General features: G+C 35.1%; 1 protein-coding gene across 2 annotated transcripts; it reads right to left on the bottom strand.

Moving 5' to 3' along the window:
- Positions 1-12,863: 12,863 nt before the first annotated feature.
- On the bottom strand, positions 12,864-42,475 carry LOC114409483 (E3 ubiquitin-protein ligase KEG-like). Of its 2 annotated transcripts, none has more exons than XM_028372964.1 (16): positions 41,152-42,475; positions 39,892-40,254; positions 39,570-39,800; positions 39,240-39,365; positions 38,815-39,151; positions 38,570-38,727; positions 38,064-38,221; positions 35,980-36,101; positions 35,760-35,894; positions 34,755-34,879; positions 34,457-34,561; positions 34,119-34,352; positions 15,571-15,904; positions 15,294-15,482; positions 14,864-15,172; positions 12,864-14,547 (listed from the first exon to the last, which is right to left on the bottom strand). In XM_028372964.1, exons 1-16 carry the CDS (start codon positions 41,946-41,948, stop codon positions 13,333-13,335), a joined length of 4,938 nt encoding a protein of 1,645 aa, XP_028228765.1. In that variant the 5' UTR covers positions 41,949-42,475; the 3' UTR covers positions 12,864-13,332. The 2 variants fall into 2 exon arrangements, with proteins under 2 accessions (XP_028228765.1, XP_028228766.1); XM_028372965.1 differs by having other exon boundaries at positions 14,864-15,169; positions 41,152-42,473.
- Between the last annotated feature and the right edge of the window lie 29,614 nt (positions 42,476-72,089).

The raw sequence follows: 72,089 nt of genomic DNA, 5'->3' as shown, positions 1-72,089 counted from the left end.
TGCAAACTGGGTACCCACCAATCATACTTCCACTGTTGCCACAGGTTTGGGTAAATTTCTGTTTGCTGTTGGAACCAAGTCCAAATTTAATTTTGGAAACTATATTTTTGATCAAACTGTTAAGCATTCAGAATCATTTGCTGTTAAATTACCCATTGCCTTCCCTACTGTATTGTGTGGCATTATGTTGAGTCAACATCCAAATATTTTAAACAACATTGACTCTGTAATGAAGAGAGAATCTCCTCTATCCCTGCATTACAAACTGTTTGAGGGGACACATGTCCCAGACATTGTCTCGACATCAGGGAAAGCTGCTGCTTCAGGTGCTGTGTCCAAGGATGCCTTGATTGCTGAACTCAAGGACACATGCAAGGTGCTGGAAGCAACCATCAAAGCCACCACAGAGAAGAAGATGGAGCTAGAACGGCTGATCGAAAGACTCACAGACAGTGGCATTGATGATGGTGAAGCAGCTGAGGAAGAAGAAGATCCAACTGAGCAAGAAGAGGCAGCTGAGGAAGAAGGAGAAGCAGCTGAAGAAGAAGAAGAAGCTGCTGAGGAAGAGGAAGATGCAGCAGAAGAGACAGAATCAGATGATGATTCTGAAGCCACCCCATGATCATCAGACCCTTATTTTTGCTTTTCACTAAAGGGGCATGTCCCTTAGAACAATTGATTGTTATTGGTCTGAAATATTTGCACTTTAATTTCATGCATCCTACTTTTGCCAAATTTATGTCTAAAAAGGGGGAGTAATAGTATTATGCTTGCTATTATGCATGATTTTGAGTAATAGGATACTATGTATGCAATAGTAGATGTATGGCAGTAGGATACGATGTATGCATGATTCATGACCTTGAGGGGGAGTTGTATGAATATGATTTTGAGGGGGAGACTGCTGCTGATGATGAATGATGTAAGCTACTAGAAGCTGCTAGAAGATGCTGCAGTAAGAGCATGAAGACAGGGGGAGCAGATAGCGGATGTCACATGAGATGTCTCGACATCCTGGAAAAGACTAGTAGCTGATAGAAGATGCTGCAGTAAGCATGAAGACAGGGGGAGCAGAAGCAGAAAGCTGATGTCACGAGAGATGTCTTGACATCCTGGAGAAGACTTGTAGATTTGCAACTTGAAGAATTTCCGCTGTGCTTGATTACTCTGATAATGGAAGTTGCTGATCCCACTTGCATAACTGCTCGTACCTGCTCAGGAAGTGTCTAAGTATGTTTTAGACAAAATTTGCCAAAGGGGGAGATTGTTAGTGTTTAGCTCTACTGAGCTTTAAAAGATTGGCTAAGATTTTGTTAAAACATAAGCACTTAGACAATGAAGGAAAGCTGGAGTTGCTGCACATGATGTCCAACGTTATGTCAAGGAATGAGATCGGGCTGCACAATGCACAAGGCAAGATAAAATGTCAAATGAAGAATTGAAGTTGCAGGATCCACGATGTCGGATACAATGTCCTGACATCCTGCCCGAGAATACTGGAGTCGCTGTACAATGCAAGATAAAAGTCAAGTGCAGAAGTGAAGCTGCAGGATCCACGATGTCGGACACGATGTCCTGACATCCGGCCCGAAAATACTGGACATATAAATCTGTTATATCTTTAACAGATTATTGTGCAGTTAGCAAGAGATTAGAAGATCTATCTTTAGGAACGAATTAAAAGATCATTAAAGTTCGAATTTCAAAGTAGAAGAGTTCGTTCAGGGATTAAAGATTAAAGATTAAAGATTCAAACTAAAAGATCAAAAGTTATCTTTTAGTTCTTTAACTGCAGATTTTTTTCAGAAGAAGATAGATCTCCTCCAGCACAAGCCGTTGCAGCCCAGAAACGCAAATTGCTATATAATCATGGAGGCTGCACGAGTTCTGTACCAAGTCCGGGATTGAAGAGTTATTTTGTGAGTTTTGGGACTTGAGTCTTTTGTGAGCCACCTTGATGGTACCCTAACATCAAGTGTTGGACCTAAGTGTGTAGAGTTGATCTCTTGTGTGTAGAGTTGATCTCTTTTGTTCAGAGTTGATCTCTGGTGTGTCTTTGACTTAATTGTAAACACGGGAGTGTGAGTGAGAGGGAGTGAGCGGAGGTTCTCATATCTAAGAGTGGCTCTTAGGTAGAGATCGCACGGGTAGTGGTTAGGTGAGAAGGTTGTAAACAGGGGCTGTTAGACCTTGAACTAACACTATTGAGAGTGGATTTCCTCCCTGGCTTGGTAGCCCCCAGATGTAGGTGAGGTTGCACCGAACTGGGTTAACAATCCTCTTGTGTTATTTACTTGTTTAATCTGTTCATACGGACACATACGATCTCCATGTTCTGAAGCATGATGTCGTGACATCCGGTACGACATCTGTCCCCTGGTATCAGAATTTCAGTAAGGACTGCAGACATTGAAGTCTTGAAAATTTAAAGAGTGAAGACATTGAAGTCTTAAAATGTAAAGACTGAAGAAATTAAGGTCCAGAAAACTTAGTAAAAAGACCCTTTTGCCCCTCATTTTGGTATATTTCGCATTTTTTATCAAAACATTGAACGATCTTTCATCTTGTGTGGTAAATGGTGTTGAACAACGCATTTCGGCTAGCGATAATCAAAACATCAATGAATGATAGTCCCCAGATGAAATTAGGGTCTGACAGCTAAGGATAAAATGAAGTCTTTCGTTGAATCACACAAGAAGGTCAAGTTGGATGAGACTTAGAAAAAGAAGGAAGCCTTAGAGTTGGAAGAGTGTGTTCTTGCATATGTGAAAGCTTTGTGAGATGAAGAGCATAAGAAAAAGCTGGTTAAAGATGCAAGACTTGCTAACTTAGCAGACAAGACATCTGAAGAAATTCATGAAGACGTTGTTCTGGAATCTCTTAAGACATTGTCTACTGAAGAAGTTCAAAGGCAAAGTTCAGAGAAAGACACCATGATGCACATAGATGGTGAGCTAGTGCTTGAAGTTGTAATAGTTGAGTCCATTCTAGCATAGTCTGAACAAAAGTTAAAGAAGGCAGAGATGGAAGAACTGGAAAAAGTTTAATCTACAATAGAACATGTTGCTGGACTCCTGTCTATGGATGTTGCTCAAAGATAGACAAAGATGGAAGTTGTTGTTGTTCCTAAAGATATGGATCATGCAGAAAGGGAAACTCTTGAAGAGGTCATGCTCCAATTTGTTATTGAAGCATCCTTGAATAATACTTGTTGTGCCAATAGTGGCCTTGAGAAACTTGTAAGCCAGAAGTGGCAGAAAATAATACTTGTTGTAATCAAATTTGATTAATGGAATCCTTTACTGGTTAGTAAAGGAGAACTGAATTATAAAACTAAGTATTTTACTACTCTTCTTTAGTGTATCAAAGTATTTCAAAGTCCATTATTGATACATTCTGCACACAAGGTTTTCACTAAAAAATAAGTTTTACACATCAATGGACGACAATCCACTTTTAGTCACTTAACGAGGGTTCTATAAACTTGTTTATTATAAATATCTCTCATTTCAAAAAGGTTTTATATTTTGAGTAACACACTATTCAACCCCCTTCTAGTGTGATTTATTGTATTTCAAGCACTTGCACAAGCTCTTGAAGATCGTGATTATGCCAAAAAAGAAGTTGTGAAGTGGCATCTAACTGGAGATTATTTTTACAAGATCATTGGATGAGAGCCTCCAAGAACTCCTTACTCCTTTAGGTAGTCCAATTTTTCCTTATCCTATTGATCTTTCATCTGATTTTGATTCTTCTAGTGATGAGTTTTTTAGGAAGCTTGATGAAGAAGGTAGCAAACAAAAAAGGGATAAAAAGTAAAAGCTAAAGCTGAATGCATCATTGTTAGGAAGATTCAAGAAATTCTATTTAGATAGGGAAGCTCATATGATAGAAGGAGAATAGAAATATCGCACAAAATTGTTTAGTTTATTATGAATAATAGAATTTACAATGAAGGGGTTCAATGCAATCTCAAGCTCACTGAATCCAACATACAAAGCTCCTTATTAAGGAAACACCAACAAACTGTCTAACAAAAAATGGTTACAATAGAAAAACAAAAAACAGTTACAATTACAACATAACCTATGCTAACGAACTACCAGATGGACGCTCCTTTCTACATGACTAGACGCTCCATTAGATTACAGAAGATTGGATAACCATTGTCATCCACCCTATCTCTATCATTCATTGTCCAATAATCTACAATCTCCATCTTGGTTCAATAACATTTCTAAATTACAAGAAACCTAATCCATTTCCAACAATCTATGTTATGTAGATCCAGACAAAGCATGAATATGCTTATTGGAATAGGCTTCATGAACATATCAATTGGATTATCTGTTGTATCATCTTTCTAGAGTTTTACCTTCTTCTCTAAATGAATGAAGTGGTATCTGATTTAATGTGCTTATTCCTCTCATGAAGGACTTGATCCTTGACTAAATAGATTACCGTAGAAAATCGTAGCATTTTCTTGTGGAAACCTAAGATTGCTAATCAGACCCTTCAGTTTGATTCCTTCCTTTATTGCTTCTACCAGAGCCATGTACTATGCCTCTATAATGGATAAAGCCACTGTGAGCTGAAGTGTTTCCTTCCAATTGATAAGAGAGTTTCCAATCGTGAATACGTGCCCAAACATAGATCTCTTTGCATCCAAATTTATAGCAAAGTTAGAATCTGAGTAACCAGCGAGAGCACAAGATGTGTTTCCATGGTAGACGAGTCCAATATCAATTGTACCATTAAGGTACTTGAATATACGTTTCACAGCTTGCTAATGTTCCTTACCAAGATTACCCATTACCTACTCATAACACTAACTGCTTGTACTAGGTCTAGTCTGGTGCATACCATAACATACATGAGACTACCAATAACACTTGCATAAGGAACACGAGGCATGTATTCTTTCTCTAATTCTAATTGAGTAGTATTGAGTTTAGATAGATGAATGGACATTGTTAAAGGAGTACATACTAGTTTTGCAGATGTCATCCCAAAACAATTTAGTACTTTCTCAATGTATTCCTTCTACCATAACAAAATGTGCTTAGGTGTCATCCCAAAACAATTTAGCATTTTCTCAATGTATTCCTTCTACTAGTTTTGCAAATGTCATCCCTAAACAATTTAGCACTTTCTCAATGCATTCCACCTACACCAAAGGTTGAAGCTATTTTTCACCGTGAATTTCTCAATCTTGATTGTGTTAATCATCTTCTTAATAAAATCTTAAAGATGCAACACAAATAGATAACAAAATGATTAATCATTAATGACTTGATGTACCATAAAACAGATGCGGAACTAATCTTGAACCGAAACTCGAAATACCAATTTGTTGAAAGAATTCAAAAAATTATATTTAAATAAAAAAAACTCAAATGATAGAAATAATATAAATGATTCAATCAAAATATTGATATATTTTAAAATAAATATATCATATGGGCATTCTAGGGTGAGCTAGTTCACCAAATGGTTCACCTAAACCAGTCAAAAAGTGACTACTGTAGATAACTATTATTTTGTCTATTTTTATTATAAAAAACTGTAAAATGACAAATTAACCCCCATAAAATAATTGAAAAAGTGATTGGGAAAGCTATACACCAACTTGACCGCTGCCGTCGAACATTGTCGCTCCTTCTGCGTAACAAATGTTTGATACAACATCTTCCAATGAAACTAATAAGATATTATTTATGTTGTGTCTGCAATATTATTTTTTTTTATCAACAAATAATTATATTACTTGGATATAAGAAGTACCCTCAAATTACAAACATCAAAATGGATCAAAAGATCCCTTGAACCTGCACTATTCGAGTAACAAGAAAAGAAGCATATGAAACAAAGTGAGAATCTCAACTACACTCTGGTCCCCCATCATGTTTCTAATCACGATAACAAACTCCCAGCCAGGGTATATAACAAAAATATTACAAAAGCGTTCCTATTAATAACCAAGTGCATTAATTATAAAAGTGCATCTAAACCCAACAAAACTCCCAGTCAACGAATACATTTTCCCTTCTCTGTTGATTGATAAACATAACAAGTTAGCAACTAATCCTACAAAAGTGACTCCAGAACTGCCAGAGACAGCACCTTTACCGTTATGATAGTCCTATCGAAAGACACTCCAAATATAAAGGGTTGTGTTTTCAATATTAATCTTAAATATTGCAAAGAAGGATCACCTGGTAATCTTTCACTAGTTGGAGATGGGTTTGAAACAGTGATTAAAGCAAAAGCAACAGTGGATTCCTGGTATACCCAATAAGCATTAGATTCCAGGAAAATAATTTTTTGGGGGGCATTCTATCAAACATTCTCTTGCAGGGGTGAAATTTGTGTTCATCGAGTAACCAGATATAATGCTGTTGTAGGAAACATAGGTCGTACTGGGTGATGGGTTTCGTGGTCCTGGGTGATGGTGTTTGGCTTGAGCGTTTGGTGGGGTGGAGATCTTAGCGGAAGGTGTTTGGTAGGGTCAATTTCGTCAAGTCACTTGTTTTATTTACGTTAATATATTTTAAAAAACACCACCAGAAGATTACCTGTCCATCATCTTTCACCGTTCACTATTTTTTTTATATATCCAACGGCTGCTAACTACATTCCTCACCAGTGCACCACATAAATAAAACTTGAAATCACTTTTTATAAGAGGATTCACGGGTGAATCATATATTTGCTGGTTCACTCTAGATTTTGCCTATATCATAAGGCGTGGCATACCATTTAATATATTCAATTAAAATGTAAAATATTTTAAAATAAATATATCATAAGATGGGATATATTTGAAATTATTAAATCTTAAATTGATCTTAATCAAATCAATCAATTCAATCAAAAATAAATATATTTTAAAATAAATATATCATAAAGTGGAACATATTTGAAATCATTAAATTTTAAATTAATCTTGATTAAATCAATCAAATATAATTATGTGGAATCAATTAGTGCATTTCAAATTTAGAATAAATAAGGCGAGACATCATTTTACGGGTAAATTTGAAGGGATTTTTTTTTGGATTATATGAAAGAAATATATTAATAACTTTATTAATTTATTCAAAAACTAATTTTAATTTATTTAATTCAATAAAAAATATAGTATTATAAAATTGGATTTAAATTCATTACTAATATTAATTATATTTTAAAAATTTAAAGTTTTAAGAAAGAATTTATAAAAAATTTAAATAATTAAAATTAGTACATTAAAAAATACTTATAAATGATCAAATATTTATTAAATCTTAATTTAACTATTTTATTATATTGTTTCCAAGTATCAATAAAGCATTTGTAATATTTTTGAAAATTTTAAAATTTCAGATAAGTATTCATAACCATTTTCAAATAATTACAATTTATAAATTTGAATTTAATTTTATATTCTAAACTATTATATTTCAATAAAGTATTTATAATATTTTTAAATTTTCAAGTTTCAATTAATCATTTATACAAATTTAAATTAGTATATTCAAAAATACTTGTTAATTTAATATTCTATTAATGCAATGAAGATAAAATTAGTTAATGATGAAACAATATAAATTCAAAAACATGTATTTCTTTTCTGAAAAAAACATGTATTTAAATGATTAGTTTGTAGTACAATTTGTATCGAATATCTTATTAATTAGTGTTGAGTTTAATACGATGTGGTGCATCGATATATTATGAGTGGAAGAGATGCTTTCTAACATTTGGGTGATGATGGAGTAAGAGAATGGGGGGCTGATATACGTGCCAACAACTATCGTTATGGTGATTCCATGGGAAGCAAGTAGTTGAGGGAAGAAAGCAGAGGAGAATTTTGCCACAATTATGGTGATAGCAGTTATTAAGGGAGCAATAATGATGGAAGTCAACATAATGATGAGGGCAATAATAGTGATGGGGACAAATTCAGAATCCTAATAATGGTGCGTTAATTAAAACATCTAGAATTGATGGAGGAAATAAAGCTAACAGTGGCCACAATAACTCAAATCCCCAGATTGGTGAAACATCCCATTCTGTGCAATCAGTCATTATTGACGACCAAACAACACGTGTAGGTGGGACCATGACAAAGGAAGCTGTTACAAAGTAATAGACCACCAAATTGAAAAAAAGAGGCGCAGGCATGGAGAAATAGAATCGTAGAAATTGAAGATGTTGGTGGGAGGAGTCAATGAAGATGAACAAGGAACAATGATGATTCTGAGTTGGATCTGTCGGGACCGGGTAACTTGCGCGTAGTTCATATTCTTTAAGGACCTCATTTGGAGCTATAATCGGATGTTTTGCTTTTATCTGGGACGTTGGTGCACGTTAACAAAGTTGGGGATATAAAAAAGACTATTGGGTTTGATAGTTGCTTTGCAATTAGCTGAGACGGGAGGAGCGGGGACTAGCTATGTTTTGGAATAATAAAGTTAAATGCTAGATTATTAGTTATTCTTTGAATTTCATTAATGTAATGGTTGCGGATAATAATAATAAAAATTTGGTGTTTTACTAGTATGTATGGTTTTTCTTAGCATAATAGGAGAAAAGATTCTTGGAACATGTTAAGGAATCTTTCTTCTTTATCTCATCTTCCTTGGTGTATTATTGATGATTTTAATGATTTACTTTCTTCATATGATAAGTGTGAGAGAGTTGATCACCCTTCTTGATTTATTGTAACATTGTGATTTTCATCATGGATGATAAGTGTTTGATTTAAAATGCAAAATAAATTATGTTTAATTTTTAGAATTTAAAGGTAATAAAGCTTGTTAATGATCTAGTGGGGTGGTTTTGGTTTGTTTTGTAATCCCTTAAAGTCAAATCTTGATTAGAATTAAGTGACAAAAGAAATGGTGTTGTTGATTTTGGGGCTTAAGCCAGAGTTAAGCTTAAGCACGAACTGACCTAGCTAGGCTTAAGTGCTAAAATTAGAACTTGTTTCTAAAAATGGCGCTTTAGTTTTGTTTCATGTGAGTTTAAGTGAGAATGGTCGAGGATACTGAGAATATAAATAGAATTTTTTTTTTTCCCACTCAAATACTCTCTTTCTTCTCTTCCTCATTCATGAACTCTTTTCATTCTCCTCTCCTTCTTCCCTGTCTCATTGAATCCCTTTGAGCTAAGGGTCAAGTCCTTCGTGACAATTGTTTGTCCCTTTCTTCTTGAGCTTGGTTGAGCTTCCATGGAAGGTGAGTTTTCTCCTCCTCTCCTCCCTTCCTTTTTCACTAACCATGGTGGGTTTTGGTGTAGAAAACTTCTTAAGTGTTGTTTTTGGGTTGTATTAGATGGGTATGGTCGGTTGGTGTTGTTGATTGGAGGGAAACCATGGATAGAGCTCAAGATCATCTTCTTCTCTTCTCTTCTTCAAAGACCTAGCTTGAGGGAAAGTTGTAAGGTAAGGGAAGCTTGCCTCTATGATAATTGTATTTTTGTATTGTTGAGTTCAAAACTTTGTGTAACATAAATCATAAGTCTTTTGAGTTTATGTCTACTGATAAGTTTGTTTAAATGTATTTAGAAAAGACAAATTCAATAAAGAACAACAACTAAAGTAAATTAAAGACTATCATGAATCATTCAGAAAGGATAATGGATTTAAAAATATAAAAGAAGACTCAAAATGTCATTAGTTGTGTACTATAATGAAGAATTCAACATGCTCATTGGATGAAGAGAAAACTTCCAACCATGAGAAGTAATAACAACTAAATGATAAGAATAATGTTAAATATATGAAGAGTGAAACTATTGATTTGTCCAAAGTTTGTGTGTCGTTTAATTGTTTTTTACTTTGTTTAACTTGAAAATGTTACTAACTTTAATAGTAGCAATTTGACATTTTATCAATACTAAATGTTTTTTTTTTTCTTTTTTGAGTTGCTTTAGGTAAATGAATGATATTTCATGATTAAAAGTTCTGCTATAATAAATTTTTCTATAATTGTTTTAGAATTTTCAAATTTATTTTTATTCTTTTAATTTGTTTCTATATTTTCTTATCATATTGTTTAAATATTAGATCAAAATATCAAGTGTAATTTTGATTGATTAGAAGATTTACTTATTTTATTATTATGTGGAATACTTGGCAAGCACGTTACTATATCTTGGAAGATTACTTGACTATATTTTTATAATGTAAGTAAAAATAAAAATATAATAATTATTATATTATGTCAATATTCTCTAACTATACATTTTTCTTGTGAAAATAAATTATACCTTATGAATTTATTTAGATAATTAAATGAAATTATTCTTAACTTTATTTTTAAGTTTAATTATATTGTAGTTTCTTGAACGATAATCAATTTTTTTTATTAAGTTTCTAAACTTTTTTTCTTCTTTCAATTAGGTCTCTGAGCTTATATTTCTTTTTTTTTTTATTAGATTCAACAGGAATTCAATATAGACTTAATTAATAATCAAAAAAAAATTTAGGATCCAACTAAAAAATAAATTAGTTCAGGATCTATTTAAAAATGAAAAATGATTTAGGGAATTAATTAAGAAGTTATCCTCTGCAAACTGGTATTTTCACTTCTGCAAGTTCTAAACTGAATATTCTTAGGTTCTTCAACTAGTTTGAAACTTGCAAGGGGTGAACATATTGGCAACAGAGATTCACACCAGTTTAGAACTTGTGGGGGTGAAAATATTGGCCAACAGAGATTCACAATTTTTTTAATTAAGTTCCTAAGTTACATATTTTTTAAATAAATTTTTAAACTTCTTTTTTTGTTTCAATTGGATCTGTATTTATTTCTTAATTAGTTTCGACATTGAACTAATTAAAAAACAAATACAAGTCCAAGGTCCCAATTATAAGAAAAAAAATCTAAAATCTAATTAAAATATGGTAAAAGTTCAAGACTCAGAATAATTAAACCTTTTATTTTATGTTAAATTTCAATATTCTTTTCTGTTTTAAAAAATTAAGTTATCACAGAAAGTAAAAAATAGTTATAGCAGTAAAAAAAATGAGGAGTGCTATTCAAGACTGAACTGACAACCATTTGTAGGGGCCAATAATGAAAAAGATTAGTGACACTTATTTTAGGAAGGATATTTCTGATCAGGATTACATAGGTGTGGTTGATTCTCTCTCTCTTTTTTTTTTTTTTTTGTTCCAAGCTAATTTAGAAAGTAAATTTGAAAATCTTTTTTCAGAAAGAGTTATTTGATGAAATTTTGAGAGTAATTTTAAAATAGGGTAAATTATCTTTTTAATCCTTAAACTTTTTTAAAATTTCTGTTAGACACTGAACTTTTTAAGTCTATTTTTAATTAATTTTTTTATCTTTACTTTTAGTATTTTAATTTTTTTTATTCTTATTTTGATCCTTTTAAGGGACTAAAAATAAGGATAAAAAAAGTCAAGGAACTAAAATTCAGTAAAAAAAAAAAGTTAAAGACTAAAAATTGATGAAAAAAATTAAGGACTAAAAACACACGCGGTAAGTTTTTAATTTTTTAAGGCCGAAATCTGTTTGAAAATAGTATGCAAAGTTATGATTAGATATAAATTTAAAGAATGTCAATTGAGTATTTCATGTAGTAACTAAAATGTTAATACACTGTAAGTGTAAATAGGTTTACAGTCAATTAATTAAAATTATCATATCACTTTTAAATGTACTTATTATAAAAAAAAATTAATTATATATAAATTTATGATTAGATCACAATTAGAAAAAAAAAATCATGTTGTGCATTTCAATAAAATTCATATTGATTATATTTATGTACTCAAATTTTTCTCTGCTCTTTTTTTTTTTATTTGAAACATAATGAAGAATATCTCTTGGTTCATACCGCCCCCTTGGTACTGAAGGGACAATCAGTTGGCTGAATGCTAATCGCTGTTTTCATGCAGCATTTATTCTGATTTGATTTTGCTTTTTATCTTTCACCGTTCTTTCATACATAAAAATCATTGCGAAGAGTTTCATATTTTGTTTTTCATAAATCATAATTGGTGCGTGATTGTAAGATGGTAAAGCATGAAAGATTAATCCCTAAATGGTTGATTCAGTTATGTAAATTTCCATTGTGTTCACATATGTGAAACTAAATTATTTAACAGAAAAATTTGTATTCAATTCTTATCCTGTGAAAAATTCTCTTGAACCAACAACAATCACACGCCGCGAGATAAATTAATCATGAATCCAATGGATTAACTGTGATAATTGACCGGAACAAAAATAGTAGGGTGTTGTTAGGTGCACCCAGCATTATTGCTAGTGCACCCAACATTTTATTAAAATACTAAAATTATCCCTATGCTTTTTTCGCATTTGTGATGGGTGTGTGTGAAGGTGATCCGTAAATCATACGGATCAAGTTGATCCGTAAGGTTGATACGGATCAACTTGATCCGTAAGCCTTTTACGAAACAATACGAATCAACTTGATCCATAAAAAACTTACGGATCAAGTTGAACTGTAAAAAGCTTACGGATCAAGTTGATCCGTAAGACTTTTACAGATCAATTTAAATACTTATGGATCAAGGGTATTTTCATCATTTCACCTTAAGTGCTGGGTGCACCAGCAATAATGCTAGGTGCACCTAGCAACACCCAAAATAGTAAAGCATGAAAGATTCGAGGGCCCTTTGAATTGGGTCAGCTAGCTCCCGACGGAAATAGAACTATATTAATTTCTTAACCTGTGTTGTCTTCCCCTAGCTCATTCTTGATTCTCCATTTACAACAGTGTTGTCTTGTCACCAAGCAACGAATTGGAGCACTAATTGAACTGAGGAGAAAATGCTCACAGCCATACCCATATTGCCAAAGCAGAAACAGTAGGTATTGCACAAGCTGTATAATGGAATCAATTCTATTTCAAGAATTATGCAACTGCATAATCGAGTCAAAAAAATGCATTAAGTTGACAGTTGAATACAATTTGTACAATATGAAATAAACATACATACGATATAAACCTCAAAATCTGGGACTACAAACTTGTGAGTAATGAATATATAAATGGGCCAACTGCCAATATATTTATTTTAGCTGCCTTTAAATCTCCACCACTCGGTCAGCAAGACAGTTTTCCTATCTCCACAGCTTCCATTCTTCCACCCCTTCTGTTTATTAACATCAATACATGTATGGCCAAACTGCATTTCAACCTTCATAAAGGAGTTATGGTTTAGAGCACATCAAGTAGCAGACCGCATATATAGCTTTCCACTTTGCACAAGCTCAGCCCAGAAAAACATAGGCTAAAGAGCTGAATGAGAAAATTTACTTATGATACAACCTTCCATGTTCCTAAAATAACATATCAGTCCTCATCAAGGGCAAGATCAGCAGGGTCTCCTATCCAGGGCCTCCCTTCCCTCCACCGGAATTTTATTCTCAGTTTTCCATTTGCATCTACCCCTACAACCTGTCCCTTGCTTGCATGTGTCTCCATTCCCCATCCCCATCGTGGGGTCACCAGTCCGTCTCTGATCCTTACCTTGTCCCCCACTTTAAATGGCCTAACCCATTCCATTTCCCATGCCTTACAAAGCCATAGCCTCTCCGTAAAACAGAATGACACCCACAGATCCTCGTCTTCCATCCGATGCACCACCCCTATGCTTGAATGACTCACTTCCCCCCAATGGTGGGTTGGGGTTGAAATTGATGCTTTAACCCTAACCCAGTCTCCAATACAGAGCTCCTTCTCTTCTACCACCTCCACTTCTGATGGGTCCAAGACCCATGTTTTGGATCCTGCTGGTGTATATATCCGGAGCTTTCCATCAGCATCAATTGCTTGTATAGTCCCAATACTAGCATGTGTATGCCCTGACCATCCAAATCTTGGTTGCTTTACATATTGTTTTACTCTAACCTTCTGTCCAACAAAGAGTTTGTCAAATCTTTCAAGATGGGAACTTGGTCCTACCCACTTTTCTTGCTCCCCACAAAATCCAACAAAAATGCTTCTGTCCAATTCATCTCCTTCATACCCTATTCCTTGAACAACACCAACACTACCTGGCCCAATTGATTTCCAATTATTTGCATTGTAGTTCAACCTCACCCACTCTCCCACTTCAAACATTTGTTCAATCTCAAGGTCTGAAGGATCTCCCCTCCACAATCCTGGCAGACCAAAAAATGCGAACCTGACTTCTCCATCAGCATGAATACTAGTTATAACCCCATGAGATTCAGGCTCAGCTCCTCTCCAACCCCACCTTGGCTCAACCAAACCAGTTCGGAACCTAACATATTGCCCAACTTTAAAGCTAGGAACCTTTTCAACATCTGTATAATGAGTGATCCACTTCCCTTTGCGAAAACAGCAAGCCAACTCCAAGTATCCAGAATCCTGTACACTATGCACAACAGCTAAACTTTCTCTCCCAACACTATTCCAGTCATAGCTTGGTCTGGTTCCCAGGCTTGGTTTTGACCGTACCCAATCCCCAACTTCAAATCCCGGAACCCGTTCTGCATCTCCAGGAGAAACTTTCCACAAGTTCTGCCTACCAGTGACCCTCACCTACAAAGAAACCAACAAAATCACTTATTATTTGTAATCTCAGGATGAATCACAAATAACATTGTCTATGAAATGTTTTATATGAAATTTATATAATCCCATAGTTACAATGGTCAAATATTTTAGTCTAATTTTCTCATGTAGTTTAGGCAGGGATTCCAGCAAAGCTAAGTACGAGGTGGTTTTCTCACACTGTTAAGTAGTGATAGACTCAGTTTGGTATGAAAGACATTTCAGATGTTGTAGTTAGCTTAAAGTCATTAAAGGTGTAGAATCACGCATAAACTAGAAAAAAAAAAAAAAAAACTAAGCTTACATTGAGAGCACCATCCATGTCAATTTTCAATATTTTTCCAACAGTAGCTGGTGATTCATTTGACCACCCAAGCCGTGGCTGAGTAACAGATGGCATCACATGAATTTCTTGGCCCACCTCAAATGGAGGAACCTTCTCCATATCAGTGACTGAGCAAGAAAAGGGCTTACTTCTGAAACAAAAAGCAACACCCATATCGCCATCCTCCTCCAAGCTATGAATTACCCCAATACTAGTCCTGGTAACATCCTCCCATCCATATTTTGGAGAAGACACCGAAGCTTTCACTCTTACCCAATCTCCAACCTGCTTTGGACAAATCAACAATTAAACAGAGCAAAACCAATAATAAGGCATCTGATATTAAATATATAGAAAGAACAAACTAAAAAGGTAGCAAATGAACAACTTCAACAGAATGAATAGCTACCTTGAAATCTTCCACCTTCTCCATATCTGATGGATCAGCTTGCCATGGTATGGGTCTATTTGGTATCTCTATTATTAAGAGACCGTCATTCTCAATCTCGCTTATTCTTCCAACACTATGATGTGTCTCACCACCCCAAGCATATCTAGGTTCTGCAACAGATCGTTTAACACATACCTGGTCCCCAATCTGTAAGACAAATTTTGTTAATACAAGTCATGTAAAGACAGGAGACAAATAAACATCATAGAATGAAAATTATCTGCATTTTTCTTACCCTAAAAGGAGCAACGTGCTCAACCTCCTCTGGTTCACAATGCCATGGATTTGGAAGATAGCTCAGTTCTATTAACAGACTACTGTCTGGTCGGATACAATATACAATGCCAATGCTTCCTGGTGTCACAGATCCTAGTCCATGCTTTGCAGATGTAAGAGTCGGACGAATACGAACCCAGTCTCCAACCTTGAATTCCTCAACACGTTCCATCTCAGCTGGGTCAGCTTTCCATCCTCTGGATGCTCCAGGAAATCCAACACGGAGGATTCCATCATCGTCAACACATAATACTGTCCCAATGCTGTCACGTGACTGCCCACGCCAACCAAATCTAACATAGACAAACAGTCATCAATATTTGAAGGCAAATGCAAAAGCATCAATGATTGCAAGCATGTCATGCACAAGGTACTAATAAACAGACTTTGGTAGTAAAGCATATTGTCTTCTACATTATCATTCCCTTGTCTTGTATACTATTTTTAAACAAAAACCTTGAGCAAAGAATATATAACAGCATAATAAATCCACCAAACAAATAGATTTAAAAAATAGCATGATGACACCAAACTAATTAGGCACTCCAGACACATGACATCCTTTAAGAATCCATGATATACCAAAGCAATTGTAGACTGTAGTAAGACCTATATGGAAGAAGCATCAGACATGGGTGATACCACTGAGCCACCAGAGTCCTCTGGCATTTAATTTCAATATCTTGCTTCCAAAATCTTATCTGGTCTCCTTTTAGTCAGATATTACTACTCAACCTCCTTCAGGAAGGACCAGACTGCCTCTGCCTCATCATGAATTAAGACAAATGAGTTGTTACAAGTTCAAAGACCAAATAAATTGCAGGCCAGATATCTTTTTGGTTTTATCACAACAACTTCAATCAGCAGATGTTCTTGCCTCCCATCGAATCTTTTTGATTTTATTTACGACCTTAAAGGAGTTGTCCACAAAACGCCTTACATCAGACAAACGCAACTTTGCAGAGAGAGCATGAGAGAGAGAGAGAGAGAGAGAGAGGGCGCGGGAGAGGGAGAGGGAGTGAGAGAGAGAGATACAGAGAAAGATAGAGGGAGAGGGAGAGGGAGTGAAACAGAGAGAGCGAGGGTGAGAGAAAAACACCAGTATAGAGAGAAAAAGCTGGTACGTAAGGACAACGGAGATAGGAACAGAGACAGAGTCACCTCTAGAGCAAACAGAAGAACTCCAACAGGTCTTTCAAGGAGATGGAGGAGCATGGATCGAAAGGAAAAACCAAATGTCGGGACGTGCCTCAACGACTTTGGAAGGGACACTACCTGTGCTGACGAAGGTGTATGGACTAAGGTGGTTAGCAGAAAGACAGCAAAGGATAGGAAGAAGATTCTAATAGCTGATAGACAAACACAGAACCTTGAGGCACGGGGCAACTCTACACGCTACCACCTCAACTGGAGGAACAAGGACGACATTACATCATACTACTTCACTCACTTTCCCGACGAAGCTAACGAAGAGTTGTTATGGAAATATTTCAAAATATGGGGTGATGTGCGAGAAGTCTACATTGCTAAAAGACGCAACAAGGAAGGTAGAAGATATGGTTTCGTGCGATTCAAGGGAGTCTCGGATGCAAAAGGACTGGAGGTGAAGTTGGACAATATCTTCATCAACGATTATAAACTATTTGTCAACTTACCTAGGTTCACGAGGACAGCATGGACTAAAGAGTTGCAGCAAAAGACTATTGTCGGGAGGAAGCCCTTCAAGGAACCCTGTAAACCTTGCGATGTAACCACTAGACCTTTTCGGAGATCATACGCGGAAGTGACGACTAAGGGGGAACTTCTAGGTGATAGGACGAGAGGTGAGGTCTAAACATCAACTATATTGATCACCCCAAATGAAGGTAGGGGATATTGGTGCAACGAAGCCTGGGTTGGGAAGTTAAAGGTAATGGCGGTGGAGACCTTAGAGGACCGAATAGCATGGGACTTAGGGTACAATATTCGTACCAAATTTCTCAGAGATGACATGATTCTCCTCACTGGGTTGTCGGACAAAAAAGCTCAACTCATCATTCAAATGAAGATGGAAAGCGGAAACTCCCTTTTCTACTCTATGGAGAAGTGGAGGTCGGGATGTAAGCCTAATAACCGGGTTGTTTGGCTTCAAGTGTGGGGATTTCCGATAGAGGTGTGGGAAATGGATCACCTCAAGAAAGTTGTATCCACTATCGGCGACGTCATTGAACCAGACGATGACACAGAGGACCGGCGCAGACTGGACCGGGCTCGGCTGTTGGTGCGGACACCTTTCCAGCCGTCGATAAGGAGAGATGTCATCGTTCGAGTGGGCGAGATTGATTATCGGGTGTGGATTGTGGAGGAGACCGGGGTAGATGGCGGGTTGTACCAGAAGGGAAGCTCAGCATCCGATGTATGGTCGGAGGAGATAACGTTGGACGACGGAGGGGATGTCGGCGACGCCGACGACGACAGAGTTGTCCAACAAGAAACCGAGATCCCCCCATATCCAACGGTCAGAAGGAGGAACTTATGGGTGCTGCCGTGAAACCAGACCATTGGGCAAAACCCAATCTGACGACATCCACAGGGACAAGTTAGAGGATATTGAGGAGGGTACACAGGGTCCTGTTATGGCAAAGTTTGACCTAGGAGAAAGTAATGTAAAAACGAAAAAAGAAAAAGCTTTCATTAAAGAGGCAACCTGTTACAAGACTCAAGCTGTTGCACAAAAGCAGAGTAGTCAACCAGAGAGGGAAACAATTTGAATGGTGGAGATAAAGTTCCTATTGAACAGCCTTTTAATGGGGAAGTCGAGGGAGACACAAGACGCGTAGAACCCCATTCAGATCCGCATTCTGTGCAGTCTCAAGAAGGTGTTGGGCCAAGCCACAACATGGGCCCACTTTGGAAAAACAAGGGGTGTAATAAGGAAGAACTCTTTCCTGTAGCCCAATCCTCTAAAGAGACCCCAGATAAATATTCCAAAGTCTATGTTAGACAAAGACACCCTCAATATAAAGCCCGACCTCTTCAACCTGTCGAAGATCAATCTCAGCTGCAAGAAGGAGATAATGTTATGGCTGCCATAATTGATAACTGGGACAAGGCCCAAAACCAGAGTCATTTTGAAGCAGAAAGGAGGTTAAAAAGTAAAATTGAATGCAACACAGAGGTGTTGGAAGAGGCTCAACAACTATGGAATTTGGGAAAAAGCATAGGCATGGAGGCAGTTACAGACCATTCTGACTTTATCCAAAACTATGCCAATATGGAATCCAGAGACAGAAAAGAAGCTATGGAGTTGGGTAATAGGAAAGCCCATAGATGAATATTCTATCCTATAACATTAGAGGGCTGGGTAGAGGTATTAAATGGGCCTCTATCAGGAACTTGGTTGGGAAGCTCAAGGTGGACCTTCTCTGTTTGCAAGAAACAAAGAGGGACTCCTTCGATAAGGCAGCTTGCCAGGCCTTGTGGGGGCACCCAGATATTGCTTGGGAATGGCACCTAGCTGTGAACACTGCTGGGGGGCTGCTGTGTGTTTGGAATAACAAAAACTTCCAAGTTGATTTTAGAATCTCTGAAAAGGGGTTCATTATGTTGGAAGGGGTATGGTTGGCTGACATGCAGAGAGTTGTTGTGGCCAATATTTATGTTCCTTGTGATATAGAAGGTAAAAGATAGTTGTGGTAGATTTTGAGTAGAAGGAAGATTCAGTCCCAAGTTAATTGCTGGTGTCTTGTAGGGGATTTTAATTGTGTTAGACATCCCTCTGAAAGAATGGGAAGCAATCACAATAATCCAGATACTAATCTTATAGCTGAATTCAATGATTGACTTGCCGTTATGGAGGTAGATGACATTCCTTGTGTGGGTAAGCCTTTTACCTGGGTTAGGTCAAATGGATCATGTAAAAGCAAATTGGATAGAGTGGTGGTCTCTGAAGAATGGTTATCTAAGTGGCCTGATAGCTCCCAATTTAACCTTGAAAGGAACTATGCTGATCATTGTCCTATCATTATGTATTCTAAATGCATTGATTGGGGCCCTAAGCCTTTTAAGGTTTATGATGGTTGGTTAATGAATAAAGACTATCAGAAGGTGGTGAGGGATTGCTGGTTTGAAACTCAGCCTAGGGGATGGGGTGGTTATGCTCTAAAATGCAAACTTCAGAACCCCAAGCAAAGGTTGAAAAATTGGAGTAAAGACAATATTGGAGACTTGGGTAACAAGGTGAAGCAGATCCAACAAAAGTTAAATGATTTGGAGAACTCTTCGACAGCTCAGCCTTCTGACCAGCAAGTCCAAGAGCTCAAGAAAACTCAAGCTGATCTTTGGGAAAAGGCTACTCTTCATGAATCTATTGTGAGACAGAAGTCAAGAAGCAAATGGATCAAAGAGGGAGACAACAATACCTCTTACTTTCACAAAATTATTAATTACAGCAAGAGGAGAAATGCCTTGAGGGGGATGTTGATTGATGGTATCTGGGTTGAAAACCCTAATCTGATTAAGGCTGAAATTCTGCAGCATTTTCAGAGCAGATTTTCTGAACCTCATCTGCTCAAACCTAATCTAGATGGGGTCTCTTTTAATGTCCTGACTTCAAATCAGAGAGAGATGATGGTTGAGCCTTTTAAAGAGGAGGAGATATCTTGTGCAGTGTGGACTTGTGGCAGTGACAAAAGCCCAGGGCTAGATGGGTTTAACTTCAGGTTTATTAAGCATTTTTGGAAGGATCTGAAACCTGAGTTTCTAAGGTTTTTTGCAGAATTTCATGTGAATGCTGCTTTTCCTAAGGGTCTCAATTCATCATTCATTGCCCTTATCCCTAAGATTAAGGACCCTCAATATATTAGTGATTTCAGACCCATATCCCTCATAGGATGTGTCTACAAAGTCATTGCTAAAATTCTAACTAACAGGCTTAGCAAGGTCATGAATCACCTCATAGATGAAAGGCAGTCAACCTTTGTTAAGGGTAGACAGCTGCTCCATGGAGTTCTGATTGCTAATGAGGTTGTTGAGGAGGCTAGGAGGTCAAAGAGGTCTTGCTTGGTGTTTAAAGTGGATTTCGAAAAAGCCTATGACCTTGTGTCTTGGCAATTCCTTTTTTATATGATGAGAAGAATGGGGTTTCATGACAGGTGGATTGGTTGGGTTAAGGGGTGCCTCACATCAGTCTCTATATCTATCCTAGTGAATGGAAGCCCAACTTTAAGCCTCAAAGAGGTTTGAGACAAGGGGATCCTTTGGCCCTTCTATTGTTTGACTTGGTTGCTGAAGGTTTGACAGGAATGATGAGGGAAGCAATATCCAAAAACTGCTTCCACAGCTTTATGGTGGGGAAGAACAAGGTTCCAGTGAATATCCTTCAATTTGCTGATGACACTATCTTTTTTGGGGAAGCTTCAATGGATAATGTTAAAGTTATCAAGGCTATTCTTAGAAGCTTTGAGATGGTTTCTGGCCTGAGAATCAATTTTGCTAAGAGCCAATTTGGAGCAATTGGGCAATCTGAGGAGTGGTGCAGACTTGCTGCTGACTACTTGAACTGTGGCCCTATGCATTTTCCCTTCTACTATCTAGGGCTGCCTATAGGAATCAATTCGAGAAGGAAGGTGGTGTGGGAGCCTATAATCAGAAAATTCGAGGCTAGGCTGAATAAATGGAACCAGAGAAGTATATCAATGGCGGGCAGAATCACTTTAATTAATGTTGTCTTAACAGCATTGCCCTTGTTTTATATGTCTTTTTTCAAGGCCCCTACAGCAGTGATTAATAGGCTTATTGCCATTCAAAGAAACTTTCTTTGAGGTGGTAATTTAGAAGGGAAGAAGATAGCTTGAGTGGCTTGGAGTCAAGTGTGTGCCTCTAGAGAAAGGGGAGGATTGGGAATCAAAGACATCAAGGCTCTCAACAAAGCTCTTCTAATTAAATGGAAATGGTTGATGTTTCAACAACCAGATCAATTTGGAGCAGAATTCTGACTTCGAAGTACAGGGGTTGGAGAGGCTTAGAAGAGGGGCCTCCAAAGCAGTATTTCTCTCACTGGTGGTCTGATCTGAGGTCCATTAATCATCACAGTAGTATGGCTGATGTCTCCAAGCAGTTCATTTGGAAGTTGGGTAGGGGTGATCAAATTCCTTTTTGGGAAGACTCTTGGGTGAATGGTGGGATAACCCTTAAAGAAAAATTCCCAGAATTATATCAAATTTCATCTCAAAAACTTCAGACAATGGCAAATATGGGTTCCTTTTGTGAAACTGGATGGGAATGGAAGTTTTCTTGGAGGCGAAATCTGTTTGACAATGAGATGGGGAGAGCTTCAATTTTTATTGATCAAACTGCTGCAATAAGTCCACATGCAAGTGTGAAGGATACTTGGGTGTGGGGAGCTGAACCTAAGGGGATCTTCTCTACCAATTCTGCTTATCTTTGTATCAAAGCTGAGCAGCTTTCTGAAGATCAATGTCTAGGTTTCCGTCAGCTTTGGGACATTAAAATTCCACCTAGAGCTTTATCTTTTGCCTGGAGATTACTTTGGGATAGGCTTCCCTCTAAGGAGAACTTATCTAGGAGGCAAGTCGACATTGAAAATGACCTTTGTCCCTTCTACCAAAGCAAAGCTGAATCTGCCTCTCATCTGTTTTTCACGTGTCAAAAAGTTATGCCTCTGTGGTGGGAATTTAATTCCTGGGTTAAGGAAGATAGAGCCTATGGATAATTTCCTCCAGCACTCTTCCTTGGCAGGCTCGAAGGATACCAATAGAAGGTGGAAAATATGGTGGATAGCAGCTACAAGGTCTATATGGAAGCTCAGAAACGACATGATCTTTAATAATCAACCTTTTGTCATCTCGAAGTTGGTGGATAATACAAATTTTCTCACTTGGTCCTGGCTAAGGGGGTGGGAAAAGGATTTTAATGTTCCTTTCCATCAATGGTCCTCAGCTATGGCTATGGCTTTTAATTAGTGTGTGGTCTGTAGGGTTGGGCTTTTGGTGTTTTATTGTCGGGCTGATGTATTGCTATATCTGTTTTTCTGTTTCAGGAAATCTTCTCTCCTGTGTTATCTTGCAGTACCTCTGGTACTAATTATCTTATAATATATATATATATATATATATATATATATATATATATATTTGGCCGTTCAAAAAAAAAGACCAAATAAATTGCAGTTTAATTTTCATTTATTGTTGGGTGACTTGGTAGCTTCAAACTACACTCGTAGTAAATCTTCCCTAAATACTTGAAATCATTTAACAAAACAAAGATATTTTTTTTTTGCACTGCAAAAATCATTAATATATATTATAAAAGAGATTCGGTACTAGTTGTACTGAAGATACAAAGATAAAGGCAAGAAAGATACAAAGTGAACCCCACTAGGGAAAATCGAAGGCAGCCCACAGAATACAACAAGCCCAACCCCTCTAGGAAAAAACATCCTGTAAATTGGTTGACCAAGAGTGAAAGTGCAGTTGGGAGTCCTCAACATATTTTAGCCATGACCAAGTATGAAACAGGGCATCATCCATGACCTTTTCAGGATTAAAAGGCTGGTTCTTGAAAATCATGGCATTTCTATAATGCCAAATGGAGAAGGACAGGGCTAGCCACAGAAATTCCCATCTTCTGTTTGTACTAGCTTTGCTATTCCATTGAGTGAATTGTAAGAAGTGATTCTTTGGGTCTATGAAAAAAGGACCCACTCTATTAACCCATCTCAATGGCTCCCACCAAAGGTTCCTTGTCATAACACATTTGAACATAAGATGGTCGACCGATTCTTCTTCATGATCACAAAGGGGACAGCTATAGGAAGGCATTGTGACCTGTCTCTTTCTGAGATTGTCCCTAGAAGGGAGTCGATTCTTGAGGAGTCTCCAAGAAAAAGCACTCACTTTTGGAGGGATTTTCAACTTCCACATAGTGTTAAGAACATTGTCTTGACTAACACTATGATGAGTCTCCTGCAGCACTTTGTAGGCAGATCTTGTTGAAAATAATCCATTAGGGTCTGGCTTCCACCAAAGGATATCCCTGTTGGATTGGTTTATGTGAGCAGAATCAATCTCCGCTAGAAGATCAGCTACCATTTGTATTTCATGATCAAAAAAATCCCTTCTCCATGATAACTTCCATTCCCATCTGCCTTCCACAAAGTCTCCCATGGAACTAATTGGAGAATGTTGTTGTTTACTAATAACATATAATTGGGGATATCTTCCTTGGAGATCACAATTGTTCTCTAGCCATATATCCTTCCAGAACCTGATGTTGGACCCCGTACCCACTCTCCATTTTAAATTATCACTAAGGCATTTGTTGTGTTGCGGCTGAAAGATTATCTTCAAGTCCTGCCACCATTGGGAGCTGATATTTCTCCTTCCATCAGAAATCAGCTCCTTCCATCCACCATACTTCGAAGTTAAAATTCTAGACCAAGGTTGGTTATGATCATTTGCCAACTGCCATCCCCATTTACCAAGTAAAGCCTCGTTAAATAAAGATAAATCTTTAATCCCTAGGCCCCCTTGGTTCTTAGGAAGACAAATTATATCCCACTTTACCCAAGGAATCTTTCTGGCCTCTTAGTGAGCTCCCCAAAGGAAATTTCTCTGAATGGAAACAATTTTGTGCACCGCTTTTTTGGGGATCCTAAAGAAGGATAGAAGGTAGATAGGTAAGGCTGAGAGAACAGAATTAATAAGGGTGATTCTGCCCCCCATTGATAGAGTTCTTTGCTTCCATTTTGCAAGTTTGGTTTCAAACTTCCTAACAATAGGCTGCCACACGATCCAGCTTTTAGAGGACACCCCTATTTGAATTCCAAGGTAATTAAATGGGAATTCCAAAGTACTGCAGTTGAGAAAATGGGCAGCTTCCCTGCACCAGCTGACAGATTTACCCACACAGCCAAGATGACTTTTTGAGTAGTTTATCTTGAGACCAGAAGCCTCTTCAAAGCATCTCAGAATGCATTTTAAGATTCTGACATTATGCTGAGTAGCATCTCCAAAAAACAGGGTATCATCAGCATACTGGAGGATGTTTACTTCTTTTAAAGATCCCACTAGGAAGCTTTTGAACAAATTCTTGGATACAGCTGACCTCATTAAACCAGTGAGCCCTTCCGCTACAATATTGAAAAGGAAAGGTGCAAGGGGGTCACCTTGCCTTAGACCCCTCTTAGGAATAAATTCCTTAGATGGGCTTCCATTCACTAAGATGGATATGGTTGCAGTGTTTAGACAACCACTTATCCATTTCCTCCACCTTTCGCAAAATCCCATCCTCATAAGCATGTAGTCAAGAAATCCCCAAGAAACTGAGTCATAGGCCTTTTCAAAGTCCGCTTTGAAGACCATACAAGGCTTGCTTCTTGATTTGGCCTCAGCTAGAGCCTCATTGGCAATTAAAACACCATGAAGGATGTGCCTCCCCTTCAAAAAAGCCGTCTGCCTTTCATCTATAAGGCGAGGAATAACAGCAGCCAACCTCTTGGACAAAACTTTTGCCACAATTTTATAGACACACCCTATAAGGGAGATGGGTCTATAATCATTGAAAGATTGGGGAAGGGAGATTTGCTAGCAGGGATCAATATGTTTGGTAGCCGCTTAAAGCTACAATATTCAGCCATTAAGTTCTACCTAATCAGCTTATGCAGAATATGCAAGTCTGTATGCCCTCATTTTTATGCACAACAAATGGTTTCTTTATGTACATTACTTTGCTGGCTAATGTTAGAATATCAATAAAATATCTTAGATGGAGAGAATGATGCATATTATATTAGGATAATTTGTTATTTTAGGAATGATTATTTCTTATTTTAGGATAATTTGTTATCTTTGTTAGGAACCTTGTTCTTAAGAATTTTATCATATCTTTGGTAAGTCATTTGTTACCTTATTTGATTAGAATTAGGAGTTCGGTACTTAACCTAATTCCGAGAATAAATAGGGATTAGTATAGTCTTTTGCATCGCAACACATTACACCATATTAATCTAATATCCTATTATTTTGATTTTCTGTTTTCTCTTTTTTTCCTTCCTTATCTATAAGCCCTATATTTTCAACAAGATAATAGAGCAGTATCATCCTCTGCAACTAGTCCTGTCACTATTCTGATCTCAAGTTTTTCTGGAACTCTTGTTTGACATACTCTGTTCTGTTAATCCAGAGGATGATAAACCAAAGAAACTTACTTATGAGAATCCCAAAGTTGCCCAAATACAGGGACCTATGACCAGGAGTAGGACCAAACAGTCAGAGGATACCCTCCAACAAATGGTAGCAACCATATTTGACAAGGCCCAAGTGGAGAAGGATGAAGACCTAGAGGCACTCCCAACCCAAGAATCTTGATTGCTGAAGGCCATATCGAATATTTTTCTATTTTTGTAATTTTATTGGTGTCTTTTCAACTGCACCTCAGCTACACTATATGTATTGAACTCATTTTGAAGAAAAGGGAACTTTTGGAATTTTGAGAAAATACATGTGTATTTTGTGAGAGCTTCTCTTTGGGTTCCTTATTGAACCAATCTCGGACTTATCAAGGGTGAACCCTTGTGGCGTCTACCCTTGACTTATTTTTTATCTCTGGAAGTGGCATCATCTGATTCCTTGACCTGTTCCAAGCGATCCGCTCCTAATAAGGATCACATCATCTGGTATCAGAGCTTCGACTTTTGATACAGGTTCTATCCTATTCGATATTTTTTTCCTTCGTATCTTGTTGTTTTTGTTCTTGTTGTTTTTCATTCCTGTTGTTTCTGTTCCTGTTTTCGTTCTTGTTTTTGTTCTCGTTTTCGTTTTCTGTCTATTCTATTCGATTTCGTTTCTCTGTCTGCTTGCTATGGATGGTCAGTTTGTGCCTTGTTATATTCGAATACTATTAGGAACGAATTCTGCTTGCTTGATGAATTTAGGGTTTAGTCTAATTGCCTGTTTGCCTAATTGCCTATTGAACGAATACATTGGCTGGACCAGTGGAATTGTGAAAAGCGCATTATAAAACAAAAAAAAAAAAAAGAAAGCAATTGCAGAAAGTTTGAAAAGTTTAAAAAAAAAGATTGGGTGTTTGATCTTTGAACGCAGATTTGAGGTAGTTAGAGGCATTTTTAGGCAAAAATAGTGGACCAGATCCCCTTCGAGAATTTGCCTAGGGATTTCCCTTTCAATTCTGAGCATTTTGATATATAGTGGGCCTCAAACGGACAACCGTAACAAAAGTTATGACCATTAGAAGTTTACATGTCATTTTCGCTATTTCTATTCTTCTTCTTCTCTGTTAATTGAGTAGTCTCTTTGTTTCTTCTACCTGTTTTGTGTTGTCCATGTCTTTTTGTCTTCTATTTATGAATTCAGTTGTCTGTTATTAAGTCCAATTTGATTCATCTAGGAACTTAAGAGGAGTGAGTGATAAAAGGCAAGAATGGAAAAAATATCACACAAAAGCCTATATTGAGAGCATCAAACATGAGTGTACTACCATCAAAGAGAAAAATATGTAAGTAGAGTGTGGTGAGGTCCTGAAACCTTTGTTTAATTTACTCCAAATTTTTCTGTTCCTTAATTATGGCAGGAGCTGGTGACGGTGGTGGTGAATATCATCAACTGGACGGATCTCAGCGTTTGTTACTGGACGTGATGATTACACAAATGCAACGTTTGTTGAACCGTAACAATGAAGAGCTCTATAAATGAATAGAAGGACTAGAGAACCATCTGAATCAGAATGCTAAAAGACCTTATAGTGGGAACAGAGAGGGCAATGATGGACCGAGGCAAAACAGAATGGAGATGGCACTAGTGAGAGTCAACATTGAAGAGAAAACTGGGGATACAATGGCTCGTTTTTTGAATGGTCTAAATCCTAACATTAGAGGTGTTGTTGAATTATAGGAGTTGGATGACTTGCTGCATAAGACAGTACAGGTTGAACAACAACTCGAGGAAAAGTGCATCAAGAAGGAACTCATCCAATACTTTCAACTAGAACTGGACCAACAGATCGAAGAAGAAGGGAGGCAACTCATCCAATCCATCAGCAGCGTCCCGTCATGGAAAGTCAGCAGTGTCCAATGCTAGAACCAAACATAATTCTACCTCGTCCAACACTGGTACCAGAAACATAAAATGCTTCAAATGCTTAGGCAGAAGACATATTGCTTTTGAATGTCCAACCAGGAGGACCATAATCATGAAGGCAGATGGAGAAATCACCAGTGAATCTGAAATCAATGAAGAAGTAAAAGAAGAGCTTGAGAAGGAAGCTATGCAAGGTGATATGTTATTGGTGAGAAAGCTGTTGGAAAGTCAGATGCAGCCACTGGACGACACCCAAAGATAAAATATTTTCCACACCAGGTGTACCATTAATGGTAAGCTTTGTTCTATAATTATTGATTGAGGGAGTTAGTGTCCAAACTGAATTTGGAAACTAAGCCTCATCCTAGACCATACAGACTCCAATGGCTTAGTAAAGATGAAGAGGTAAAAGTGACTCAGCGGGTTGAGTTGTGTCTCACCATTGGAAGATACAATGATAAGGTGTTGTGTGATGTGGTTCCAATGGAGACGTTCCAATGGAGACGACTCATATACTATTAGGAAGACCATGACAGTATGACACTAAAGCAGTACATGATGGCTTCACCAACAAGATTTCTTTCCAGCACCATGACCGGAAAATTATTTTTAAACCTCTATCGCCTAAAGAAATGTGTGATGACCAAATCAGAATGAGAGAAAAGAGAGAACAAGAGAAAGAGAAAAATGAAGCACCAAAGAGGAATAAGAAAAAGAAGAGTGATACACATGAGAGAAAGTGTGATACACATGCAAAAATTTAATTGTTTAGCAAAGGTGAGTGAAGTGAGGAAAGTACTACTTGCTCGTGAGTCACTCTATCTACTGTACTGCGACAATACCATTTCTGCTTATAATTCTAATGAGTTAACTATTTTTGTTTCTCCTAGTGTTGAACTCCTATTGCAGGAATTTAAAGATGTTTTTCTCAAGGAGATTCCTCATGGACTACCACCTTCAAGAGGCATAGAACATCAAATTAACCTCCTTCCAGGAGATTCATTGCCTAACAAGCCAGCTTACAGGAGCAATCCACAAGAGACTGAGGAGATTCAGAAGCAAGGGCAAGACCTCAAGCAAAGGGGTGGGTGCAAGAAAGCTTGAGTTCGTGTGTCGTTCCAGTTATTCTAGTGCCAAAGAAAGATGGAACTTAGAGGATGCGCACAGACTGCAGAGCCATCAACAACATCACAATAAAGTATAGGCATCTCATTCCTAGGTTAGATGATATGTTGGATGAATTGCATGGAGCTTGTGTTTTTTCTAAAATTGATTTGAAAGGTAGGTATCATCAAATTAAGATTAGAGAGGGGGATAAATGAAAAACAACTTTCAAAACTAAATATGGAATGAATGAATGGTTGGTTATGCCCTTTGGGTTGACCAATGCTCCTAGCACTTTCATCAGATTAATGAACCATGTGTTAAGGGAATTTCAAGGAAAATTTGTTGTGCTTTATTTTGATATCTTGATTTATAGCAAATTCCATGATGAACATCTTGTGCATTTGAAGAGAATTTTAGAGGCCCTTAGGCGTGAGAGCTTGTATGCTAACATGGATAAATGAGTGATCTGTTTGGACCATGTAGTTTTCCTTGGTTTTGTTATTAGCTCACAAGGAGTACAGGTTGATCAAGAAAAGGTAAAAGCCATTCAAGAATGGCCAACCCCCAAAGTTGTTGGTGATGTAAGAAGCTTTCATGGTTTGACAAGTTTCTACAGGAGATTTGTTAGGTATTTTAGTATTGTGGCAACACCTCTTACTAGGTATTTTAGTATTGTGGCAACACCTCTTACTGAGATTTCCAAGAAAAATGTAGGATTTAAATGGGGAGAAAAACAAGAACATGCATTCGCTACACTCAGGAAAATTGATGCATGCACCAATTCTTGCATTACCTAATTTTGGCAAATCCTTCGAAATTGAGTGTGATGCGTCTGGGGTTGGGATAGGGGCTGTTTTAATGCAAGAGGGACATCTCATTGCCTACTTTAGTGAAAAACTGAATGAGGTTGTCCTTAATTATTTCACATATGACAAGGAGTTGTACGCGTTGGTAAAGGCATTACAAACTTGGCAGCATTATCTTCTACCCAAACAATTTGTCATACATAATGGTCATGAATCCTTGAAGCATCTTGTTAGGATATAAGGAAAAGGAAGAGTTAGTTAATATAGTTAGACTACTAATGAGTTAGTTAGTTAAAGGGGTTTATTAGATATAAATAGAGGAAGAAGGATAGGAGAGAGGGGGATTATATCATTTGTAGATTGAACATTAGCTCTTTGTGAAAGGAGAAATCCTTTGTGAAGGGGAAACCCTTGGAGGAGAGTTTTCTCTCTTATTTTCTGTTCTTTTCTTACTAGTCAATAAAATCTTTTATTTTCTTTCTCATTTCAATTCTTGATTCCTAACAAATTGGTCCGACCTATCGGATCTTCGAGGGGAAGCCAGCGTTAGAGATGGAGGAAGCGCAAATTTGGGCTAAGAAGGTGGAGCTACCAGTGTTCATGAGGACAGACCCAATTGGTTGGATTGCTAGGGCTGAAAAATTCTGAGGTACAAGAAATTCCTTCATTCCATAAGCTGCAATATGCATTCATGAGCATGGAGGGTGCTGCGATACATTGGTTCTATATTTGGAGCCCAAACAACCCAGATTCAGATTGGGAGTCATTTTCCACAGCTTCGATCAAAAGATTCAGAGATCGCCATGGTAGCCACATATTTGAAAGATTGAGTATCTTGAAGCAAGAAAAGCCAACTGAGACAGAAACCCACATCAAAAAATGGGAGACTTCCACAGAGTTCTTGAAAGGGAAGACCAAGATTTCAGAGCGAAAACACATGTTGCGCAAGATATTGAATGAAGAAGTTGATTCTCATGCCTCTCAACAAGACAAAAATAGCATGGAGGGAAGTGGGTCAGAATTCAGTAAGCAAATGCTAGTTCTTGGGCAAGAAAGGTGGAACTACCCAACTTTGATAGAAAAGGGGGAACTGATTTGAAGGGTAGTAGTTTTGAGTGTGCCAGTGACCCATTGTAGTTCTTGAAATCAGAAAATAAAAGTAAAAAAGGTTCAATAGTCAAGAACCACACCCTTTGTGGTGGAGAAGAAACCAAAAATGAGGAAGCAAAGTTAGCAAGAGAAAAAAAGATTGAAAAGGTTATGGAGAAAGAAGTTGATCCATCGATAAAGAGGGAGAAGCACAAGGAAAATGGAGTGACAAATGTGGGCTACGAAGACGATTTTCTTGATAACCCAATTACAGATTTGATCAAGAAGGAAGTCAAAGCTGGTGATTCAACCAAGCCACATTGTTTTCAAGATTCAAATTTCCATAAAAAGATTGTTATGGTGAAACAAAAATCATTCATGAAGGTGGTTGGGACAACAATGGTGCTAGAATCTTGGAATGTCAACCTGTTGGGAGAGCCTTGAGCATTAAATTTTGTTGCATCTATGGCTGACAGCTTAGCCATGGAGCTATGGCTAAAGGAATGTACTGAATCAATCAAGTTGATTAAAGTTATATGGAGTCCACCCTTGTCCCTCCCACCACCGAAGCCACTAGACCTCAGTTTGCATGCAGGGACAGTGGGTCGTTCCCAATTAAGCTACAAGGGGTGCAGTTGTCTTCCAGCAATCAAACAAAACTTTAGAAGTTTCAGTGTACAATTCTAGTTTTCAGATTCCAACCTTGAGGACAAGGTTGATTTATAGGAAGGATGTATTGTTAGGATATAAGGAGAAGAAAGAGTTAGTTAATATAGTTAGACTACTAATGAGTTAGTTAGTTAGTTAGAGGGATTTATTAGATATAAATAAAGGAAGAATGATAGGAGAGAGGGGGATTTATTGAGCATTAGCTCTTTATGAAAGGAGAAATCCTTTGTGAAGAGGAAACCCTTGGAGGAGAATTTTCTCTCCTATTTTCTGTTCTTTTCTTACTAGTCAATAAAATCTTTTATTTTCTTTCTCATTTCAATTCTTGGTTCCTAACACATCTCAAGGGACAAAGTAAATTGAGCAAGAGACATGCCAGGTGGGTGGAGCTTCTTGAAAAATTTCAATATGTGATCAAGCACAAGAAAGGTAATCCAATGTAGTTGCTGATGCACTTTCAAGAAGGTATGCTTTATTCTCTACTCTTGAAACTAAATTCATTGGGTTTGAGCACATTAAAGAATTGTATGACCATGAACCAGATTTTGCTTCTAAATATTCTGCATGTGTACATACTGCCCAAAATGGTTTCTTTTGGCATAATGATTATTTGTTCAAAGAAAAAAGATTATGTGTGCCTAAAGGATCCATAAGAAGATTACTTGTGAAAGAAGCCCACGAGGGGGGATTAATGGAACATTTTGGGGTTCAAAAGACTTTAGACATGTTACAAGAGCATTTTTATTGGCCACATATGAAACATGATGTGCATAAGTTTTGTGAACAGTACATTGTTTGTAAGCAGTCAAAATCTAGAGTCATGCCTAATGGTCTTTATTCTCCTTTGTCTGTTCCTGAATATCCTAGGACTAATTTATCTATGAATTTTGTTTTAGGTTTGCCTCGGATGAGGAATGGTAAGGACTCCATTTTTGTTGTGCCTAAAGGATCCATAAGAAGATTACTTGTGAAAGAAGCCCACGAGGGGGGATTAATGGGACATTTTGGGGTTCAAAAGACTTTAGACATGTTACAAGAGAATTTTTATTGGCCACATATGAAACATGATGTGCATAAGTTTTGTGAACAGTGCATTGTTTGTAAGCAGTCAAAATCTAGAGTCATGCCTAATGGTCTTTATTCTCCTTTGTCTATTCCTGAATATCCTAGGACTAATTTATCTATGAATTTTGTTTTAGGTTTGCCTCGGATGAGGAATGGTAAGGACTCCATTTTTGTTGTGGTTGACAGGTTTTCAAAAATGGTACATTTCGTACCATGTAAGAAAAATGATGATGTGTGCCATGTTACTGAATTATTTTTCAAGGAAGTGGTGCGCCTCCACGGACTACCAAGAAGCATCGTTTCGGACCGAGACACCAAGTTCCTCGATCACTTTTGGAGAACATTATGGGGTAAGGTTGGAACAAAACTTCTTTTTTCCATCACATGTCATCCTCAGACCGATAGCCAAACTGAGGTAGTAAACAGAACTTTGAATTCTCTTCTTAGGGCTGTGATTAAAAAGAATATAAAGAGTTGAGAAGAATGTCTGCCTCATGTTGAGTTTGAATACAATAGGGTCGTACATAGCACTATACAACACTCTCCATTTGAAGTAGTGTATGGTTTTAATCCCTTGACTCCTCTTGATTTGTTATCATTGCCAAACATTTTTTATTTTAAGCATAAGGATGCACAGGCAAAAGTTGAATATGTAAAAAAATTGCATGAGCAAGTGAAGGCTCAAATTGCAAAGAAGAATGAAAGCTATGTCAAGCAAGCCAACAAGAATAGGAAGAAAGTGGTACTTGAACCAGGTGATTGAGTTTGGGTACACATGAGGAATGAGAGGTTTCCTGAATAAAGGAAGTCCAAACTTCAACCTAGAAGAGACGGACCTTTCCAAATACTAGAGAGGATCAATGACAATGCTTACAAGATCCATATTCCAAGTGAGTATGGAGTAAGTTTCTCTTTTAATGTTGTTGACTTGACTCCATTTGTTGTAGGTAGTGATTCAGAAGATTTGGGGGCAAATGCTTTTCAAGAAAGAGGGAATGATGAGAATCCTAAAGCTGCCAAACTACAGGGACCTATGACCAGAAATAGGACCAAACAGTCAAAGGATACCCTCCAATAAATGGTAACAATCATACTTGACAAGGCCAAAATGAAGAAGGAGGAAGGCCCAGAGACACTCCCAAGAATCTTGATTGCTGAAGGCCCAAAATAATTTGAAGGCCCATATCGAATATTTTTTCTATTTTTGTAATTTTAATTAAATAAATTGGTGTCTTTTCAGCTGCACTTCAGCTACACTATATGTATTGAACTCATTTTGAAGAAAAGGGAACTTTTGGCATTTTGAGAAAATACATGTATTTTGTGAGAGCTTCTCTCTGGGTTCCTTGTTGAACCAATCTCAAACTTATCAAGGTTGAACCCTTGTGGCGTCTACCCTTGACTTATCTTCCATCTCTGGAAGTGGCATCATCTGATTCCTTGACCTTTACCAAGCGATCTGCTCCTAATAAGGATCACATCACTTACTAAAGAAGACATGATAAACCAAATGTTCTTTGCAACTAGTTAGTTTACCCAATTTTCTAGTCAAAATAAGACATGATAAACCAAAAGAATTGTTATTAACAAAGATCAAAGAAACTCCCCAACATTAGACACATAACATAAAGCCATTAAATACAAAAAAAAGGTGTATCAGTTATGTAAAATTTTACCTAGGCTCTTTTACATCTTCTTTCAGGTGTACATGTTGTCCCCTATCCAATGGAACAACTTTTATGACTTCATTTGCAAGAACATGAACCTCTCCAGAACAAAATGAAACAATGAGATTATCTCTGTCTGGAACACTTTGCACAAAACCAACACTCTTTGGTTTAGCACCTTGCCATCCATGTGTTGGAGTTGTGACAGATCTTTTAAACTTCACCCAGTCTCCCACTTTAAATCTATATAGTCATCAATAAACAAATTTTTAAACATATTAGCCACATATCAATAGACAATAAATATCATAAACAAGAAACACTAGAAAATAATATCTTCCACTCACATTGTAGGAAACAAATGAACTCCCTTATTCACGAGTGCTTCCATCAGATCTTCAGATAACCATTCTCGGGGGAGAGCCTCTAAAATGTCACGTAGTGTCTTGCCACTGTCAAAAAACATAACCCCATCAGTCATATTAGTCATTGGAGTTCAATGTCATTAATAGGTTACATAGGACTAACATGCAACAGTTAAATGCAGTTTCAAAGTTATGACAATAATATTTTAGATATGTATATGATGTTCAAAAATAATAATTACAACTTAATGAAAATACAGTGCCCTTAGCTGTGGCTTACCTGTGGTTTCTAACTTCAATGTCAGCATCAGGCTTCATTAGCATAACAATAAGCCAGTCAAGATTTTCACGAATCATTTTTGCTGTCTCTGCTGCTATATGGAAAGCATTGTCACCATCATCATCCTGACATTAAGTTACATTAGAACCTTAGCTGACAAGGACATTACGGCAAAGCTTCCTTCCACAAGACAGGGAACATGTCAACTTCCAATTATTTCTACTAAGTAAACAAAATTCAAGCTAAACATAACTGTTTTTTTTTAATAAGCTAAACATAAGTTGCACACACTTATTATGGGTCGTACATATAACCAGTGCAAAAGGTTCAAATATATACAAATACTGTTTCAATGTCCATGGAAACAAGCATATGCCCACAACTAAATCAATAGTTCACCATTCATTTCAGAATAAAAGTCAATTATATAAACTTACTAAAATGGTTTTAATATTCATTCTATGTCTTCTCCAGCTTACTGGGTTATTGAATTTTAATAGAAATCATTTTCCTTAGATTTGTTACCCCCCAACCACCTTTAATGGTATTAACTATCATTAAGCTTAAATTACTCAAATAATAAAGAATGGCTACATCAGATACTGAACTCAGCAATAAATGTCATATAATAAAGATCTAATGTAGTAAATAGAAAGTTTTATAAACTATACGAGAAATCAGGGAAAAAGAAGAAATCACAAAGCAAAATAGCATATTGAAATTTCTATTTCATCTATAACAATATATAAAAGTGATACCAACTTTTAATGTAGACATTTCTTGAGCCATTTTACCCATAAACTGCTACTAATGCAATTGTACTGTAATTACACACTCCAATTTCAGTTTTCTTTTTGGACTAGTGCTACGTTAGAAATTAATGGCTCTCATTCTCCTCTTCGTAACCAAAAAATGTGGACAGACAAGCATAACAATGGCTATCTTTCTGCTAGTTATAATTATAATTATACTTATATGTGATCAAATGGGGACTTGGATGAAAACCTTCAAATTATAATCTGCTCCAGCATCAAGAAGCAGTCCAACACATGCCTTTGCACCCCTAGCTAAGGCCAAGTGAAGAGGTATACTGTTGTGCACATTGCGAATGTTCACATCAACCCCAGCACCTAAAATAACCTACTCAAAATACCCAAAATGTGCATTTTTTAGCAACAAAAAATTATTTTAATAATCATTTTAATCAAGAAGCTCATTCACTTACCTTAACCAAGTCCACGTCATTAGTCATAGCAGCTGTATGCAAAGCTGTCCTCCCATTCTGGGAATCTTGAGCAGATGGATCAGCTCCTGCTGCAAGCAATATCCGCACCAGTTCTCTCCCCTCTATATTTGGCATGAACAAACAAGATTAGACAATTCAACTATTTTGCTAAAGAGACTAAATAGCATAAATGAAGTACTAATTAGAAGCAGTGTTCTCGATGACGGGTGGTGGACTATGACGGCCATCTGAAAATCCGCCATATAAATGTGCGCAGAGATAAAATTGCAATACAGAGGTATTGTCAAACAGTCAGGGGTCAAAGGGAAAAAAGGAACAGGTTGAGGGCTGAGTTGGTTTTTAGGCTTTTATAATTTAAGAGTGGGTTGGGTCGGGTTAGATGACCCAAGACCCATTTTTTTCCCTAATCAGATTTCTGCCAACTCATCATTCCCTTTTCATCTTTGTCTTCTTTGCTATCGCCATGGCTGCTACATTAAAAGCAGCCTCCAAATGCAGGTGAACAGAGTCATCATGTTACAGTTACAAATAAATCCTTCTAGGTACAACACTAAAGCTTTTAAATTAGAAAGCAAGGATTTATTTGTCACTGTAACAGCTCTTCAACTTTTATATTAGAAAGAATTTGAACTTTTCAACTCTTGCTTTTATTTTTTTTATATAAAATGATAATGATTTGTTATGACGCATAAATACAAAGAGCTAACATTGATTTACGCAGAGTTAGATTAAGCACATTTTAGTAATGCTACAACAGTACAACTACAGACCAAATATCACTATTACGATAAGACTCCTATCCTATCCCTATATTAAATAAGGAAATAAGCCTTATATAGCATTACATTAATTACTCTTCAATGAAAATGTGTGAGGGACAGGTAAGATTAGGATAACTACTTAAGATAGATGGTTAAATAATGACTCCAACATCCCATCCATATAGCTCTTGAAAACTATCCGATCTTGCGAAAATTATGGAATTTGGCAGAAAAGTGTAAGCTAGTTTTAAAATAAGCAGTTATGATTTCCGGGTAGCAAGCATGGGGTCAAACAAGCTTCTTTCTCTTTTGGACAGTGGTAATTAATCCAAATAATAGAGATGATTTTTTGTAGTACTTAGGCCTCACTTAGCTCCAGCATCAGATGTCTTATGCACAGTTCCAGTTCAGATCCAAAAGAGCACTTGCACTATAAGGCACCCATCACATGGAATAATATGCTAGGGTTCATTGGAAGCATAGGTCCTGACCTTTACTCTGGAACAAGTTCTGCTTGATCAAGGCTTTGTCAATGAGGAAGTATAAATTATGTGGCATTAGCAGTTCGTTGGTGTATTCATCATTGGCGTAGAATGCATGCATTAGTCTCAGTGTGCTTCTCAACTTCTTATGGGATAGAATATATTTGTCCCTTTGATGCTTAGCCAGTGACTGACTAATTTAAGTATGCCACTAGAGATTGGGCAGGTTTGCTAATTTTTTAAAAAACATTTTAGAATTTTGTTCTTAGTTATCTCAGATCTATTACACCTTCGGCAGACAACATAATACTTGCCAATAATGAACATGAAAATTTTCTCAGATCAGGTGAAGTGGAGGATTCCTTAACATCCTACAGTTGTGATTCTCTTTGTGAATAATATGAAAATATTGGATCATATTTTAAATTATCCTCTAGGATTACTTTCACTATCATCTCATTATCTCTAAGGATTGGTTACCATATTTCATCTTATCATGATTTGTTTCCCTAATTAGTTAGGATGACAAATTCATAATTAGTAAAAAAGAAGGGTTAGTGCTCTAGGTTTGAAAAACATCAATACATTGTAATACAACTAGGTTAATATAATTTCAGTGTTTAATTCTTTTATATATCTATTCCTCTATACCTAAAACTTACAATTTCAACACTCCTTGTTATCTAAACCATTTGAAATTGATATATGGCCAATATTGAAGCATTTCTAGATGCACTAAATTATAAAAATAAATAAATAAACCACAATAAAAAAAATAGCCAAATGTTCAAATCACTATCAAACAATGAAGTTTTGATACCATTTTCATGGTCTTTCTTAGAAGCAGCTGCCATGCACAAGGCAGTGCCAATAGGGCTTGGTATGTCAATTGCTTCAGCAATCTCATCAGAAGTAGCAACTTCCACCCATCTCTTCACAACAGCAACATTCCATATTGCCACACAATGGTGCAACGGTCTGCAACACCAGAGTAAAACTGTGTGATTAATTGATTATATATTCATGTGATACAAAATATCAATTTAACATAAATGAAATAGTTTACAATATTGTAACTGTTGAACAGAACCAGCCTAGATTTTAAAATCTGAAATTCCAAGAATGACGATAGCCAACGTGAAAATTAAAATTGATGACAAAATGACAACTTCAGGAAAGTTGTCTTTCCTGTGGAATAATACATAAGCTATTGTTGCATTTCCCAACCAGTTAATTAAGATCAGTTGTCATACCTCTATACTGATTGACACACATGGCAAACAAATTCCAAGTTATAAAGAAAACTGAATCTAAGACAATACTCACGTCAGATTCTTTGAATTCAAGATGGCCATTGATCTACAGCCTCCATTCTCCAATATCACAAGAGCACAGTCTGTGTACTTCTTGGCAATTGCTCTATGCAGAACAGATTCACCTTCATCATCCACTGCATTGGGATCAGCTCCAGCTAATAGTAATTCCTGATATTTGTCCACATAAACTCAGACGAATATAGTTCTAATGAAGAACAAGAAGAAACATTTAAGTATAATTTAAGAAAAACATACCCGCATACAATCTGGTTGACCATGATAGGCACAAACGTGAGCTACTGATGGGCCAAAACCATCTCTCAATCGTGACCGCACATTAGCATTTCTATTGATAAGGATACAAACACATTCTGGGGACCCAGCTGCTAATGCAAAAACAAGAGGAGGATCTCCATCTTTGTCCAATACATCAACATTTGCTTCACTACACTCCAGAATTGTCTCAACAAGTTCTGCACTACCACGTCTACAAGCTAAGTGAAGAGCTGTTTGACCATCAGCATTTTGAGCTTCCAATAGCGACGATAGGTAGTTGCTGCCATTTTCTGATGCAGCCTTTGCAAGAAGATCTCTGAGCAAGAAATACATAGCAAATGAATGAAATGATAAAGTTTAAGTAATAGCAAGCTCAGATGAGAAGTGCCGTGACACCAACTAACCTAACACCTGCAGTATCTCCTTCAGACACAAGTCGATGAAGATGGTTTGGGTTTTGCTGAGGAACTTCCATTTCAGGTACTGGGGAAGGCTCCATCACATTTGACACAGAGCCCTTATCTAAGCCACTGTATCCACATAAATGTATAACATTGTATAAGACAATTGCTGTTTGTTGAACATCAATGACAACTGTGCATTTGGCTCATTCCTATTGAAGCTCACATTTCCATACTAAAAACCGTAAGTAGCCTTAACTTCTCAATCAAGTGCTGTCAAAACCAACACAGAAGATGCAGTCACAGTAATAATAGCTTGCTTAACAGACTTACTTATCAGGGCTTGCAGGAGGGCTGCGTGGTATTTCCTGCAAATGACGGAGAAATACTGCAAGCATTGCACTAAAAGTAGGCCTTTTAGATGGCTTGAATTGCAAGCACTCTCCAATCATCTTCCACAATTCCCTCGGAATTCCACCACCAACAACACTAGCATACTGTGGAGGCAGTTTCTTAGCTTTAACGACAGCTCGATAGATTTCCTCAGCACTTAAACCTGCCCAACTGCACAACCAGATTTTGCACTAAGAAATTTGAAAAAGCTGGAAGAACATAAGAACGAAAAGTTGAGTAAAGAATGAATTGCTCCACGTACGGAATGGCACCAGTGCACATCTCCACCAATGTACAACCAAAACTCCACGCATCTGATTCAGAAGATATACCTATTCCATCATCCCAAAACAAATTCAATGATTTCTTGACAGGTTCCCAAGCCTCCGGTGCTGTATAATGTGGGCTGAGCATTATACATTCCATACAGGAATGGATCTTCGCAGAGTCACACTCCGGTCGAGCCTTCCAACAGGAAGGCTTCTTGAGAATTGTAGCAAGTCCATAGTCAGAAACCACAGCGTGACCATTTGCATCAAGAAGAAGATTGGAAGGTTTTAAATTCATGCAAACAACTCCAGCAGCATGAAGCTCAACAACCCCTCGTGCAATGTCCGCTCCATATCTACATTTGGAAAATTTTAATATCATTATTTATAGCATCATGGAAAATTGAAATGCAATATGGGATTACTCATTCAACTATTTTCTATCTGCCTAACCAACAGGAAAGCACATAGTCAGCCTAGAAAAACACATAGATAGACAGTGTCTCCCTCCAAACATTGGTTAGTTAATGACTAGCAGAGACATGATAACAACACATTTTCTACAAACATAAACGCACCTAAGCAGGAGTAAAATGATAAATTTTAGACGTTGAATAAACCAACCTAATTTAGTCCAGCCTACTTAGACATTGCATTATCCCCAAATTTTAACCAGAATGTAGTGCTTCCTACTTATCAGTGAAATTGCAATAATAACAATGTTATCAATGGTGAATGGCGGAACATGGCAGAAGGCCAAAATTTCGCCATATAAACACACAATTTCCGCCATTGCGGTCCTCCCTTCAAAATTTCCTATGGGGTTTGCAAAAAATCTGCCACGTCATTCTGCCATCATGCTGCCATTTAACAACATTGGATAATACTGATCAAGTTTTCAAATTGCAGACATCACTTGAAAAATTGCAGTACTGAGGTTGCAACAACCACATAATGAAAAATATAAACTAATCAACCAAAACCGTAACTTAAAACCACAATTACTCATCAAACAAATCAGAGAAACTGAACTAATCAAACACAATAATCACACAACTGCAACCACAACAATTACTCATCAAACAAACCAAGAGAAACTAAACTAATCAAACGCAACAATCACCACACTTCTTTCAGTCTACTCACTACATAGTCACTATCAAGTCAAATAAACTTCTCACAACAAGATTAATCAACCACAAGAAGAAACAAAAGATTCCTAAATCTAAAAAGGAAAAAAAAAAATCAAAGACCTTAGAACTTGTTCCAAAGTGAGCCTCCCTTCATTACGCTGCATCTCAGACTGAACCGATCCATAGCACCTATCCATCACAAGACACAAACTATCTTCCACCCTCATTGTGCCATGGAAAGTGCACACATTCCTGCACCACATCGAAGCCCTACGCAAATCCTCCAACTTCCCCTGCACCCAATCCAAATCAATCCCCTCCGCCACCGCCACCTTCTTCACCGCCACGTTGTGCCGGCACCGCTGCCTTCCTCCTCCCTCGCCGCCGCCACCACCGCCGATCACCGCCATCCACATCTCCACCCCCGCCCTCCTCCCCTCCCCAATCCGCCGCACCAGCTTCAGGTCATTGTGCGCGCCGCCGCCGCCGCCGCCGCCGCCGAGCTCGATCACCGGCGCGCAACCACCGCCGGAGCTCGACGCCTGCGACTCGCGGCTGTTCCGCCGCCGCTTCTCGTCGTCCTCCTCGTCCTCATCCTCTCTACCGCCGTCACCGTCCTCCTCGTCGTCGGTGTAGTCGCAATCAAAATTCGACCGCCCTCCACCGCCGCCGTTGGCGGCGGCAGCGGCGGATTGGAGTAGCGCGAGCACCGCGTAGTTCTTCCTCAGCGCCTGAACCGAGTTTCCGACGGTGGACACGTGGCGGCACCTGGGACACGCCAGCGTGGCGTCCGAAGACGCCGAAAACATTCTCGAGAGACACTCTCTGCAGAACCCGTGCCCGCAGTGGAGCAGAAGCGGAACTCGCTCCTCCTCGTTGTACCGCGTTTGGCAAACCGAACAACACGGGATTTTCATTTTTTTTTCTCTCTCTTCTCTCAATTTTAATTTATCAGTGTCGGAACGCCACCACTTTGATCCGAAATTGAACTGAACTTTGAAGGATCTCTTTTAAGGTGCGAATGTTAGATCCATGGGGTGAAGCAAACGAAAGGACTAAAGCTTGATCAATTAAGCTAATGATGAAGGAAATAATCTAGAGAGAAAAAGGGTTTTAGAGAGAGAAAGAGAAGAAGGGAAGAAGTTGTTGTGGTTGCTGAACAAAAGTTAAAGAAAATGAATTGAGAGGGGGATTTTGGTATTTAGATGTTTTCTCTCTTTTTTTTTTTTTGCTTTTATTAGTTTCTTCTTTCTTTCGTTGCGGTTTTTCCATTTGTGAGAAAGGTTTGGCCTTAGGTGGATAGGTTGGAAACAAAAGGCGAGAGAGATGATGTAGGTGGCTTTGGACTTTGAAGAAGTACTTGAACTAGTACTACACTACACACCTCACCACCCCCCAAAACCAAAATCACTTTGCTTCACAGAAGTGGAATAATTTTGAGGGATCCTTGTTTTTTAGGCTTTCTTTTGGTTCAATATTTCTATTATTGTTATTATGTGGGTGCTTTTTATCTCTAGATTTTTCTTTTAAACTAGGTTTTGTTTGGGTTGTGGTCGCCAAGAAAGGGAGAGGTTCTTGGAGTTCTGTGCTTGCCAAATTTGGGGTTGCTCCTATACCTATACGGATGCATTGCCCACTTTTATTTTTTTCTGCCTTTTTGCACGGTGTGAAAGTTCTTCCTAGATAAACTCCTTTTTCGAAAAATAATGCTCCTTTATTCCATGAAGAAAATGGAAAAACGATGTGATCATCGTGATGAAGATGCCATCATTGTACGAATGGGTGCTTTTGATTGAAATAAATATTTTCTAAGACTATGGATATACGAAATATTTTTATACTATATTAATATTCATTTGCATATTTGAATGATTTTTCTTTTTAAGATTGTATTTATTGAAAAATATTTACTCTCCATTATGCAAGGGAAGTAGAATTACCGAGAAGGATTCAAAAATTAATAGTTTATTTACTGATATAATTATTATAAAATATTATACTTTTGTTTAATAAACTTAATTTATTAACAAAAAAATGTTAAGTTTCTATTATATAAAAAAAGAATAAATGTGGTAAAAATATATATACTTTAAAATAATGAAAAGATTTAGAAGAGTGTTATGCTTTCTTAGGGCTACTTGCTTTCCTAGGGTTTCTCTTACTCGCTAACATAGAAAGAGGCATATTGGTTTGTCAAGTGCATAAAGTACAAGCCAACACAAACCAGCCCTCTAAGGGTCAAAGTATATATAGTGGTGAACTTGCTTGAGCCTCAACCACTTGTAGAGACAAAGGAGGGAACTTCATTAGAGGATTCATTTTCGACGGCTATGAATATGAAGTTAGAAAGGAAATAAATATTATATAAAGATATTTACATAAGGTGAACGACAAACCAAATCTTGACTTCCACAAACTCTAAATGGAAGAATAGAAGTTATCTACCACCAAAGAAATTACAAGATATTTTATGTCTCACTATTAGGGACTTCAAAGAAGAGAAAAACAAAGGCTTACGAACCATGGCAAAAGGATGTGATAGTCAATGTGCTTAGTAAGAAGCTTAGCCTCAAGTTCTTGCAGAATAGATTCACAATAAGATGTGAAAGCTAAATGGAGTAATGGAGGTCATAGACCGGATGATGAATATTTCTTGGTTATGTTCTAAGATTGGAAAGACTTGTGCCATGTCTTTGAAGTTGGTTCATGGCTTGTAACATATCATTATGTTCTTTGTCAAAAGATGGAAGGTTACTTTTTTAATTTTTGAAAATGACTTTAGAAGAATGGTTGTTTAGATTCACATCCTTATTTATCCTACTAAAATCTATAGTTGCAATATACACAATTTTTCTCTTGAGTTTGTGTTGAAGTGGAACTCTTCAAGACGTTGATTTAAATTTTTCACTTTAATCATTAGATTTATAATGTTATAATAAGGTATGCACTTGCGTGGTTTGCATGTGGTAGGTTTTGTCATCATAAAGAAGTATGTCAAATGTTTTAGCAAAAGATAAGGACATGGAAAATAAGAAAGAAACAAACCTACAACTCGTATTGTTGTTTTAGGGCATTTGGAGGTTAGGAGAATGCTTTTGGACTCTAAATGTCAATGTAGTGAAAACCTTGAATATTTCAACCACTGTGAAAAGCAAAGTAGCTGATGAAACTATTGTTAGAGGGGAAAAAAGAATAGAGAAGGTAACATGTAAGCAAATGCTTTTGGAGTAGGTTTGACATTGCAAACAAAAAGCATGCTAACAAGGATGAAAGAAAAGATAATAAAATGGCATAAGTTTCATGTCCCTCCCATGATAACACAATAGATAAAGGTGAAGAAAATAGAAAAACAAGGAGTTGTATAACTGGATAGGGATACACATGTCACATCTAAGCTAAAGTTAATAATAAGATAACCACGCAAAATATCTCACATTAGAATTTAAATGAGCTTATTATAACATGTGAGTTTGGCCGTAAACAATAAGCAAAACATCTCATATTAATAGGAATATCTTATCTCCCCTTTACCTTTCTATCATTTTCCCCAAATGATTTGCTCTCCTCACTAATTTGGCAGTAAATAATAAACATTGAAAGTCTATAAAATTTAGTGTTGATAGTCTTCCTATCTCATAGACTCACCATTATCCAGGATCAGATCCAACTAACAGTAACTCGTGTTATTTGTTTGGTTCTAATGATGATGAAGCAACATTTAAGTACAATTTAGGCAAACATGCTCGCCTAGTTGGCCATGGTAGGTATGGAAAATCATCAATCGAGTTTGAGTTCGCATATCCTCAACCGAAGCAAATTGAGGTGTATTAAATCCTAAGCCAAATTCGTCCAAACTTGTGTTTGGTTACTTCGAGTGGTAGCTTTGTCAACTTTATGGGTACGCAAATAGGTTGTGGCAGATATTCGACTAATAAACAAAATGCAATCCCAATAATGGCCACTGAAAATTTTTCACCCACAAATGTACCCTCAACATGCAAGCTCAATTCTTTTGATATATGAATTGGTGGTATATCATGTAACTTCTTAAATAATTTATTCATCAACATTAGAACAAAGGGAGAAGAAAGTATCATGGGGAAAAACTTAATGAAAAAGTGTTGCAGAGAAAGAAATAGATAGAAGGAAAAAGAAAGAGGAAAACAAAGGAGCAAAGCTAGAGTGTTGAAACAGTGAATGGACCTACGAAAGTCACATCTACAAAATAAAATAATAAAATATTAAAATAAGTACCAAAATTGATGTTCTTTGGTGATGCGTTTCATCATGGGGGAAGCATATCTGCTTTTTACTAGAAGCATATGTTATTATGATGTATGTGTAACTGTGCAAAGTTGTCTTCAACATGTGAGGGTTTCGAGAAACTTCATCAAACCTCTAGAATTTTATTACTAGTGTTGACTGGTTCAGGTATCGATGAAATAATAAAATCAATTTGCACCCAACCATAACAACATGTTACATGTTGTTTCTTAAACTTATTAACCCATCTACTAGTTGTAAATCAACTAAATAAAATAATACTTTTTCTAGGTTATGTCGGATTCGATTCGGGTGTTGGTTTGTTTATCACCCTTAATGGTAGGCATAAATGTGAGCCACAATAGTTCCAAATCATCTCTTAGTTGTGACCACGCATTAACATTTATTTTGATAAGGATACAGACACATTCCGGGGATCAACAATTCATGCAAAAACATGAGGAAGATCTCCATCTTTGTTTAACACATCAACATTTGTCTTTCTATATTCTACAATTGTCTTGACAAGTATTGCACTACCATGTCTAAAAGATATTATTATTTTATTTCTAAAACTATGGTCATACAAAATACTTTTGTACTAGATTAATATTCATTTATTTGGTTGTTTTTCTTTTAGGATTGTATTTGTAGATAATATTTACTCTCTATGCATATTACAACCGGAGAGTAAAATATTAAGAAGGATTCAAAGATTAATAATTTATATAGTTTACTACAAAATATACATTCATTTATTTGTGTAACTAAATCTTCTAATAGAAAATGTTTAGTTGTTATTGTAATGATGTTATAAATACTAATAGAAGATAGGGAATGATGTTATGTTCTCCTAGCGTTTCTTGCTCCCATAGGATTTCTTTATTGTTAACATAAGTAAAAGGAAAACCAACTTGTCAGGAGCTTAAAGAAAATAAAGATCAACAAAGGTTAACCCTTTAAGAGGTGCAAAGTAGAGGTAGTGTCAAACTCACTTGAGCCCAAGCCACTTATGAAGGCAAAGGATGGAACTTCTATAAAAAGTCCCTCCCAATGGTTCCAAAGACAAAGTTGGAAGGAAAGAAAATATGATAAAAGTATATTTGTTTGGGGTGAATGGAAAATCAAATCTTGACTCTCATGGATTGTGAACAGAAGTAGAAAAGCTATCTAGCTCAAACGAGGAGTTTCCACAAAAAAGTTAAAAGAAGATGATGTATTATATCCTATTGTTAGAGTCTCTATAGAAAGAAAGAAAAAAGACTGATGAACCATAGCAAAAAGTTGTAATAGGTAAGGTACTCGGAAAAAAGCTTAGCTTGAAAATCTTGTAGAATATACTCCATAAGACTTGGTGAATGAATGGATGTGGCTTTTGATTGAAATAACTAAGATATCATTATTTTATTTTCAAAAACTATATACTATGGTAATACAAAATATTTATACTATTCAGTTCTATATTTGAATGTTTTTCTTTCAAGATTGTATCTGTAGAGAATATTTATTCTCCATTACACAAGATGAAAAGTAGAATTATTAAGAAGGATTCAAATATTAATATATTTTTCATGATTTCAAAGATTAATAGTTTATTTATAGATATAATTTACTACAAAATATTATACTTTCTTTTATCCAAGTAATACAATTTGCTAACAAGAAAACTTTAGTTATTATTGTATAAAGAAAGAATATATTTAGTATAATTATACTTTGAAATAATATAGGACAAATTTAGAAATTATATTAGAAGATACAAAAGGATGCCATGCTCTCCTAGGGTTTCTTTCTCCCTTAGGGTTTCTTGCTTAATAACACAAGAAGAATAGACCATCTCATCATAAGCATGCAGAAAGTAAATGTCAACATAGGTTAACCTTCTAAGGGGGAAAAATAAAGGTAATGTCAGACTTGCTTAGCTCTTCAACCACTTGAGAAGGCAAAAGAGGGAACTCTTGCAAAAGTTCAATTCTCAATGACTACGAGGACAAAGTTGGAAATAAAGCCAATATCATATAAGATTATTTTCTTAGGGTAAAGGATGACCTAAATCCCAATTTCTATGGACTATGAATGGAAGGAGATAAGATTCTTGGCTTAGATGATGAGTCAAGGTTACACGAGGATGTTGTTAGAGATGTTGCAAGAAAAAAAGGATGTTATGTTTTCTATTGTTAAAATTGAATTAATGGTCTTTGCACATGTATGTGGAGATGGATTGAGACCCTTAATGGTCAAGAGATGTTGGATTAAAGATTGAGATATATAAAAAGCCATATAGCCTAAGGCATGTGGATGAGTTAAATGTATGTTAACACAATATTCATGATTTAATATTCACACAGCATTCCATAATTGAGTTATACAATGACCATTAATTTACTGGAGACTTAGGGGACTTTGAGGTGCAATATTTCATAAGAGATGTGGATAATGTACGCTCATGTCATATTGAGTTTACTACACATGTACAAACTTCATGACAAGTCATTGTCACACCACGATCAATTTTAATATGCTCACTAAATATTTTTTAGCACGTGATGTGGTGAGAATGATACATAAATCATGTTTTTTTATATATTACTATGTTAGAAAACATAATTGATCCTATCACTCAAGGATGTGAGTTAGCTTCACAAAGTACCGTCTACTCTCATTCATGAGCATATACTTGTCACACATACACTTGATTGTTATACACGTGTTTGTATGTTTGATAGTGATATATGATATTACTCTCTGATATTAATACTTAGAGAATATGTGTTACTATTTGTGTGTGTATTTTGTATTGTCTATTTCATTTTCTTATAGTTTACTTATGTATGAATTCTCACTTTTTTATATTGTATTTTTTATTTTTCTTACACTCTACATTTGACTAGTAGATGACTAAACAAGGTATCTACCTTGACATAGTGAAGATTATAACACCTTATTATATTAATTATTTTTTATTTAGTGTTTATTTCTAGACAATTGAATGAGAAAACTCAAAATTCTTAGAAACACAATTCTACATAAAATAGTGGGTTTAGTAAAAAAAAACATAAAATAATGAGTGTTGTTCAATTATAATTTTAATAATTTACATATAAAGGACCAAACAACTGTAAAAATATATAGAATGTCCTAATAGGATAATATAATGAAAAAATAATAAAATAATTAACACAATGTAAAAATTAAAAATTTTAAGCTTAAAATGTTAATTAAAATAATAAAATATAATTTTAAAAAATTTATATGAATTTACTAAATTCTTATGTAAAATGATAAAAATATTTCTAGTTGAACTTGAAAGTTTAACAAGAGACATTAAACTCAAATAAATTGTGTAAAACAATACAATAATTTTGAACAAAAAACTTTATTTAGTATTAAAAACTTAAAAAAGTTGAAAATTTTCATATTATTATGGAGTAAAGTGATTTATCTAATATTTCAATTAATATATATATATATATATATATATATATATATATATATATGACTATACAAATAATTATATAATTAAAACATATTAATAAAAAATTAATTCTAATATAGATTAGGTCTAGACGTGTGTTTATAGCCAAAGACTCATTTATATAACCTAAAAGTCAAATTAGGATAATTATAATATTATATAATTAAAAATAATTAATAAATAATAAATACTAACAAAAATAATTAAATAGAAATATTTTAAAAAAACATTGAATGTGGCTTGAGAATATTAATTGCTCAGATCGACTATCAGCAAAAAGATAAGGTCAAACAATTTTGATTTAAATAAAATTACCTTTGTAATTAATAAATAAATTAAATAGGAAATTATTCAAAAAAATAAAATAAATAAACAAGAAAGAAATCATATGACATTTAATTCTTAGCAGGAATGTTTAGATAATATCAAGAATTTCTCTTCCAATTATTTCACTCACGTTATAATTTTATCACATAGTGTTATTTACACATTATCAACACGTTTCACTCTTATTTTCTCATGGATAACTAACTTTCCTACAACTCTCCTTCTCCCTTTAGTCACACCACACACAACACTTGTAACATTGTTTTTCTAATTGGGTTACTAAGTAATTTAATTAAAATGCAAGAAAAATTAAATTTAATTCATGCTATCAAGTAATAGGCAATGTTTTTAAATTCGGACAAGTAATTGAATGGTGAAGGCATGATTCAAGGTTCAAAGGTTCAACCAGGATTGAATCAGGAATGAACTATTTTTAATAAAATACTATTTAAATTTTTTTAAATATAATATACTAAACAATATTTAAAGAAACATGATATGTATAAATTTATAATATTAAAAATTAAACTTCACTTAAAAGTGTCATAAGTCATACTATATAACAAAAGTAAGTTATATATGAAAGCAAATCTAATGGTTTAGTTCACTTAGTTGAGCAAGGTAGGTGAGTTATTACCTCTTCAATTCTTAGGATAAAAAAACAAATCTAATACATCATAATAATTATATTCAACAATAACCATAAAATCCATTAACAACTATAACTCTTAAAAAAATACAACTCAAAGTAATTGATATAACTATCAATCACTATAATATTTATTGAGATTGCTTCTATTAAATTCAATGTTAGGAATAATATTTTCATTGTTTGAACCACCACCCCCATCACCACTTTCAACTTGGAACTCCATAATATCAAGATTTTCATCACTTATTTAAATAACAAATAGGTAAGAAAATAAGATTTTAACTCCAAAATAATATTTAACAAATGAAACATGTTCAATGTAACTAAGCATGTAAAACATTCACCTTCATTATTTTTTTATGATTCACCAATTGGAATTGTATTCTCATGATATAAAGCATTCTTAAGTTCACCAATATGCTCACTACGTCCTTCTTTCTCAGTTATCTAAAAATCAACTTGATCAATGGTTTCATAATCAATAGGATCATAATATGTCTTCTTCCGGTACCTAAAATCAAGTTTCACCATACAAAAACAAAAATCAGTTATACTTAAGAGAAATTAATAAATAAATGTTTTAAAGTTTGTTTTCACTTTGACATAAAGAAATGTTTATACCTATTCTTCAAGTCTTAGATGTTTTAGTCTATTTCTTTTCTTGGTATGAATGTGTTTAAGAACACTCCAATTTCTCTCTCATTTAGAAGAAGAAGTTTGATTGAGAATACGAATTGCCAACTTTTGCAAAATTTGAGCACTATTCTTGAATAATGACTATCATTGATTTACAAGAAATGTATTTAGTTATATAATCATAACACACAAAATACATAAAAACTATTTAAATATACAATATAGTCCTAGTTATATAGTTGTGTTAAATACTTGGAAGGAAAACTTTGTTACCCGATTCGAACAAGATTGCTCCAATAGAGAATACATGTGATCTAAACAAAAAATATAAAATAAAATTAGTGCTTATCATGTTAGGCTGTCTTTGATTCACTAAAGGCACTTGGTCCACCAAAAATTTCTTGTCACTTCAAATACACATCCATCTCACTAATGGCTTGAGTCAAGTCTTCCTATAAAACTATTTTTCTCAAGTAAATCAATAACTAATTCTACGACCTTATTCTTCTTAACGAACTTCTCATATACCTGAATATCTAATTAAACCAGTAAGTTGTTGCATGAAGATTGAGCTTTAAATGTCTATCCCATCGAGCCTTAATAATATTTGTGTAAGGCTTAGAAAATTCTTTTTTATTCCTAAAATTTATGACATTATTTTCATTTGCGTGCCTTCATAAACATAACCAAGAGAAGGTTTTTTTTATCCTTGTCTATAATTATTGGTAAATGAATGATGAGAGCCACAAGCTTTGCTATCATTAAACAATAGTTCCAAAATTTTTGATGCAAAATGGTAACACTAACTGCTTTTCTTGTTGCAATCTTTGCTAACCCGTGGCTAGTTAAATGCTTGTCCACAACCTATTCTTGAAAGTCATGGTTGTAATCATGAATACTTTTAAATATAATAAAAGTAGTAGCAAATTAAGTTACTCTTGGATGTACAATTACTTTCCAACCTTCTATTTTCCTCAACCAAGATAAGAATATGATGTGGTTATATACAAACACAGTTATCTTGGAAGCCTTTGAGGAAAAATCTAAAACATGAAGCAAGGTAGCAATGTCCTTCAAAAGGACATTAAACAATGAGTAACATAAAGAGACAAAAAAAGGATTCCATATTTTTTGAATCAATTTACCACAGTTACATAATTAGTTTCATTATCTAGCACTATGTGAACAACATTCTCAGCTCCAACCCACTCAATAACTTCATGAAACAAATTGCATAATGTAGTGACATCTTTCATAATATTTGATGCGTCAACAAGTTGGACAAATGTTATACCTGTAGGATAATAAATTTAAAAGTAAGTCAAAGATACATGAAATAGTAAGTAGATTAACACATAACAAGTATAGTATGGACTATAAAAGTTTCCCATATATTATATTTATACCTACTGGACAATAAACTAGAAAGTTAGTCAAAGTTTTTTGCCTTTGATCAGTCCATCCATTAGCCATAATGGTGCATCCATTCGTAGCCCAACTTTGTCGATAACGTTCTACTAGTAGTTGACACTCTTTCTTGCAATCTTGCAATAAGTTAAGTCTTAAAGCATGATAAAATATACCTTTAAAACCAAGACCAATATTAGTAATTGCATACAAAGAAAGTTTAAAATATGGTGGTTGTGTTGCATGAAATGAAATGCAAGCATCATAAAACCATCTAGCAATTGCTAGATTAGTTTTATGTATTGCTTCTCTAGTCAATAATACACTTTTCAAATCTGGTTGAGATCTAGGAGTAGATCTTGGAGCAAAATAACTACCTATTTCAATTGTGCCTTTCTTTTTCTCCTTATTACGAGAAGCTAAGGGGAGTTGAACTTGTACTTCATCTTCAATATTTTGATTATTGTATGCTTCATGTAAGTCATACTCTTACTTTTTTCTTTGATTTCATTTAACAACTGTAGTATTCGATGACGAACATCATGAAGAACTTTTTTGTAAGAGATAATTTTACTTGATATTCTTGTAAGATGTTGCTTTATTCTATTTATGTCCCCTCCTTTAAAATACTTATTACAATGAAGACAAATGTAGACGTGATTTTTTTTCCTTCTTTTTTATATGAAACATGCTCCTATGAAGGATCAATTTTTCCACATATAGTTGAGAGGAATGTTTTTTCAAACGACACATTATTAGGATCATTATCTTCTAGAGCATTCACACCTTATGGTTCCTACATATTATAAACATTTTGTTAGCTTTGACATTCATAGTAATAAATACATGTAATTTATCAACAATACACTAAAGGAATATATAACCAAAAAAATTGTAAAGGCATGTTTTTCATACCAAAAAATGAATATATAATTATATATCAAATTTTAACATTGAACAAAAGGATACTAGTGTTGCCATAATTTAACCATCTTTATGTTTAGATCATAACTTCATTTCAAATAAAATTTAGAACAACTTTTTTTAAGCATAAGCCACTTCAACCATCATATTTCCATATTAATGCTCAATTTAAATCTTCTAATCTCAAGTCACTCCAAAGTCCATAAAGTTTTAGTCAACCACAACCTAGAATAATTCTATGTATTGCTTCATTCTTTTTTGATTTTGGACAACCAATAATAATAAATTAAACTAACAAGTTTAACTTTACTGCAAGATGTAAGAAAAATCAATTCCACACTAAAAATAGAACACAATTTTATAATTACACACAATTTATCTCATCCCATTGTACAATTAGTCATTGGTACATCCACTCCAAAATACAAATCAAATTTTAAATCAGTGAAATTATAAATTATAGACTTCAAACGTCTAATAACTCTCCTTATGACACTCCACATTGAAATAATTCTCCTCACATGCATACCTTCGTGACCATTATTCCTAATCACAACATCAAATCAAATAACTATCAATGATATTAGTCAAGCATAGTACCAATAAGTATCAATTAGTAGTAAATCAAATATTGGTTCATTCAAAGTATGAATGTGCATATGAACTAAAAAAACCATATCATTATAATAGTATCAAACACATAAAATCAATCAATAGCAAACAAACACCAAGAAGGAAGAGTTGTCGTCACCTGGGTTTGTTAGCATGGTCATTACAACAATCACACCACTATCACGTGATGGGAAAAAATATCTATTGTTGTTGTGGTTGAGACATGACGCTAGAGAAAGAAGAGTCACAGGAAAAAGAAAACAAACCGATAGGAAGGGCTGCAAAAATGATGAAGAAGAGTTGCACTTGTGTATTTGTTGTTTTGAGGGTTGCAATTTAGGGTTCTATTTTAGTGTCTTTGTGGGTTTATAGGTACCTAAAGGAAAGTAGAGGAAAAAAATTCCCAACTTTGAAATGATGCCCTTTTAGTTTTTTTTTTAAATAAAAATGGTAATATTCGTTGAATTGCTCCAACCATCCTAATATTTGATTCCTTAGGTTTTTTATCAGTTGAATTACACACTGATTTTGGGGGTTAAACGAATCGGACATGCCATCGATTCCCAGTTGAACCATTTAGTCCTATTATAATAACATTGGTAATAGGAAAAAATCCCTTGTGGAAAAATAATCTGACCAAATAATGTTAATGAATCTTAACCCTCCATTTTTCTTAAAAAAATTAAAGGCTAATGTAATGTTCCTTATTCACGAACAAAGTGATCTTTTTTTGGATGTGTTCTCTTCCCCTCTAAAGTTGATGTAAATAATTTGATTTTAATGTTGATGTTTATGCACTAGCTTTTATAATGTCATAGACTAACAAATTGATGTTTTCCTATTGCAATTAGCATATGAGGTGGACTCCGAAGGTCTCACATTATATCTTTTATTTTTTCTTGGTATTAATCTTACTCAATTCTTATTCATTGTAGAATTTTTAGAGTTCACATAAGTACTTACCATTAGTATTTCTCAATATGGTTTAAATTTTGAAATTCTTGTGAAGTAATTACTTAAGATTTTTAAATTTCATCCTCTTATAATACTGCATCCCAAATAATTTTTAATTTTTTTTGGGATATTTCTGACAATATATATGTAGAACTAAGTAATTCTGTTAAAGAACACATCCTAATAGCCTACAATAGAGAATATTTATATTCTTCAACATGTGCATCTTGTTGGAAATTTTATCAAGATTAAAATTTTGTTTGAAAACACCTTAAGGAATAAGTAAAAAAAATAGCCACACACAATTGCAAGGTTGACTATAATTTTAATGTATATTCTAGTGTTCCTGAATGTAAGATTGTTATTGTCTAGTTGTAACATTTGATCTTTAAGATCTTGTGCTTTGAAATTGTGCTTAGTTTAACATACTCATTCTTATACTTTGTAATTGTATTTTGAAAATGTGATCTATGTAACATATTTATTTTTAACATAATTTGCCCCAGTCTCACTTTTTATCAACTCTTCTAGTCTCAAAAAATAAAATTGTTGAGTCATAAGACGAATTATAACAATCAATTGTTTTAATACGACATAAATAAATATTATGCTTCAAAGTTGCATTTGAAATAGTTAAAGATAAAAAAAATGTTGAGTCTGTGTCTAAAGGATTAAACGATAGTACACAAATATTGAGTTTGTACTATTAATGATTAGTTAATGCTCTGTGTTTTTTATTTTCTATATAGGAAATAGTTGATTGTTCTTTTAAGAATCTACCAGAAAACATAAAAAAGAGAGAAGTCCAAAGGTAAATCCACATACTCTATCAGAAGGCATGCCTAAATTAGTGATAATGTATTTCTAAGTATAGAAAGTGATTTGCTTTTTGCCGTTGGATCTAAAGTGCCTCTTAAGGAACATAAGCAATATATTTTGTCATTCTATGCTAAAAAGTTGGTAACAAACATTTAATGATGTAGTCAATGCTACAACAAACACCTTCATTGATAGGTGCACAACTAACAAAAGAAAAAGATTATTTAGAAACAACTGTTACTTTCTCAACAAGGTTAAAACTAGTGTCCTTCCTGACAATGCTCAGGGTTTTTTTGTCTTTATTTTAAAACATATAAAAAATCTATACGAATAAATTAAGTAAAACTTAAGAATAAATATATTTATATCATTGTATAATATAATATTAATAGAATTGAAAGTTACCTTAATAATTCTTTTACTATCCAATTTTCTCAATTCATAATATGATTGCCTTTTATATATTTCAAAGTAAAGAAACAATGTTATTTTGTTATCAAACAATTTGAATTATTTTTAAAACTACCGTTTATAAAGCTAACGTTTGAGAGAGTGTTTAGTAGCTCAATTCTAGAAAACCTTTATTTCTAAATAACCGTAAATAAATTTTGGCCAGACATAAACTTTTAGTATCAAAACTAAATTTAAATGCAAACCAATTACTCGATTATATTTTATTTGCATTTCCACAAGGTTTAAAAGTTTTTTAGCATCGACAAAAATTAACAATTGCAACTATATCTCATCCAACAATATCTTTTCAAGGGTTGAAACACTGAGTCTATACTTTTGCAAAGTTAACTTAGACCATACACACACATGTACTTTAACCTAAACTAAATACTTAAGCTAGACTCAGTAAATGTCTTAGGAGACTACCTAGTTGCTGAGATTATGATAAACCATTTTCTAAGTGGTATTCTGTGTGAGTTTTGTGTCATTTTGCATGCATTTTCTTGTCAGAACTTACGTTTGGACACTATTTTTGTGTTGCAGAAGTATAACCATTCAATTGAATGAAAAAGTTGAAAATTTCACAAATTTTTGAAGATTTGAAGACTCTGCACTTGATTTGTGGTAATCAGCACAACCACAATAAAGTGATAACAATCCTCTAAAATAGCGTCAAGATCCAACAATGACCGTAATGGATTCACCATGATCGTAGTGCGCCTTTTGGTGCATATATCTTTAGGAAGTTATATATAGATATCCAGGCTTTGTAAAATTCATTCTTAGTCAATCTTTAGTTTTATTCTTATCTTTTTACGAATTTGAGAAAACCATAGGGGCTTTCGAGAGTTGAAGAGCGTGGACAACACCACTAAGATGGATCGTGATCATCATTGTTGCTTGTTGGTATGTCTATGTTTTCTTTTTATAAGATTGCTAGCTTTAAAAGTAGTAGTCCCCTGGCTACCCTTCTTAGTTCTTTCCCTCTATTCCTAAGGTGTGGACACACTTTTAAGGATTTGCTTCTACTCGCTCTACCTAGATTTTTTGGCTAAGGAAATTTCTTCTGATAGGGGTTTGTCAACTTGATCTTTACCATCATTATACAAAAGATAAAATAGTCATAATAATGTGATTTAATATTTTATTATCCTATTGAGGCTTATCAATTCTTGGAAAAACAAGATTGATATTAAAACAATCAAATATAGAAAGCAAAAATAAGGGTGATACACAAATCTCCTATGCTATCATGAAGTAACCTTTTCAATCTTGGTTGTGCACTTTCAACCTTGTCATGTAATGGACTGTATTGCCAACAAAATTTTAATATTATAAATAACAAATTTGAAGATAAATAAGCAATTATATGAATATATCTATTACTTATTGTGTTTCTAAATGCATCACTTGATCAATCCATGTTGTTACAAACTTCTCCTTATGAGATACCAACCATGTACTTTTGACATACTCAAGAGATAACGGATAATGTGAGTACATGTTTTCAAAACATGTCAAGCATTGCTCATATAAATGTTCATTGAGGGATTGCACCAACCCATTCCAAGCATCCAACACCTTGTGTGAATCTTCTTCATTTTTAACCTGCATGTTGCATTTTGCTTTGACATTCTTAGCAATGTGGAATTGACATAACAAGTTGGTTGAAGAAGGAAAGATACATTCCAATGCATTCATCAAAGTAAGATCCCTATCAATTACGATAACTTGAGGCAAGACAATATCTTTCACAAATAATCCTTGCAACTTAGTTAATGCTTATAAAAATTGTTCCTCTTCTCTAATTCTAAATAAGCAAATTCAATAGAGAAAGTCATGTCTGTTAAAGTCACAAAACAATCAACAATAATGGAAGATGATATTTATTTTTCTTGTAAGTACTATGACAAATTAACATTTTTGGGAATGAATTCAAAAGCTTGTTGGAATATGGATATGATCATAATATTTCTCACAACATCTTGAGTGTCTACCATTCTATACTAGTAAACATATTCATCACATCCTATCAACTTCATGAGATGTTGTATTTCGATTCTTAGACCCTTTTATTCTCGATGATGTTTTTGTCATGCATTGTATATGAATTTAATTTTGATGACCTTTGCTTGATCTTGATATTTGATTGCCAACAAAATTTGGCTTGGTTTGGCTTGACTATATTTTTGGTCATTTGATCTAGTAGAGTTTTTTCCTTCACTGTTTAAACAACCAATATGCATGATCCAACAATGTTTCAATCAGTTTGTGGTTATGAAAACTATATACTACAAAAAGTTTCCATCATTTGTCTTTGACATGCCTCATTTTTCAAACAGACACTTATATTTTTTGCTTCTAGTAGTCTTGAGGAGTAACTTATCTTTATATTGTTTGTATTTTCTTCCATTTTCACAAGCCAATAAGACAAAGGTCTTCTTACCAATTTTTGACCTTTCTATGACAATAACAAATCTAAGTTTCTTTTTGACATCTCAAACCTACTTAAACAAATCACCACTCTCTGTAAAAACCTAAAACCAATATTCTTTTTTTAGTTACAAAACACACATAGAAACAACATATATATACAATAGATAATTAATCAATATACCTCATTAGTCATGAAATGTTTGGATTAGTCAGAAAAATTATGTTGGAGGTTAATGTCCAAACCATTATCATTTCCTTCAATCTAATGTCCCAAATCATTATCATTGGCTTGTATTGGATAGTAAAAAACATCCCTGCTTTCCTCAATCATATTTTTTGAACCACTTGACATTGTAAATTCATCAGAAATAAAAGTATTCCATCTTTCTATTACATATACTCTACAAACAGTCAAAAGCAATAAGTGAATTCCTAGTTTATAAATCAATTGTGCAATTTAAATACAATTTTCCCCCTAAACAAATATACAAAATGAAATCAAGATTCCATTATACAACTGTATAACAAAATTATGATTCTATTTTACTATGAACAATTGCAGAAACATAAATAGAATTATGCTAATGTCTGGGTTGAGACGCACAATGTGTGGAAGCAAAGCTTCCAAGCTTATTTTGATGATGCCAAAGAGTCATTCAATCAAGAATCAAGATTCAAGTGAAGATTCAAGAGAAGACTCAAGATATGCAAGAACCTCAAGAAAAACATCAAGATAAGTATAAAAAGATTTTTTCAAAGAAAAGATTGAATAACACAACTTGTCCAAAAGAATTTTTCAAAGAAAAATATTTTACCAGAGTTTTTACTCTCTGGTAATCGATTACCATAAGGCAATAATCAATTACCAGAAGCCTAAAATAGTTTTATAACTATTTTACAAAGTAGTAATCGATTATCATGGACTTGTAATCGATTACTAATCTTTTTGAACGTTGAATTTCAAATTTCAAGAGTCACAACTTGTGATAAAATATTTTCAAAATAATGTAATCGATTACACAACTTTTGTAATCGATTACCAGTGGTTTTGAACGTTGTATTTCAAACCTCAACATGAAGAGTCACAACTTTTGATAAAGTAAACTGTGTAATCAATTACACCATTATGGTAATCGATTACCAGTGACTGTTTTTTGAAAAAATAAATTGCCAAGAGTCACAATTTTTAAAGTGACTAGTTTTTGAAGAATTTGCCAAGAGTCACAACTTTTAAAGTGACTAGTTTTAAAGAGAGTCACAACTTTTAGAGTGACTAGTTTTGAAGAAAGTGCCAAGAGTAAACTTTTAACATGATTTCTTCAAGAGCCATCAAATGGCTATAAATATGTGACCATGTCATGAATTTGAACATTGCTTTGTCAACAAAAGTTCATTGGACAAAAAAACTTGTGCTATTCTATTTTCCTCTCCTCCTCCATTCTTACAAAAAGCTTTTCAAGAGACCGACTCTTGGTGACTGTTTTCAAGAGACGGTCTACTTGGTTAAATCACTAGACACAAAGGAGTAATGCCCTTTGGGGTTCATTGCAAGAAGTGGAATCTGCTTCTTGGTTAAATCACTGGACACAAAGGAGTAACGTCCTTTGGGGTTCATTGCAAGAGGTGGGTTTGTCTCTTGGTGTAAACACTTAACACAAAGGAGGGAAGTTCTTTGTGGTTCATTTCTTGTAAAGAATTTTACAAGGATAGTGGAAATCTCAAGCGGGTTGCTTGGGGACTAGACGTAGGCACGAGTTGTGGCCGAACCAGTATAAATCTGGTTTTGCAATCTCTCTTCCCTTATCTCTTTTACTTTCTGTTGTCTTTACATTTCCTTAAGTTATTTTCTTTCATTTTTTATTTCAGTAACTTGTTAACAAAGAAATAATTGAATCTAGGGAATAATAAAGAAATGAAAATTTTCAATTAGGAATAGTAAACAAAATCTTAATTCAACCCCCCCTTCTTAATATTTCTGAGGCCGCTTGTCCAACACAATGAAATCTTGATTTCGTTGTGTGTCTCAAACCAGACACTAATGAAATCGTATTTCAATTTTTTTTTCAGAAAAAAATAAACAAAATTATGATTTCATTGTGTCTAGATTTTGTTGGGTAAAAATGAACCCCCCTACCAAATCACTAACAAAATCGTATTTATTTTTGGCAATAAAAAACAAAATTATGATTTCGTTGTGTTGTATACGATTCATATTTATGTGTATTTTGGGAAAAATGGAATTATGATTTCTTTGTGATGGAGACACAACATAATCATAACTGAGTAAAAAAATGTGGTTGATGGGAAGGAGATTTGGGAATTGGGGTGTGATGCAAAATGAAGGATAAAAGAGGTGGTGGGGGTGTCAACGTGAAGTGTGTTAGAGAGGAAGAGAAAGAAAAGGGGGTGTAGGAAAAAAAGGAGGGCATGTGTGTAATCTTACAATAACTAAGGGTGAGAATAACAGAGTATGGTTATGAGAATAGCAATTCCTGAGCCCGAAATGATAAAACAATTGAGGCCCAAACACTGAAGAAGCCTAATAAGCCTTTTAGGTCGTTATGTTAATTTGGGGTAACGATTATTTTTACCTCTCCTTTTTAATTATACCTCCCTTTTATTATTATTTTTCCTAAATTATCCTCGTTTCTATTTGTCTCTTAATTCTATTTATCCATTCTTTTCTCCTGAAAAAAAGAACATACTCCCACTCTTTGGTGTAGACGTCGTACTTCTCCTACCACGATCTAATCCTCCTTCTTCTAATCAAACAACTTGGGCATCTTAGAAATTATCCTTTTGTTGATTCTTTAAATTTGGATTTTTTTTGTTTGCAAGAGGCTTTGGTTAGGAAAAATATAAATGGTACAAAGGGAGTTTCTGGGGAAATCCTTAACATCTTATACTCATCGATTTCCATCATTTCATTAGTTAGCTTAAGTAATTTAAATATATAATATTGCCAGCAAAATCTTTTGTTAAACTTTTTTAGCTACTAAATTTATCATATTATCATTATTCTTAGTATCTATTTATGTAGAATACAACATTATATGATTGATACCAACTTTGTAGGGGTAAAAGAAATTATCCTTCTCAATCTCTCTTTTCAGTGGAGAGATTTCAATAAATAAGTGTTGGATGATTAAAAATGGGTCTTCCACACTGACAATTCATATAATTCATGCCAATCTATTTTGTACCATACAACATGATTTATTTGGTTATATGTCATATAGTTAATTTGCAAAGCACTCCATTAGTATTGACAAAAGAGGAAAAAATATGTAGAACACTCCACTCCTAATGGAGTGCCTCTCTTTTTCTTTTAAAAACTAGTTTTGGATTTTGTTTTAATTTTTTTCCCTTTTATTTCTTTTTGACATGGCTTCTATCTCCACCAAAGAGAGGGAGTATTTTTTTAAGAAAAAAGGATAGAGAGAATTATAAGAGAGAAACATAGACAACGATAATTTAAGAAAAATAAAAATATAAAAGTAGGTATATAACTAAAAAAGGGAGGTAGAAATAAAAATGGCCTAATTTGGGGGCAAGTGTTCTCGACTGACATTTAAGGTTCACAATACTCAAGGTAAAACATTTAGGAGTCCCATTCCCTATGCTATTGGTCCCTACCAAGGGACCGATACTTTTTTATTCTGAAAATGTCATTCCCATGGTATAATGATTCTGTTGTATAATCGCATACAAAATCCATAACAGAAACATGTTTCCGTAGTAGTGCAAGAGATGTGAACAAATTACATTTTGTTTGTGGAAACACATTTTCGTTGAATATTTTGTACACCCCCTATTGTACAAAATATTTCAAATAGAGCAAATTACACTTGCCCCTTGAGGTTAGCGTTTATCACACTCGCACCCCCTCCATATTTTCACTCTACATAAACAACCCTTAATTTTTTAAATTTCGTTACACTCGCACCCTACACCATGACAGAGTGGAATCCGTTAAAAAAAAGCCTCATGTGCAATTTTAATGTAATATTTGGACACTTATGGTCTCTTCTTCCTTATAGAAGCTGTTAGCAATTGGAGGCCATGAAACTCCATTGAGCAATGAAAATTGATTTGAAAGCCCCTTTACAGCTTGTGCAACCAAAGACTAGTGGTGGTGTGGGTTTGCCTTCTCATGATTCAGTTGCAAGGTGTGTAATTTCTGTCATATTAGTATATCTCCATTGTTGAGGTATATATCTTCATTTTTTTGTGCTATTTTTATCTCCTTCAAGTGTATTTTTTATGAGTTTATTTTGGTGTGTGGATGAGTTTTTTTTTTGGGGTTATGGAAGCTGTTGGGTGTTCATGTTGTGTTTCTTTCATAGATGAAAAATGTTGCATTTTTGTGAAGATTTTTTTTATGTTTTTTTTCATGTAGCGTGTTCGACAAAATGTCTCGGTCAAGGACTGTTTCTTCTAACTATTTTAGTGGTAATGAAAGTGTAGTATGAGTGAAACATCTAATAAATTATTATTTGGGTTGCAGAATAACAATGGAAATCAAATGTAGCGGGACCGCTATAAATCCACCGACGAATCACACTAGAAAGAGAGGGATCTAGAGGCTATGTAGGTATGATGCTGTATATATGAGGATGACTTAAAGTAATTAATTGGTACTATCTATACCAACAAGATACATATACTTTTCGTAGCCCATCACTCAAGAACTCAATAGTTAAGCGTGCTTAGCTTGAAGTAGTTATGAGATGGGTGACCTTCCGAGAAGTTTTACAGAAAGTGTGCGAGTAAGGACAAAGCATGTTGAAAAGTCTCATGTTGGTTTGTGGGGATAGTCATTGATCTTGAAATCAGCCGAAGTAGATTGTCATGGTCTCGAAAAGGGATACCTATGGAAGGTTCTAACCAATAAGAAAGTTGAGTGAAGTGTCACTGTGTGAAGTGTCATAGTGTGAGAGCTGTTGAGAAGTTGACAATCAAGGGCATTACATGTAGGAACATGTTGTAATAAGTTTGTGTGGGTGGAGAAGCATGGTGATTATGAGTAATATACGTTGTAGGAAGAGATAAAAGACATGAAGCAGGAATTTGCGATAGTGAAGACAAAGTTGACTGTTTTAGAAAAAACAATTTCTATGTTAACTATGATTGTCATTATTTTAGGTGCAGTTAATATGTTCAAGTAACTAGGCTAGATAGTTGTTTATTTAAGTTTTTATGATACTGGTTATGCATTACTATGACTATGTGTGTTTTATCTAGATGTTAGGTGAGATACTGATGTTATTATTAAAGTAGTGTAGGAGTGTGGTGTATTTGTGATTGGATTATGATGTTAATGTTAACTGTCTTATTTGGAAGTAAGTTGTTCATGTTTATCTTATATTTTTATTGCACCACTTTTGTTTCACTTAAGTCACCTGAAAACATAAAATATTAGAGTGTAATGTTGGAATATGAAGTTGATCATTGATAACATAAAAGAGTGATTCTCAAATAAAATTGAATCCATACATCAAATTGGCCTAGTCATGTTTACATTCAATAAAACAGTATTCCCAAAAACTAAAAGCAAAGCCATGTATAGTATGTAGCAACAACAGGCTTGTTTTTCATAAAACAACCCCTACATAATATAAAATATGAAGTTGTTTGGCAAAACACAGGCCTATACTTAAATGATTTTGTCCAAAAAAAAAAACGCATCACTTTATGTTAGTTACATATCCTAATTCCTAATTCTTCTTTTTGCTCGGATTTTTGGTCTCTTCTTCTTTGCACCTCCAGCTGTGTTGGTATTTCCATCTTAATTGGAAGATTGGCCTGCAACCTCAAAATTGGTGTGTGATTCCTGACAATGAAATAACAAGATAAGTGACAATAAGTTTGTTGAGAATTTTATCTTGAAAACAGATTGGTTTAAGGAATACCTAAAAAGTGATTCCAAATTGTTGGGTTTGAGGAACTTTAAATTGGTTTGTGTTGGAGTTTTGGAGCTACACATATCCAACTTCTGTTGTGCTACTTGGTTTAGTGTTTTGAGCATGGACAAGTGCAACTGAATGTGTTTGGCCAGTATTACCATTTCCACTTAGGACATTAGCAATAGCATCATAATTTGTTTTCTACAAAACCAACCAGAAAACATGTCATTAGTAAGAAACAAGATATTTATAATAATAACCACTAAAAATATTTAAGGTAATAATCTCTATAACATGTTTTTTGTTGTTTTGTTTGCCATAGGAGCCCTTTGGCAAGTCTTGCTATTATGACCAAATACTTTGCAAGTAGGTCACTGAATGGTTCTTGATCACTTAGCTTGTTGGGTTCCTAACGGTCCCTCAACATTGCTTTTTCTCCAAGACTGCTAGGCCTGCTAGGCATCCTTTTCAAAGGAGGAAGGTCAATTAGTGGGTAATCATCTCTGGTGTTAACATCTATATCAGGCATTGGATGAATAATTTCAGAGTAAGAGACCATCCATATTCTAGTTGTAAACGACTTGTCAGAATAATTCTCCACATTGTCTCTTAAATAAGTAATACAAGAACATGCATGTTTGCATGGAAAACCAGTGATATACTAATAATTACAACACATTTTTTCTCTCAGCTTAACAACAAAGTTATTGTAAACATCCTTAACTTGGAATTGTTGTTGGCTTGCATATGTAACAATACATGATCTTCTATGTTTGGTTGTCTTGTCTAAAACAATCCTGGTCATAGGAGTCATCTCAAAATGAGTTGTAGTTGCCTTTGCACACCTTTTTTTTGAAAGATAACCATTATCCTTTTAATAATGGATTCAAGCTTAGCTAACATTGTGTTCCTCTTATCAGCACCCACCCAAGAGTTGAATGTTTCACACACATTGTTTGTCACACGGTCACTCTTTCTTAATAGATCAAAAGTATGTCTAGCCTATCTGCGTTTGGGTCTATCATCAGATAATAACCAATTTGTAGCTTCAGAATTCACCTTTCTCAATCCCTCAATTGCTTTGTTAAAAAGAATTTTGCTGTAAGCCATGACACATTTCCAAAAGTGAGTTGTCAGCAATAAAGATTTGATTTTTTTTTGAAATGATTAAGCATATGATTGACACAAAACCTGCCCTCGAAAACAGAAACAATAAAGTAAATAAACACATTCAATTTAATTAAGCAAACTGGAATGAAAAATAAAAATGTTTGAACAATAAAGTCTGAAATTGTCCTCAATTAAAATGAAATGATATCAATGAAATGACCAACCACAATAAATGAGCAAGCTGAAACAAAAATATGCTAGAACACATGGTCCAAAACATTGAGCGATATTTAAATAACATACACTTGTCAGATCACAACAATCCCAAACAATAAGCAAAATTTAAATAACATATACTTGTTAGATCACATCAATTCAGAATACTGAAAATTAAATAAATTGACAACTCACCTATGCCTCATATTAGGAAACACATCAACCACTATTTCATGAAGTCCCTGCCAAAAACAAAAAAACAATAAAGTTGAAAAAGATGATGGTACTCAACAAACCAAGAGGGGGGGGGGGTGAATTGGTTTTCAAAACAAAATGAACTTTTAAAACTAGAGTTACAAAAAACTTCTTTTGTATGAATCGTATCACAAAATTTTCATAAATCAAACTCAATCAATACTTAATTAATCCACCCTTTGCAGAAGATCCTTCATTAGAGTTCTTTCTTTCACAAAGATATATATTGAACCTTTTTGAAAACTGATTAATACTTGAATGAGAGATAAAGATCAGATCAAGAGAAGAAATACACAACCTTTTTTACTAGTTCACTCTTTATCACTAGAAAAACTAATCCAGTTATTTAATCCAAAACCAGAATTAGATTTTCACTATGTATAAAGAATCCTTACAAGCAATCACAACCAATCTATAGTTCCCACCATGGAAAAAGAGACTTAGGCACCCAACACTAGGGTCCTTGGTGAATAATAGCCTAAGAGAACCTTACTCTTAGCCCAAACTAGAAATACCTATTCTAGCATGCCCTAAGCGATTCACGCACAAACAAAATAATGTGAGTTACTTCTTCTAAGCACTTTTCTTCTCTTCTTTCTTTAACTAATAACATCATGTGATCTTAGCTCATTTAGAGGCTTATTGTGTTATTTTCGAGATATTGAGATTGTTTAGAAGAGAACACAAGCTGATTATTTATAGAGAAAATAGTTATAACCACCTATAATCAACGGAAACTACAAGAAAATTGATTAATTCAATGAAGTAATTGATTATATTATCTTTTTAATCGATTAAAGTGTTCTTCCAAACACCTGGAAACAACTCAAGAACAATGTAATCAATTAGATACTCAAAGTAATCGATTAAAGTGTTCTTGTTCACTTCTGAATTACTTAGAAATCGATTACAATAAAGTTGTAATCGATTAAAACAAGCTTCAGACAACTTGTGTAATCGATTACAATAAATTTGTAATTGATTAAAACAAAGAGTTTTGCCTTTTGAAGAAACTTTTCTAACTTAGAAAATTTTCTTCTCACTTACTCATGATGATGCACAAAAGACATGATATGGACTAAGATGCAACATTCAATATAACAACGAATACAAATGCACTCAAGGGAGTTGGACATATAAAAGACAAAACATCTTCAAGCTTTAGTTTTCATGTTGTTCATATTGCTCCCCTTATCTCTAACAAAAGTAACCATTACAAAATTAAATGAAGTAAATAACAATTAAAAGTGAACATTATTGAACCAACCTTTTGCATATCAAACATAATGGAAAAGGAGTCATCCTTCCACTCAAGCACAAATTTCAATGCTTCTTTTAGTAATATCAACAAATACCTCCATTAGTCTTTATTCTCTATCTCAACCACTGCAACAACAATAGGGAACATCCTCCTGTTTACATCTATTGAATAACAAAAATTAAGTTACCTCCAAAAGGACCTTTTAAGTGGCATCCATCAATACCAAACCATGGCCTACACCCTCTTACAAAGACCTTTTTCATTGTATTCATGCAGACAAAAATCCTCTTAAATTGGGGGTTCTTAGACACCTTAGACTCCATACATAGTTTCAATATACTTCCTTTATTGCTATGTCTAAAAACAACTATCCATGGTGGCAAATCATTGTATGATACAAAATGTATACCATTATTTGTTTCTAGCATCTTTCTCTTAGCTCGATACAATTGCATATCATTTGAAGGCATAATTCCATATTTTCCAAGTAAGACTTGGCTCATTGCGGGGTAGTTAATATACGGATCAACAATCAACAAACTTTCAAGCTTCTTAGAAATCCAAGTGGAGTTTGCATTAGAGTTCTTCGTTGTTCTAATCCATGTGTGACTACCTTCATAGGACTTAATCTAATAAGTTTCTTTGTTTGCAGCTGGAGATGCATGAATCCTCCATATGCCGTCATCAGCCTTACACTCAACAGTCACCCTATATTTTTCATTTTTGACCTGCCATAATTCAAATCTTTCTTGTATTACAAATTCATTTATCAACCCTAAAATGTGTTACATTTAAAAACAACTGCCCAATCTTAAAATGGATCTTGCCATCATTGTCCAACTCAAACTGTTTTCCATGCAATCTGTTCTCCTCATATATTTCTTCTGTGTCTAAATTTGAATGCACAACTCATGCTCCAATTACATCCACTGATTCATCAAAGTCACTTAGGGCATCCCCATTTGTCAATTCTGCATACTTATCAAAAGGACTATACTCACTATCAGATGAAGATCCTTCACTCAACCCCTTAGAAGTCAAATCTCCATCACTTACATACACTTCATCAACCTGTATTGGGCAATTTCCATTGCTACCCACATCATCCTCAACTATAGGAACCAATTCATTTATACCTTCATTGACAAGTTCATTGACAACAAGTGAAAAAGGTGCAGCCAATCGAGGTTCGTGCCAAAACTCATCTCTGTTTCTTGTCACATATAAATGAATATAACAACAATTTTCACTCTTAGCAAACATTGACACCACATCCTTATCTTCATTCAAAAGTCGATAGTTACCATTACAACATCAAAACCACATGATAAAAGGATGACAATGAGGCAAACCTAAGTTTTCTACAAATGAGTTGATGTCGTCTATCACATAGTAAACACCAAACTTGTCAGGATCCATGTTGTGGATTTCACATGGTTCATGTTTCATTCCAACAAAATGGACCAAGACATCTGTAACGACCCGCCTCGTTGCTATGATATCACCACTCTAAACCGTGAAAATTTTAATTTTTAATGAAAACTCCGTTAATTTGCTTATGAAAAATGAAAGTAAATTTTTTTCTCGAAATACATTCACCAAATAATGCACCATTACTTAAGTGAATACATATATATAGGTATAGTAATTCAGTACATATCATTCACATAATGGAAAGTAAATTTGTTCATACATATAATTAAATTTGTGATTTACATCCTCAATTTAAGAAAAAGAATTATGTAACCAGTTACAGAGGAGTTGATTAACAAAACACAACTCTCTTCCAAAATAATCCCAACGCCATCATGTTGGCTAGGTGGCTCCATATAAGAATCTCACTTCTTGTACTTTACTGCTGTCATTCTACTCCGATGAACAAAGGTTCACGATCATCACAGGTACCAACCACACGGTACAAAAATAGCGAGGGGTGAGTTTATTTTAAAAGAATTTAATACAAAAATCAAATAATCACAATTAGTAAGAAAACATTAACAAATATCATAAGCTTACACAAACATTCATTAGTCCAACACACACTCAACAAATAGTCATCATCCGTCCATAGTTTCAATCAACCATGCTCAATATGATGCATGCACCTGACTTCAACTCTCAAATGCAATGTGGTACCATCCCCAAGGAAATAGCCTAAGCGTGTCCACATGACACTCTCACTTAGGAAAACTAGGCAGTAAGTGTCGAGGTCACCCTGTCGTGCACAGGAAACTCGCCCCCATATTGACCAGCCTAAGTATCAAGGGAGTTCCAAACCGAGTGACATGCCCCCAGGTACAAGTATTTTTCCTCATGAAAAACTACGAGTACATACTGAAAAAGTTTATACTATTTCCATGTCATATGAAGTATGAAACATGGGCACCATCAATGCACTGACCATGAATAATTAAAGATTCTAAGTCATCTCCCTCCAGAGATGCTTAAAACTCTTTAACCACTTTATTACCCCCACCAGGGATATCTAACAAGGTCACTGCACCCCCCATGTACATACACAACATACAACGTATGAAACATGGGCACCATCAATGCATTGATCGTGGATAATTAAAGATTCTAAGCCATCCCACTCTAGAGATACTTAAAACTCTTTAACCACTCTATCTCTCCCACTAGGGATATCTAACAAGGTCACTGCACCCCCCATGTACATACACAACATAACATCATCATAATGCATTTTCAACATCATCAACATTTCATCTCAATATCATTCTCAACATCAACATCAACATCATCTCATCTCAATGACATTATCAACAATAACAACATCATCTCATATTAACATAATCATCAATAACATCATCAACTTAGATTGACATAATCATCAACAACAACATCATCTCATATCAATATTATCATAAACATCAACGTCACCTCATATCAATTAATGTCATCAATAGAAATATCATCAGTAAGTCACACTCTGCATATACATATATAGTTCATGCTTGAGATTCACACTCCCTAGGTCTTCAGACAACACAAGTCTAATAGCAACAATAATGTTATTCATCAATAATAGATATATCGCATCCCATTAGTCAAAAGCATCATTTTCTTGAAAACCAACATGCAACATGGATAGACATACATCCCCATAGTTAGGTTCCGTGACCCCAACTATGGTATCAAAAACGGTAAATTATAATAAACTCCCCTCACCTATTATGAGCTTTTCATCAATTTCTCTTTGCCTCGCCTAGAGACCTCTCTCATTCACGTTCGTCAATCCAAATGCAGGGTTCTCAAAGAAACCACGAAGGAAGGATTGGAGGCTTCGTTCTCTACCGAATCCTTGAGTTGAGTTTTGAAGATTTCGCTTTGATTAAACTGTTCTTCTTCGTGCGTTGATCTGACGGTAAGCAAAGGCGGCTTGTGGCGGTCACTGGTGGTCAATGGTGGTGGAGGAGGAGCTTGGGGGTGTTGGGGGAGGGTTTAGGGGAAGAGAAGGAGGAAGAAGATGGTTGTTTTACACTGCTGGACGTATTTGAAGCCTGCAACACTTGCCTGGGGGAGTTTGGCTTGCCTGGGAGAGCTGATCCAACTCAAATTTTTCTGCTTTGATAAAAAATTATATCTCATACTCAAGATAACAGTCATAATGTGGAGAATTGTCTTAGGAACCTCCAAACAAAATTTAAAGACTATCCAACAGTTAACGAATCTGGGATGGCGATTATATTGAAATAGGTTTAGGTAAAATTTGAAATCTCATAATTTCAACTTAGCTCAACAAAACTCCACATAACTCAACATCCACATCAAGAAATTCACACATGACTAATTCAAGCCATACCTCAACTCATTCAAGTCAACCATATAGTCAAATAACACAATAAATACAATTAAAAATCAATTTATAATTAGTAATATTTTAGGGTGTTACAACTCTTCCACCCTTTTAGAAATTTCATCCTCGAAATTTACTTGACTCAAACAATGATGGATAGGCTACTCGCATCTAACTCTCTAATTCCCATATGGCATCTTCTCCTGATGCACCTCCCCATATCACCTCGACCAATGAAATCTCCTTCCCTCTTAGGTGCTTTGTTCGCTTATCCTCGATCCTCAAAGGTAATGTTTCATATGTCAAGTTCTCCTTCACTTGTACGTCATCCAATTCGATCACATGAGATGGATCATGGATATACTTACGGACTTGAGACACATGAAAGACATTGTGAAGATTAGAAAGAGATGGGGGTAATGCAATTTGGTATGCCACAGAACCGACTCTTTTAAGAATTTGGAAAGGACCGATAAAACGAGGTGTGAGTTTTCGGGATTTCAATGCTTGACCAACCCCAGTCCACGGAGTAACTCTCAAGAATACATGATCACCAACCTCGAATTCTAGGTCTTTCCTCCTCTTATCTTGATAACTTTTCTGCCTACTCTGAGTAGTCCTCATCCTTTCTTGGATCAACTTTTCCTTCTCGGTGGTTTGTTGTACCACTTCAGGTCCTAAGGTGAGGTCTTCTCCAGGCTCTAGCCAACATAGGGGTGTCCTACACCTTCTACCATACAAAGCTTCATTGGGAGCCATGCCAATGGTAGAGTGAAAACTATTGTTATAAGTGAACTCTATCAACGGAAGAAAACTCTCCCAACTCCCTTTTTGCTCTACGACACACGCCCTCAAAAGGTCCTCCAGCGACTGAATGGTCCATTCAGTTTGGCCATCAGTTTGAGAATGGTAGGCAGAACTTAGTCTATGCTTGGTTCCCAATGCTCTATTTAGGCTCTCCCAAAATCTAGAGGTAAACCTAGGATCTCTATTAGACACTATGCTAGATGGAACACCATGTAATCTGACAATCTCACTAATATACAGGGAGGTCAACTTCTCCAAGGAAAATATGATATTAATAGGAATAAAGTGAGCAAACTTGGTCAGTCTGTCAACAATAACCCAGATAGAATCTAAACCTCTGGGGGTTCTAGATAGTCCTACAACAAAATCCATGGAAATACTGTCCCACTTCCACTAGGGTATCTCCAAGGGTTGTAACTTCCTTGAAGGTCTCTGATGTTCTATCTTAGCCTTCTGACAGACTAAGCATGCATACAGAAACTCACTAACCTCTCTCTTCATGTTGGGCCACCAAAACATCATCTTCAAATCCTGATACATCTTGGTAGCACTAGGATGGATGCTCAGATTACATCTATGTCCTTCCTCTAGGATCATCTTCCTAAGTTCAAGCACATTGGGAACACAAATCCTATCTTGAAGTCTTAAGAGTCCATCCAATTCAACATTGAAACTATTATCTCTTCCCAACCCTATTGCTTCTAACTGAGTCCTTAGAAAAGGATCAG

Source organism: Glycine soja, chromosome 4, assembly GCF_004193775.1.
Source record: "Glycine soja cultivar W05 chromosome 4, ASM419377v2, whole genome shotgun sequence".
NCBI lineage: Eukaryota > Viridiplantae > Streptophyta > Magnoliopsida > Fabales > Fabaceae > Glycine > Glycine soja.
Note: the sequence above shows the minus strand (reverse complement) of the source record. Positions and strands in the feature narration are given on the sequence as shown.

Coding starts and splice junctions, on each gene's coding strand:
- LOC114409483 (XM_028372964.1), bottom strand. CDS start 41,948: ATGAAAATCCCGTGTTGTTCGGTTTGCCAAACGCGGTACAACGAGGAG. Junction 39,366..39,569: donor CCTCCTGCAAGCCCTGATAA/GTAAGTCTGTTA, acceptor ATGTGGATACAG/TGGCTTAGATAAGGGCTCTG. Junction 38,222..38,569: donor TTGAATTCAAAGAATCTGAC/GTGAGTATTGTC, acceptor CTGGTGTTGCAG/ACCGTTGCACCATTGTGTGG.